At 42.4% G+C, this 72,089-nt stretch overlaps 3 protein-coding genes and 1 long non-coding RNA gene across 7 annotated transcripts in view; 1 reads left to right on the plus strand and 3 right to left on the minus strand.

The window, feature by feature from the left end:
* The first annotated feature begins 548 nt into the window (after positions 1–548).
* Positions 549–26,763, plus strand: LOC111973388 (estrogen-related receptor gamma). 2 transcript variants are annotated; one of them, XM_024000735.1, is made up of 9 exons: positions 549–933; positions 6,135–6,377; positions 6,502–6,659; positions 7,892–8,008; positions 16,957–16,995; positions 19,232–19,342; positions 19,501–19,683; positions 24,801–25,070; positions 25,249–26,763. In XM_024000735.1, the coding sequence occupies exons 1-9, from the start codon at positions 878–880 to the stop codon at positions 25,491–25,493; spliced, it is 1,422 nt and encodes a 473-aa protein (XP_023856503.1). In that variant the 5' UTR covers positions 549–877; the 3' UTR covers positions 25,494–26,763. The 2 variants fall into 2 exon arrangements, with proteins under 2 accessions (XP_023856503.1, XP_023856504.1); XM_024000736.1 differs by lacking the exon at positions 16,957–16,995.
* Positions 26,764–41,679: 14,916 nt separating this feature from the next.
* Positions 41,680–43,124, minus strand: LOC139028745 (uncharacterized). The gene is made up of 3 exons (XR_011480970.1): positions 42,532–43,124; positions 42,133–42,171; positions 41,680–41,887 (listed from the first exon to the last, which is right to left on the minus strand). It is a non-coding gene; the product is annotated as an uncharacterized lncRNA (long non-coding RNA).
* A 748-nt stretch (positions 43,125–43,872) lies between these two features.
* LOC111972646 (fasciculation and elongation protein zeta-2) lies at positions 43,873–63,896 on the minus strand. Of its 2 annotated transcripts, XM_023999665.2 has the most exons (9): positions 63,470–63,896; positions 54,116–54,224; positions 53,789–53,905; positions 53,525–53,657; positions 52,472–52,737; positions 49,299–49,379; positions 47,914–47,989; positions 47,657–47,722; positions 43,873–46,982 (listed from the first exon to the last, which is right to left on the minus strand). In XM_023999665.2, exons 1-9 carry the CDS (start codon positions 63,841–63,843, stop codon positions 46,966–46,968), a joined length of 1,239 nt encoding a protein of 412 aa, XP_023855433.2. In that variant the 5' UTR covers positions 63,844–63,896; the 3' UTR covers positions 43,873–46,965. The 2 variants fall into 2 exon arrangements, with proteins under 2 accessions (XP_023855433.2, XP_023855434.2); XM_023999666.2 differs by lacking the exon at positions 49,299–49,379 and having other exon boundaries at positions 63,470–63,895.
* Positions 63,897–64,785: 889 nt separating this feature from the next.
* Positions 64,786–72,089, minus strand: part of LOC111972645 (WD repeat-containing protein 26) — a 21,786-nt gene continuing 14,482 nt past the window's right edge. Inside the window, exons 6-14 of one of the 2 annotated variants that reach the window (XM_023999664.2) lie at positions 71,060–71,216; positions 70,335–70,473; positions 69,905–70,045; positions 69,428–69,547; positions 68,861–69,006; positions 68,490–68,568; positions 68,210–68,339; positions 67,697–67,891; positions 64,786–67,609 (exon numbers count right to left, since the gene is read on the minus strand). In XM_023999664.2, coding sequence (XP_023855432.1) covers positions 67,584–67,609; positions 67,697–67,891; positions 68,210–68,339; positions 68,490–68,568; positions 68,861–69,006; positions 69,428–69,547; positions 69,905–70,045; positions 70,335–70,473; positions 71,060–71,216 — 1,133 coding nt within the window. In that variant the 3' untranslated portion in view covers positions 64,786–67,583. Of the gene's footprint in view, positions 67,610–67,696; positions 67,892–68,209; positions 68,340–68,489; positions 68,569–68,860; positions 69,007–69,427; positions 69,548–69,904; positions 70,046–70,334; positions 70,474–71,041; positions 71,217–72,089 lie in introns of both variants that reach the window. The other variant, XM_023999663.2, reaches the window with a different exon arrangement.

The following is a 72,089-nucleotide window of genomic DNA, read 5'->3' on the forward strand; positions in this document are numbered from 1 at the left end:
TTTAAAGCTAATTTCCTGCAATTTTACACATTTTGCCATGACTTATGCCATATTGATATGATATCTGAGTGCGAATGACTAACAAAATAGTTGGATAGACTAACTTACCTAGCAATCTATATAATGTTAGCTGACATGGGTTAATTAAGTGACTTTCAGTGACTGACAACAAGAGGAAAACTGCTGATGCAGAACCAAATTCCGAAATTGCACGTTGGGTATTCTACTATCCTAGATAGTTGAGACCCCGGCTGACTTCCCCCTAAAAATTATAAGYTTATGTCGCTTATGTCTAGAAACGGCACTGCCCCTTGCCCCACAACCACATTCTTTCTTGTTCATTCATCCTTCTCTTTCTTATACTATCACTCTCTCCCTCTACTTTTTTTCATCTCACTACTGCCACCTGTCCTGTCTCTATGTACCCACAGTTATTGGCCGGCTCTCATTGGAGTAGACGGTGGCCAGTCAAATGCTGGCATTGTGGTCCAGAGGGAGGGGCATATAAAATGGTTCCTGGATATTCATGAGGACCAGCTGTAGCTTTGAGTGCTCTATCATAGACTGAGCCACAACAGTTAAGACCTCACTGGCTGGAGTCTCAACACTGCTGTTAGAGGGAAAGTCAGCAAGAGCATGAGAGAGACACACAGATAGAGACCGAGACACACAGAAACAAAGACAGACACACAGAGAGTGACAGGGAGAGCTAGAGAGAGAGGGAGACACTGTTGCTCCAGTGAAAGTGTGTCAGAGAGGAAAACAGAGATTGAGAAAGAAAAGGAGACAGACCAACTAAAGAAAGAGAGAGAGAAAGCTCAAAGGGATCTTTGCTAGTGAGCAGGTTTTCTCCTCAGAGTATGGTGGCAAAGAGCACATGGATTTAGTAGAGCTGTACCTCCCTGAKTGTTTCACCTATCACTCTGACACTGAGTAAGTACATGCACTATTCTGATCCATCTTCTGTATGTATATTATCTGTCTGTAGAGTGTAAAGAAAGTGTAATAGCACAGTAATGTTATCTAGGCAATGGTAAGCGTTGAACTATGTACATGTGCAGTGCACTACTGTTTGCAGTCTCGTTCTCAAATTAAGATCATAGTTTTGGAGTTTTTATTTGCTATTTGGTGTGATGGCGGCTTCTATGTCAGCATAAGCACCTCTGTGTAAAACAGAGGTAGTGGGAGCAAGTGTACCTCTTGGATTTTTGCTGAAAAAGAGAGTGTCTGAATGAGAGGATGAGGACTTTGACGGATGAGACCCATACCTGCATTGTGTATGCAGAGCTAAGGGAGTAGGTCTGAAAGTGAGGGAGGGGAGGAAGAGAGAGTGATAATGTGAGGGAATGAAAGGTAGAGTTGGAAGAGTGAGAGAGAAAAACTATACTTTAGAGAGAGGTGAGCTTCTCTATGTCACTGGTGTTATTAGCTATTTGTTGGTGTTTTTAGCTATTTGTTGCACCTCTGCAAAGCAAACCCTGTCTTGAACACAATGTAAAAATGTAGATTTTCTCCTAAAAATACATCAGATGGCCATTAACAATACTAGTAATGCTGCATAGTTCTAGATTGGTCTGGAACTCACCTTTCTGGTCAAAATCGATATTAATTGCTGAGGTGTACTCACTTTTGAGGACACAAATTGAACAATATTGGCACCATTTCATGTAACTGACAACATTCTTTTCAGCCAAGCGTCCTCTGAGTGATGCAGAGACACCATTAGAATGTTTGCAGTCTCGTTACTTCAGCAGAGGAAATCGATACTTTGTCTGGATAGGCCAGAAAATGTGATACGTCACTACCTATKCAAATGTAGGGTGTGAAACCTGACACAGAGTGGAATCAGAAAAACAGACAGATGAGGTTTTCTGGCACTATAAGGCACTGGACCCTGCGACATTCACAGAGTGCTCTGTACACCAAAATATCAGTYGGAACTGCTTCAGAACCTCTCAAAGTAAATAGGGGACTTAACATCTAAGAGGTTTTAACCCTGTGATAATATTAGACAACAGCTCAGATAAGACCCTAACCAGAGGATAGCAGGAGATTAGACAGAGAGGGAGAGTGACTGTAGAGGATGTGGAGACAGAGCATGTGTTTATGTTTTTGTGTAACTGTATGTTGTGTTAATATACAGTGTTAATATACAGTGTTAATATACAGTTATAAGAAAAGTCTTACCATGTTTGGTAGCAAAAATATGAAGAGCGATTATTGTCACCTGTTATTACATTAGCGTCAGATACTTTTTTTAAATGAATTGCTTTGTTATGCCAATAAAGCTTTTTGAATCGAAATTGAATTGAATTTAACAGCAAGTAAGAAATGGAGAGGGATAGAGAAAGATGGAGTAGAGAGGGGAGACAGGAAGTGAGGGAAACAAAGATAGGGTGAGAGCAAGAGAGCAAAAGAGATAAAGAGAGACTTATCAAACTGGTTTGACCCAAGCCCATTGAGACACTTAAATTAAGACTCTTATCGGTGGTGCTGGTTTTTCAGCTCAGGACTGATACCTCCTCATCTCCTATTGGCACATTAGGAATCACTGTACACGAATCTCCTCTGACCMAAACCACTGACCAGGGGGTTATGGATTAGGGATAGGGGTTAGGGGTAATTGAAGAAGTAATTTACATTTGAGTAATATGTGTCTCTTAGAGCCTCTTCACACTTACTACACGTTTTGTAAAAATACTATCGGCTACACATATTACTCCAATGTAAACTTGCGTACTTGCTACGTCTTTTATTGAGTTTTCAACTGAAATTACAGTAACAGCCTGTTACATTCTTTCATTTTCGCAGTAGCTGYCTGCTGCACCGAGTCACGTAAAATGATGGGAGCCCATTCCCACCACCAAAAGCATGTAAAATGTAGATCATACAAATAGGATATGTTTAAAAAAAATATATATTATTGTGTGGTGAGACAACAAAGTGAAAATAACTGTGATTGGACAAAAAGTAACAGGGCTGAGCTCGCTGTCTGCAGGGTTGTATCATTTGGGTCTTTGCATCTGTAATTAAAAAGTTACTCACACAGTATGTCATCACTATTGTGTTGATTGATTAATTAATTCCAGTCAATCATTTTGGATTAAAAAAGGCCTAAATTTGATACCATTTAAACATTTTCAGAACACAATTAAATGGGCCTATTTTAGGCTATAAAAACAAGACGTTACATTTCCCCTGGCCAGGCCATGATGCGATCCCATAGGCTTCTCTAGGCTACCTGCGGCTGTGGTTGTTATCAGTAGGCTATAGTTGATCAAACTGAAGCACAGACTAATTGTGCTCGTTGACAAATCATGAGGCATTTTCTTTTATAGGTGGGTTTCCATATAAAACAGCTCATTGTGGTGAATTCACTTATACCCACATTTTCAATCGCAATTTGCTTTTACCATGATTTGCATGATATTGATAAAAATGAAGCCTGGTTTGTTGTCATGTTGTACGGTAGGCCTGCTGTACTTTTATTATCACATGAGAGGGTTAATCATTATTATTCAATGTAATATGTGTAATATGTTTTAAAAGAAAAGTTTATGTCATTGATGAATAGTTTGTTCTTACTCGCTAGTGGCTACTGTAATATTTACGGTCAATTTGAGGTGCGGACCAAGAATGTCGAGTTGCCAGCCACAACGACAGGTAAGGCAGGGTTGTAATGTGAATTGAAAAGTAGAATTGTCTTTCATCATCCCGCTCCTCAGACTCTCCATCGTATCTCATAGTGGGAATAGGGCCTAAAAAAGGGTGCATAGCTAGAGTAACCTACATCCACATGAACCTATACCTAACATCTTAGATACATTTTGTAATGTTTGTAAAATATTTTTTCAGAATTGACTATTAGACTAAAACAAAATGAACCCAAATAATCAATTTATTGAGACATTCCCTCTCTCCCTCTACCTCTCGTTTTGCTTCGCGGTGTGTGGTGTGTGGTGTGTGTGTGTGTGTGTGTTGTGTGTGTTGTGTTGTGTGTGTGTGTGTGTGTGTGTGTGTGTGTGTGTGTGTGTGTGTGTGTGTGTGTGTGTGTGTGTGTGTGTGTGTGTGTGCGTGTGTGTGACGTGTACGCGCGCGCGCGCGCGGCGCGTGTGCATCCGGCTCTTGTCTGGTTTGTCATTGGCTGTATTGTGACTGCTCATTTGAGAGTGAGTGTTGCCTCCTCTCCTTTCTTTCTACACACCCCGGGTTAATGGCCCAGCGATAGACCCCTTCTCTCTCTTCAGCTTCCTGTTTATCCCCCTCTCTCTCTCTCTGTCAATTAGAGTTGTTTTGGATATGGGCAGACAGAGAGTGTTACACCACACACACACACACACACACACACACACACACCACACCACACACACACACACACACACACACACACACACACACACACACACACACACACACACTGTTGTTTGATAATGTACCTCTGAGTCTGTGATTTACACCCAGAGTCTATGGGAACTGCGCTAACAGGGCTTTGATGAGCTTTTTTGAAGAGCTATAGATTATAGATCTGTCAGGTTAGATATCACACCACGTCTTACCATTCCACTCTAATGCTATTGCATTATGAGAGAAAAATCTACTGCCACTAAGTAATGGGAGAATGCCTCAATTCAGGTCTAGGTGGAGCTGACACAGCAATATCTACCTTTGTGATGGATAGCTGATGAGAGAACAAAATGGTCTCCTCACACTCCCTTGTCCTCTGCCAGCTTTAYTGGACCACTTCGGAGTGAACAATATATCAGTTTATCTATTTTAATATAAAACTGAAGTAGAATGAGGTTGAAGTTTGAATGACTCTCTCTCTCTGAGTCTCTACCCCCCCCCCCTCTCTCTCGCTCTTTCAATCTCTCTCTCTCTGTGGATTTCGAGGGGCGATAGAGCGTGGTCATGGTTGACTCTGGTGGTGTTTAGGGCAGCCAGATAGTTTGCCTGTCAAATGAGTGGTGGTCATGACCGTGTGGATTTACATGGCAGGAACAGAGCTTGGGTTCCTGCCATGAGCTGGGAGGGGGTATGGTGACACACGATGGCATGCAAGCATGTGTGTGTTTTTGTTCAAGTGTTTACGATGACACATGACCACATTTGAAAGCATGTCTGAGAATGAAGTGTGAATGAAGCGTGACGTGTGTACAGTATGTGTAGGTGGTAGGAGCCTATGGTCACATGGATCAGCATGTACTTGTGTGTGTGTGTGAGCATTATTTTAGAATACTGTCATGTGCATTGTAGCCCACTTTAGGGGGATGAACAKACCTCCATACAGTAGAATGTGAAAGCACACTGTTTGTACTAGCATAGAAACACAACACATTCCCAAAATGAATACCTCTACAACGCTCAACTAGACAGAGTTAAAAATCAAATCTATAGACTTTGTTTAGGTAACTGAACACAATTGGTAATATCTACTACAGCCGAAGGCATCCGCTTGGTCCTAAAGCACACCATTGGCTCGTTTTGTATCACATTCCAAAGATAAAACTGGGGTGGACAAAAATGCAATTTCAGAATGTGGGGGGGGGGGACAAATCCCCCCATCCCCAGTGAAAGTTGTGCCCCTGACTACGGCATACCTTCCCCAAGAGGTCTGGAAGAAAAAAACTATCTGGTCCAGGATCTTTGTTTGGATTTCCATATGTTAAGCAATCTCCTGTGTGTGTAATGGACCTCAGCTTTGCATATGTGGGAAATTGCAAACGGCTGGGTGGGTGAGCGTGGAGATGGCTAGATAGACAGAGAGAGATAAAGGGATCAGGAGAGAGGGATAGGGGTACGAGGCACAGAGGAATAGGGAAAGAGAGTGACAGGGAATGGAGAGAGGGGGAGACGGTTCCTACCCTTTTTCTGTTTGTCCCTGTGATAGATGGAGTAAGGGAAAGGATAAAGGAAGTTTAGTGAAAAAGGGTGCTGGAAGATGGTTGGTCAGTGTGTACGTGGTCAGGACAGGTATGAGGTTGTATGGGAATGCATGGGTGGGTGTATTTGTGTAGGTCTACATTGAGGTCAAGTGTTGTAACTGACTGATAGATCTAGACAGAAAGGGCATGTTAAATCCATCATGCCATGTTACCAGATGTTACCATAAATKTATCCTATTGTTCCCCCCCCAGACTCCTTGGCAGGATGTCAGTGAGGGGCTTGGACCCCCCCTGTCCCCCTTCCATAAAGCATGAGCCCTCCAGCCCCAGCTCCCAGGGGGACAGCCCAGCCCAACCCAGTCCCGGGGGATCCTCCTCGGACAACAACTCCAGCTACGGCCCCCTGGGCAAGGGCCACAACCGCACCAACGGCTTGGACTCACCAGGGCTCTATGGACACAAAGCGGGCATGGGGAACAACGGCACAGCCAACAGGCGGGTGTTTGTGTGTCTTTTTGTCTGTCTGTGTGTATGTACCCATTTGTGTATGTATGGGTTTATGCTTGGGTGCATGTACCATATATGTGAGTGTAACCTCTCTCTCGCTCTCTCTCTCCAGGCGGTTGTGTGGTGAGGATGGCCAAGTGAAGTGTGAGTTCATGCTGGGTTCTGTGGCTAAGAGGCTGTGTCTGGTGTGTGGAGACGTGGGGTCTGGGTACCACTACGGAGTGGCCTCCTGTGAGGCCTGCAAGGCCTTCTTCAAGAGGACCATTCAGGGTAAGGCCAACTCACATAAGCATTGAGGTTAAGAGCTCAGCTGAAGTGCCCACGTGTGTAAAAAGTATATKGTCAAAGGGCAGCGGTGTATGGCTTTAAACAGATAAACCTGCAGTAGGCCGATGTGTTCCTACAGCCTGTTTTAGTATCAACACCTGATCAACTCTAAGGATGCAAGCTTACAGGTTCCCATGCCTTCTCCGCCTATACAGTAAAGGCCTTAGTGGTTGTGTTCAAATCAAATCCAAATCAAATGCGCTGAATACAACGGGTGTTTTCTTTACCATGAAATGCTTGCTTACGTGCCCTTCCTAATGATGCGGAGTATCAAAAAAATAGTAACACGAGGAATAAATATACAGAATGGAGCTACATACAGGGAGTACCAGTACCAGGTCAATGTGCAGAGGTACGAGGTATTTGAGGTAGATATGTACATGAAGGCAGAGTAAAGTGACTAGGYATCAGGATAGATAATAATAAGGGTAAAATAAAGAACAGAGTAGCAGCAGCATATGATGAGTGTAAAAGTGCATGTGTATGTACACATATGGTACACTGTGTATATGCTAACACGGTGGTGATCACGACAGCATGTGTTGCCAACAGTGTTTTAACCTGCCCCACAGCATCTGTTGTTTAAGCTGAGGACTGTTTACACAAGAGGAAAGTGTGGGAATGTGCTGGCCCTGTGTGTGTTTGTGGGTGTGGCTCATCCATATGTTTGCAGCATGTTGTGGTGTTGTTTTAATGTGATTGTCTGTGAATGGGTCATGGCCCTCGTAGGCTAAGACCCGCTTTAGGCTAGTTTAGCCACCACCGCACACAGATGGGCATGACAAGGGTCATGGTTCATACCTGGATGGCTGTCAGATGAAATGCTTACAGTAGATCAGGTGATCAGATGCTTCCTGGATGTAATAGGACGTGTCAGCTTAGAGTGCTGCTGATTGACTGACTTCCAGAACATTATCCTGGTTCTTCGTCATTGTTTCTTAGAGTTCCCTGTCTCTTTTCAGCATGTTGTTTGTTTTGAAGTGGTTGAATGAAAGGTTTTGTAAGTGATCGAAAAAATTGCCTCCTTTTCTTGACTGGCTTTTTGTCTCTACATCTGTCCTCCCCTCTCTCCCTCTCCCTCTCTCCCTCTCCCTCTCCCCTCTCTCCCTCTCTCCTCTCTGTCTTTCCATCTTTCTCTCTATCTACACCCCTTCTCCTTTCTCTCCAACCCACAGGTAACATCGAGTATAGCTGCCCTGCCACCAGTGAGTGTGAGATCACCAAGCGGAGGAGGAAGTCGTGTCAAGCCTGTCGCTTCATGAAGTGTCTCAATGTCGGCATGATGAGAGAAGGTGAGGAAGGAACCTCTCTACTCCTCAATGCCAAATACATGTACTCCTTTATTTACCTTGAAATATATATACTCCTCCATATATGCCAATATATACTTTTCTGTATCCCAATAGAACTTTATCCATTAAGTCGTATAACAGTGTTATAATACAATGAATAGAAAAAAATATACAAATCAAGATCTTGGATATTTTTGTGGATATAAACTTCCTCTCAACTAATAGATGTGTATTCATTTCAGTGTGAAATGTAATTCCTTTGCCTGTTAAACAGGTCCAGCCCCTTGGTGTTTGCTACTTTGCCTGCTCACTGCTCAGTGTTCATGTATGGTGTATCTTCATAGGATGCTACTGTACCTCCAAAATAGACCATGGCTGTCTGCCACATACAGTGGATCTCCTTCTGACTCACTACTCTCACACACAGAATAGAAATAGATTATCCAGAACAACACACATATCGTACATTCTACATGGCCCCCAAACACTCAGGAGAGTTTTACAGTGAGTGTCTGGGCCAGCGCTCTCATGGTCTTGTGGTCAGGACTGGAGTGTGTGACTGGTGACATATTGTTGGCTAGATAAAGAAGTGACCCAAAAGGCAAAGCTTCACTGTATGAGCCACTTATTGAAGGCTGCATGTGAGCAATCGACAGCTGTTAATAGAGAGAGAGAGTTTACTGCCACCTGCTCCCTCCCCSTTCAGCTCATCAGCTTTGATTTAATCATCCGTCAACCAGGGTGAGAAGGATTCAGCATCTGTTTTCTGTCACCCTGTGTGTGTGTGTTTTGTGTGCGAGCATGTGCGTGTGCGAGCGTGTGCGTCTCCCTTTTTAATTAGCTCCTTTTAATAGGGGAAGGGCATCTCCCGCACCCAGCTCTGGTTCCTATAGCCTTGCCCCCCCCCCCCCGTAAATTCCTCCAGATGCCTTGTGGGATTCCTGGACCTCCATGAAATGTGAACCGCCCCTCGTAACTCCCATCGTAAACCCCCTGGTAGTGGTCCTTGTAATGCACCCCATTGTGCCACGTAATGCCCCTCTTCCTCTGGGGGGCAGCAGTAAAGGTAGAGACCGGGGGTGTGCCTTTTAACAGGCGAGAGAGGTCCATGTAAACACAAGAGGATAGAGATCCTCGGTCTAGAATAGAGACCTGATTAGAAATTGATTAAGCATGGAACCACTGTTCGATTTTAGAATTCAGTAGGGCAGTGGACTAACAAACATTCTAATTGTTCCACTACTTGGAACACTGGTCTTACCTCATAGGGTTAAACCAGAAGAAGGGCTTTATGCATTCTCTCTCCCCTGATCATTGTTTATCTATCAGGTTTGTCCTTGTGTGTCGAGTATATGACAGTAAATCATATCACATAGGTCTAATCACATGGGATACTTTTTAAATKTAAATTCTGGGCACACAGTTGAAATAGAATGAGTAGAATTTGAATTATATGGCTAAGGCTTGGCCATATTACATACATAATAATAGCTTTATTCCTTAATTTGTTTATCTCTTCAAAGAATCAGAGTTTTTCACATCCTTTCATGACCCAGTGCATGACTAACAAGCTTCCAGTAGACCAGGGGTGTCTGACTCATTCCATGGAGGGCCTAGTGTCTGCGGATGTTTGTTTTTTCCTTTCTATTAAGACCTAGACACCCAGGTGAGGGGAATTCTTTACTAATTGGTGACCTTAATTCATCAATCAAGTACAAGGGAGGAGCGAAAACCTGCACACACTCGGCCCTCCGTGAAATTAGTTTGACAGATGTGCAGTAAGCTAATAAGGAAGGGTATTCGTTAACATCAGATCATTATCCAGGCAGCTTTACATAGTTCCTCCCTCAGTGGCTTTGCTGCTACACATACACTACCGGTCAAAAGTTTTAGCACACCTACTCATTCAAGGGTTTTTCTTTACTTTTACTATTTTCTACATTGCAGAATAATAGTGAAGACATCAAAACTATGAAATAACACATATGGAATCATGTAGTAACCAAAAAAGTGTTAAGCATATCAAAATATATTTTCTATTTGAGATTCTTCAAATAGCCACCCTTTGCCTTGATGACAGCTTTGCACACTCTTGGCATTCTCTCAACCAGCTTCACCTGGAATGCTTTTCCAACAGTCTTGAAGGAGTTCCCACATATGCTGAGAACTTGGCTGCTTTTCCTTCACTCTGCGGTCCGACTCATCCCAAACCATCTCATTTTGGTTGAGGTCAGGGGATTCTGGAGGCCAGGTCATCTGATGCAGCACTCCATTGCTCCCCTTCTTGGTAAAATAGCCCGTACACATCCTGGAGATGTGTTGGGTCATTTGTCCTGTTGAAAAACAAATGATAGTTCCACTAAGCCCAAATCAGATGGGATGGCGTATCGCTGCAGAATGCTGTGGTAGCCATGCTGGTTAAATAAATTACAGACAGTGGCACCAGCAAAGCACCCTCACACCATAACACCTCTTCCTCCATGCTTTTCCTCCAATACACATGTGGAGATCATCCGTTCACCCACACTGCGTCTCACAAAGACTGCGGTTGGAACCAAAAATCTYRAATTTGGACTCCAGATCAAAGGACACATTTTCACCGGTCTAATGTCCATTGCTCGTGTTTCTTGGCCCAAGCAAGTCTTTTCTTCTTATTGGCGTCCTTTAGTAGTGGATTCTTTGCAGCWATTTAACCATGAAGGCCTGATTCACACAACTTCCTCTGAMCAGTTGATGTTGAGATGTGTCTGTTACTTGAACYCTGTGAAGAATTTATTTTGGCTGTAATTTCTGAAGCTGGTAACTCTAATGAACTTATCTTCTGCAGCAGAGGTAACTCTGGGTCTTCCATTCCTGTGGACGTCCTCATGAGAGCCAGTTTCATCATAGCGCTTGATGGTTTTTGCGACTGCACTTGAAGAAATTTCCGTATTGAAATGTTCCGTATTGACTGACCTTCATGTCTTAAAGTAATGATGGACTGTCATTTCTCAGACTGTCATTTCTCTTTGCTTATTTGAGCTGTTCTTGCCATAATATGGACTTGGTCTTTTACCAAATAGGGCTATCTTCTGTATACCCACCYCCCCTACCTTGTCACAACTGATTGGCCCAAATGCATTAAGAAGGAAAGAAATTCCACAAGTTAACTTTTTTAAGAAGGCACATCTGTTAATTGAAATGCATTCCAGGTGACTACCTCATGAAGCTGGTTAAGAGAATGCCAAGAGTTTGCAAAACTGTCATCAAGGCAAAGGGTGGCTATTTGAAAACTTTTTTGGGTTACTACATGATTCCATRTGCTTTTTTTCATAGTTTTGATGTCTTCGCTATTATTCTACAATGTAGAAAATAGTAAAAATAAAGAATAACACTTGAATGAGTAGGTGTTCTAAAACTTTTGACCGGTAGTGTACATGCTGACTGCAAATGTTTCATTGGTGCTCCAAACTTAAACATGTTGTGCCCTAGAAACTAATATGTAACCCTGTAAATACATTTWGTTTATTATAAAAAGCTAAATGTTTATACAAATACCTGTCATTGAAATTAAAAAGTAATTTGTGGAATATTAGGTTGTATAAAAACAATTTTACCATTTGAGATGCATTGCATTGAAAATTGTACAATGTCTCTTTAAGAAAAACGTTGCGTTTTGAAYTGTTTAGGCTAGAAACAAGCCGTTTTCTCTGTAGTATGGGTTAACTTTTTCCTCTAGGGCACTCAAAAATAAGTTTTATTTGTAAAAAAAAAATTGCAGTGGTGCTCCCGAATTAAAATTCCAGGTTGCACAGCATGATGCCATGTAGAATGTTGCCCTGGTCCGTTTCCTGCTCAGTGGATATCGTGCTCTTGATCCCACCCCCTTCGAGGGGTGCAGGGGGACATCAAACAGGGGTGAGGGCAGAGGGGAGGGGCAGTGACTCAACAACTGCCTCCTTATCGGACCCCTCAGATCAATCCAACAGTGTAGAATGTGTGTGCGTGTGTGTGTGTCTAAGAGCATGGTCTGAGAGTTACTCATACACATCAGAGCTAAGTGTAACTCTTCAGAGCGGAATGTGCTGACAACGAAAGGGACAAAAATAGCAGTGGAGGATAATCAGGATAACAGAGTACACACGCACACACATTTACATTACATTTGACATTTGAGTCATTTAGCAGGCACTTTTATCCAGAGTGACTTATAATTAGTGCATTCATCTTAAGATAGTTAGGTGAGACAAAAACACATCACAATCGTATTAATTACATTTTCCCTCAACAAAGTATTTATCAGCAAACTCAGTGCTAGTAAAAAAAGACAGGTGTTTTTGTTTTTGTTTTGTGGGTGCACCGTGAGACTTATTTAAGATACTCTTCAAAGAGGTAGGGAAGGCCAAGAGACCAGAGGTGGCGAACCGAATGCTTGGCTTGGGATGTAGGGTTTGAGCATAGCCTGAAGGTAAGGAGGGTCAGTTTCCCTCAGGGGTGGACTGGGACAATATTTTGGCCCTGGCATTTTATCCATTCATTACAGKAATCATGAAGATAATGCGCTTTACTGTTTGAAAAAATCATGGTTTTAGCCTCCCCAAAAATAGGAAGTTTTGAGTGAGATGACAATGTAGAATGTACGTTTTCTATRTTTATAGGCACCCTTTCCATTTTTTTATGATCCATGWTGTTGGGTGTCTAACTGATGACAGGGTTTGAATGTGAGTTTGCGTGACCTCAGCTCAGATTCTTAAGAGACCCATGGGATGCCGGCCATGTCACCTTTTTCATTGTTTTATTTTTATATACATTTTTGAGGGTGTCAATTTTGACCAGCCCTCCCAATAAAAGAATGGTCGAGCCCATCTGGCATTTGCCAAAATTGCCAGATGCCCAATCCGCCCCTGGTTCCCCTTGCTGCTCTGTAGGCAAGCACCAGGATCTTGAAGATGATGCGAGCTTTGACTGCAAGCCAGTGGAGTGTATGGAGGAGCGGGGTGACATGGGAGAACTTAGGAAGGTTGAACACCAGGCGGGTTGCGGTATTCTGGATAACTTGCAGGGATATGATGGCACAAGCTGGGAGCCCAGCCAACAGAGGGTTGCAATAGTCTAGATGGGATATGACAAGTGCCTGGATTAGGACCTGCGCCACTTCCTGTGTGAGGAAAGGTCGTACTCTACAGATGTTGTAGAGCCGGGGTATTCAACTCTTACACTACAAGGTCCGCAGCCTGCTGGTTTTCTGTTTTACCTGATAATGACTKGAACACGCCTGGTGTCACAGGTCTAAATCAGTCCCTGATTAGAGGGGAACAAGGAAAAAATGCAGTGGAACTGGCTTCGAGGTCCAGAGTTGAGTTTGAGGGTTGTAGAGCATGAACCTGCAGGAGCAAGTCACTGCTTTATTGTTTGCAGAGAATGACAGGGTGTTGTCCATGGTCACACCACTCTTGGAGGGGGAATCTGTGGAGTTCTCAACCGTGATGGAGAGGTCTTGGAGCGGGCAGGCCGATTATGMAGTGCCTGAGATGGCCAATCTTGAGAGGGTGGAGAGGAGGATCTGATGGTTCACTGTGTCGAAGGCAGCGGATAGATCTAGGAGGATGAGAACAGAGGAGAGAGAGTCAGCTTCCTCAGAGCGGAGAGCGTCTGTGACACAGAGGACAGTGGTCTCAGCTGAGTGAGTTGCCTTGAAGCCTGACTGGTTAGGGTAAAAAATAATATTCTGAGAGAGATAACGAGAGAGTTGGTCAGAGACAGCAAGCTCAAGTGTTTTGGAAAGAAATGAAAGAAGGGTTACTGCCTGGTAGTTTTTGAYGTCAGAGGGGTCGAGTGTTGGTTTCTTTAGGAGGGGAGCAGCTCTGGCCATCTTGAAGTCAGAGGGGACGCAGCCAGTGGTCAGGGATGAGTTGGTGAGGGAAGTGAGGAATGGGAGAAGGTCTCCAGAGATGGTCTGGAGAAGGGGATGGGGTCAGGTGAGCATGTTGTTGGCGGCCGGACATCACTAGTCGCAGGATTTCATCTGGAGAGAGAGGGGAGAAAGAGGTCAAGGCATAGGGCAATTCTGTGTAAGTGGGATCAGTGGGCTTAGTCGGCTGAATGAATGAGGAGCGGATGTCATTTTTTTCAAAGTGGTTGACGAAGTAGTCTGCAGAGTAGGAGGAGGGAGGGGGAGGAGGTAGAGGACTATGGAAGGACTAAGAAAGTGGAGAAGAGTTTCCCAGGGTTGAAGGCAGAAGCTTGAAATGTAGAGTGATAGAAAGCAGCTTTAGCAGTGGATACAGAGGAAGAGAAGATAGAGAAGGGAGTGGAAGGATGATAGATCCTCTGGAAGTTTAGTTTTCCTCCATTTCCACTCAGCTGCCCGCAGCTCTGTTCTGTCAGTGCGCAGTGAGTCACTCAGCCACGGAGCGGAAGGGGAAGGTCGAGCCATCCGGGAGGAAAGATAGACAGTGAGAGTCAAAGGATGCAGAAAGGGAGGAGAGTAGGGTCGAAGAGGCAGAGTTAGGAGGGAGAAGGATTTAGCAGAAGGGAGAGATGATAGAATAGAAGAGGAGAGAGTAGTTTGAGAGAGATAGTGAAGATTGCTGCGATGCATGACCATCTGGGTAGGGAAAGGGGGATACCTTGTCAGTTGTACAACTGAATGCATTCAACTGAAATGTGTCTTCYGCATTTAACCCAACCCCTCTGAATCAGAGAGTTGTGGGGGGCTGCCATAATCGACATCCACGTCTTCGACGCCCGGGGAACAGTGGGTTAACTGCCTTGCTCAGGTGCAGAACGACAGATTTTTACCTTGTCAGCTCGGAGCTCGGTTGCTTGATCCAGCAACCGTTCGTTTACTGGCCCAACACTCTAACCACTAGGCTTCCAGGCAGGGTTGGAGGGGTAGGGTTGGAGGAGAGATGGAGAGAAAATTAAACAAAGTAGTGAAACATGGTGGGGGGTTGCAGTGAGATTAGTAGGCAAACAGCCTCTAGTGAATATGGGAGGTGAATGGGAAAGGGTGAKGTCAAAAGTGGAAAGGAAGAAGAGCAAAGAATTGAATTAAAGTCAGGCGTCGGGAGGTTAAAGTCGCCCAAAACAATGAGTGGTGAGCCATCGTCAGGAAATGAGCTTATCAAGGTGTCAAGCTCATTGAGGAAATCTCCAAGGGCACCTGGCTGGTGTTAGATGACAACAATGTTAAGCTKGAGTGGACAAGTGACAGTGACTGCATGAAATTCAAATKAGGAGATAGACAGGTCAGAGAGGGGGAAAAGTAAAAATCTCCACTTAGGAGAAATGAGTAGCCCTGTCACACAACCATGACGACCAGATGCTATCGGACTATGAGAGAACACATACTCAGATGATGAGAGAGCAGCTGTAGAAGCAGTGTTCTTTGGGGTAATCCATGTCTCTGTCAGGGCCTAAAATGTAGGAACTGAAGGGCAATATCTATTGACCGCAGATCGGCAGTTCCAAATGCTGCCGAGACTAGGAATTTCACGTGTTGTGCGCGCAGTGTAAACTAAATTAGAAGGGTTGCACAAAATTAGATCATTAGAAAAGAACTAGGTAAGATAACTCAAGTGAAAGAGTGGTGTGGAGACTTTCTCTCTTTCCTTCGTCAAAACAACTCGGCAGATAGTCTTTGTTTCGGCGACAATACTGCCGCTTGATAATACCACTGCTTACAGCTGCCACTGAAGAAACAGGGGAAACTGAAGTACAAAGTACTAATTGCCTAGCAGAGGTGAAAGACACCTTCCAGCACTGATTGCTAATTGCCTCGCAGAGGCACATACACATACACATACACACACACACATACACACACAGACAAACAAACACACACACACACACACACACACAAGAACACATACACAAAGGGTTGGGTATGTTACTTTTTAAATGTAATCCATTACAGTTACTAAATCAAATCATATCAAATTTTATTGGTCGCATACACATGGTTAGCAGATGTTAATGTTAATGTAGTGAAATGCTTGTGCTTCTAGTTCCGACCGTGCAGTAATATCTAACAAGTAATCTAACAATTTCACAACAACTACCATATACACACAAGCGTAAAGGAATGATTAAGAATATGTACATATAAATATATGGATGAGCGATGGCCGAACGGCATAGGCAAGATGTAGTAGATGGTATAGAGTACAGTATATACATTTGAGATGAGTAATGTAGGCTATGTAAACATTACATAAAGTGGCATTGTTTAAGTGTCTAGTGATACATTTATTACATCCAATTATTAATTATTAAAGTGGCTATAGATTTGAGTCTGTATGTTGGCAGAAGCCACTCAATGTTAGTGATGGCTGTTTAACAGTCTGATGGCCTTGAGATACAAGCTGTTTTTCAGTCTCTCAGTCCCAGCTTTGATGCACCTGTACTGACCTCGCCTTCTGGATGATAGCGGGGTGAACAGGCAGTGGCTCGGGTGGTTGTTGTCCTTGATGATCTTTTTGGCCTTCCTGTGACATCGGGTGGTGTAGGTGTCCTGGAGGGCAGGTAACTACTACCCACTGGGCTAGTAGTTACCTGTCCAAAATTGAAATCAGTAACGTAACTTTTGGGTTACCCAAATTCATTAACGTAATCTGATTACTTTCAGTTACTTTCTGAGTACTTTCCCCGTAAGAGGCATTAGAAGACAAAAATGATCCATCAAAGCATTTGGTGTGTCATCATAGTGGTCTCTGACTTGTGGTCAGACTCGCTCAGGTGGAACGAACTAAAACTTGYGCCTTTTTTCAATRCTGAATTGAATGMCATTGAGAAAACATAAAGGTGTCATAATATTTTTTTTTCTCACAAACATTTACATATTAAAGTCATTTAAAGGTAATTTCTGAATTGATAAGTAATCTGGTTTTTCAAAAGTATCTGTAATCTGATTACAATATCTTTGCTGGTAACGTAACTGATTATGGTTACAATTTTTTTGTAATCAGATTACATGTTCACACCAAACCTCACCACCTCTAACGCAGGTAAGCATTTTTCGTAATGAATCTTGTTCTGGAGGCAGCACTGCAGTTACTACTAGCTGGCACAGCCACAAAGTCATAAAATCTGATTTTGAACCTAACCCTAACCTTAACCACACTGCTAATCCGAATGCCTAACCCTAGCCTTAAATTAAGACCAAAAATCGAATTGTTGTTTTCATTAATTTTTACAAAATAGCTAGCCAATTTTGACTTTGCAGGTGGCCCATCTAGCRGAAATCGCTCAGGGCAAAATTCATTATAATAAACGTCAACCTACAATGTCAGTCCTTCCACTGTGGTCGGAAATATGGTCTGGATTAGTCTAGCAGTTGGCCGTTTCTACAGTTTGAGGTTTGGGACGGGTGATGAGGGATGAGGATGTGTGTGTAGGGAGAGGGATTTCACTGTGTTGACACATACACTGGATTATGTGAAAGCAAAGGGGCAATAGTGTGTGTGTCAACACAGTGAAATCCCTCCCAGTACACACATCCTCATCCTTCATCATCACCCGTCCCAAACGTCAAACTGTAGCACCTGCCAACCGCTAGACTAATCCAGACCGTGTTTCCAACCACAGTGGAAGGACCAACATCACTAAAGCTCCAGGGGTCTTAGCTTACCCGCCTGTTCACTCATTAATACCCCTCTCATCTCCTCCGGCCAGAGGGGGGACCAAGTCACTATTATTCAAGTCAAAAGTAAGTCTCAAGTCGAGCACCAAGTAGAACGGGTAGAGTCTCGAGTCAAGTAAAAAACAAACAAAAAAAACATGCAATTCCTTATTTAAATACAAATCTTTGTCTATTTATTGAGGCTACCAGACAGCCCTTTTGATTATTTTGTCTGCAACACATTTGGTTATGTAATAATTATTTAAAAAATTTAAATCCAAATGCAAGCTTCATAAGTAAATTTCAAGCCATTTTGACATACCAAAAGACAAGTAGCTCTGTGTTAGTAATTGTTGCTTGATGCTCCCTTGCTGGTGAGCTTGCAAAGTAAACAGTTCATATTCTTGGTCACCTAACAATTTTTGGAGCTGCATATTTATTTATGGCAATCCTCTCCTACAATTTGAAGTTTGCGCTGCATCCGATCCTATAGCTGTACAGCAAATCAACAATCTGTTAGCTAGCTCACCCGACTTGCGTTGATTGACAGTTTGCTGGTCCAATCAGAGAGCCGACTGTGCGTTTCACTAGCCAATCTGTTGCACGTTTTTTTGCAAGTGCGTTGCTGCGACTACTGTCTCTGGCTGCGTGCAGTGTAATCCATGGAGACTCTGTGCCACAAAATGAGTGACAAAACTTTACAAAACCTGCCCAGATCATTTCAAGGCTTCAGTCTCAAGTCAAAGTCTAGTCCCCAGTCTTGAGGTTACAAGTCCAAGTCAAGTCTCAAGCTATTTTATTTTCTATCAAATCGAGCCTCAAGTCATTAAATTTGTGACTTCAGTCAGACTTGAGTCAAAGTCATGTGACAGGAGTCTACACAGCTCTTATCTTACTATTCAGGGACTAGTGATGTGTCATCAGGGAGTTAAGCATCTCATATAAAGAGAAATTGGCATGCTCAGCTCAAATTTTGTAGTGACGAAAGAAAGGTCTTCGGGTGTTGGGTTCAAAAGGCATATATTTGAAGAAAGGAAAAAAAACTGCACTCACTGAAATTGTCTTTACGTTGCCATGKATTTYTTCTAGCAGCAGAGGTCAGAACAAACGGACTTGTTTCGGCAGCAGCCTTTGTTCTGACCTCTAATAAAAGCTCTCTAGGTCACATTAGTATGACAGATGCATTCTCTTTGGAGGGGGATAGGGTGTCACTGGATGGTGGAGTGTGCCAATGTGCGTGCGCGCATGTCCGTGTGTGTTTGTGTGCTGTGGCTGTGAAATATCACCCCAAATTCTACCCCCACCACGTGCCCCTTTTTACCCCCCTAATCTTGCTGTTAGCTCCTTATCTCCATGTTGATGGTTACCGCTGAGCTTGTTAAGATGAGCAGTTGTCATCGTGTGCCTATGTGTTGTTTCTTACTGTGTTACAGGGTTGTGACATCTCTAAGGCTCCCTATAATCTTAAAGATGTCACAAATGTCAATCAAATGAACTTGAAGAGTGCATCACTCTCCTGGTTTTGAAATTGTGGTAGTGTGTTAAACAGGAACACAGTGTTTTTGTGTACACATGCAAGTGTTTAATGTACCTAAAGTTGAGTGCGTGTGTGTGTCCCCCAGGTGTGCGTCTGGACCGGGTGCGTGGGGGCAGACAGAAGTACAAGAGAAGGATAGACTCTGAGAACAGCCCCTACCTCAACCCTCAACACGGCCTGCCACAGAAGAGAACATGTAAGAATACAAAAAAACTCTCTCCCYTTTTCTTTTTTTCTCTCTCTCACGACAGGCTCAGATTTGTGCATTTAGATATTAATAAAGGTTATTTTAAATGAACATCTCTCGTTCTCTCTCTCTCTCTCTCTCTCTCTCATTCTCTCTCTCTCTCTCAGTTCCTCTAGGTGGTCTGGTAGAGAATAAGGTGGTCTCTCTCCTGCTGGTGGCTGAACCAGAGAGTATCTTTGCCATGCCAGACCCCACCGTCCCCGACAGTGACATCAAAGCCCTGACCATACTGTGTGACCTTGCCGACCGCGAACTGGTGGTCAACATCGGCTGGGCCAAACACATCCCTGGTAGGAAAACATACAGATACAGGAATACATGGGTATACTGCACATACACACACACACATGCACACAGACACACACACACACAGGGGCATAAACACACATCATAGTCACACACATCATAGTCAATAAAACTCTTATCAGCTCAGAGTGGAGATTGTTGCCCCCTGAGTTGGATTAAGACTTTAGTCCAGACACAGAAAACAGTGTGAATCTATGTGTATGTATGTGTCTGTGCTCTGCTAAACCAAGGTAAGGAAGTGTCTCTTGCAGTGGCGTGGCGCAGTTCCGCTGGGCCCCATTATCCCTTAGGTCTAGARCAACAAATACTTCAATTGTTTAAGCATATGTTGCAGAACACTGATTTCAATATTTTTTCAGAATATTGACAAAAAGGGTGTTAGCCATCAGTGACAGAGTTGACAACAGATACTCAAAACACACTTATTCTGTCTTATTTCTAACTTCAATACCAACATTTGTAAAATATGGAAAATTATTAATTTGAAAATCCCCAATGCAAAAATAACCATTCTATCAGAACTTTCAGCACTCTGAAGTTGATGTTAGACAAAAATCTGGCAGAGTTCATGTGTTATGGTGTTGACAAAAATATTATTTTTATTTTTCATTCAAATGGTATATACAGCAGCAATTGCGTTTTTCCTCAGTTGCTTTATGACTCTAAAACCTAATTAAATTGAACATATTTGAACCAAAATTCCTATTCTATTTTAATCTTTCAGGCAGATGGAGTTGACTGTTTATAGTTGTGACCATGGTGATTCAAATATTGTTTGTTTAAATCTATCAAAAGTAGAGAACTTTACAGACCATGAGTGGTTCTGTTRCACTACATGTAATGAGGACATGAATAAGGGGTCCTTAAGGGTATAGCTGACCCTGCTCATTTCTGATTCATTTAGGATTTTAGACAAATCTGAYGGAGTTGACCACATATTTTAGGAATCACAGTTTTAAAATAAATATTATTTAAAGTCACAGAAAGAAACTACATACATTCAGTTAAATTGTAAACCCTTTTTTGGAGAGTTTGAAGTTGGCATCCTTTGCTCTGGACAATGGCATTTCCAGGCATAGAGCTCACATGGAAATTAACAATATAAATCTTTCCCTTATAAATTTCCCCTAAATATAAATGTTAATCTCAAATAATCCCTGAGCTAATTTCCTGCTATTCTACACATTTTGCCATTAGACTGAGAGAAACAAAAATATAACACAACATATAAAGTGTTGGTCCCATGTCTCATAAATTGAAATAAAAGATCCCAGAAATGTTCTATATGCACAAAAAGCGTATTTCCCTTAAATGTTATGCACAAATGTGTTTACATCCCTGTTAGTGAGCAATTCTCCTTCGCCAAGATAATCCATCCACCTGACAGGTGTGGCATATCAAGAAGCTGTTTAAACAGCATGCTCATTACACAGGTGCACCTTGTGCTGGGGACAAGGTTCACAACACAATSCCACAGATGTCTCAAGTTTTGAGGGAGCTTGCAATTGGCATGCTGACTGCAGGAATGTCAACCAGAGCTGTTGCMAGAGAATTCAATGTCTCTACCATAAGCCGCCTCCAACGTCATTTCACAATCGCAGACCATGTGCAACCATGCCAGCCCAGGAYCTCCACATCCGGCTTCACATGCCAGCACAGGACCTCCAAACCCGGTCAGGTGAAGACTTTCTGCACAAACTGTCAGAAACCCTCTCAAGGCAGCTCATCTGCGTGCTCGTTGGCCTCACCAGGGTCTTCACCTGACTGCAGTTTGGTGTCATAACCAACTTCAGTGGGCAAATGCTCACCTTCGATGGCCACTGGCATGCTGGAGAAGTGTGCTTTTCACGGATGAATCCCTRTTTCAACTGTACMGTCGCGTGGGCGAGCGGTTTGCTGATGTCAACGTTGTGAACAGAGTGYCCCATGGTGAGGTTATGGTATGGGCAGGCATAAGCTACGGACCACAAACACAATAGCATTTTATCGATGGCAATTTGCATGCACAGAGATGCCATTCATCCACTGCCATCACCTCATGTTTCAGCATGATAATGTATGGCCCCATGTCGCAAGGATCTCTACACAATTTCTGGAAGCAAAAAATGTCCCAGTTCTTCCATGGCCTCATCAGACATGTCACCCATTGAGCATGGTTTGGAATGCTCCGGATCGATGTGTACAGCGTCTTCCAGTTCCCGCCAATATCCAGCAACTTCGCATAGCCATTGAAGAGGAGTGGGACAACATTCCACAGGCCACAATCAACAGCCTGATCAACTCTATATAAAGGAGATGTGTCGTGCTTGCATGAGGCAAATGGTGGTCACACCAGATATTGACTGGTTGTCTGATACAAGGTATCTGTGACAAACAGATGCATATCTGTACTCCCAGTCATGTGGAATCCATAGATTAGGGCCTAATACATTTATTTCAATGGACTGATATGAACTGTAACACAGTAAAATATTTGAAATTGTTGCATGTTGCATTTATATTTTTGTTCAGTGTAATGACGAGTTCATATGCTATCTGGGGAGCCCGACAATATAATAATATTGTTTTTATTTTGAGGCGGGGGTATTTTCTACGCCATTGGTCACTTGACCATGTGCCAGAGCCTAGTACCACCTGAAAGTATTAGTAGTCTAAATGTTTCCCTCCTTCCTCCCTGCTACTAAGAGGAGTGTGTAGGGAGAACTCCTCCTAATTAGTACTCTCCTGGATGGAGGGCATAGGAGGCTAAATAAGCTGTTTAAGCCTGTTTAAGCAAGCCAGGGTTTAGTTGTGTAGTGACAACACATATGGATCATCGGACACACGCTAATGGTGGCGATAAAGAGGAAGACRCCATCTTTCTTCGCCCCCCTCTGTTGAGTTTGCATTCCAACCTGTTGTGGATACATGGTTGAGCTTGTGACAGCCCTGTCTCTCAGTCACTCTCTCTCTGGGAAGTCTTTGTTTTGGAAAGGCCCTTGGGTGTGGGCCAGCTGTGTTGATCTGGGCTAACTGGGAAAACTAGTCCCTCCCACAACTTCACCCATTGTGACAGACAGGATTAGATATCTGTCTAACTGTATAATTGTCCTGCCTCGTTTAACCAAACAACGTGAGATTTCGTTTAATAAACTTTAACTGTATTTTATATTTCCTGTTGAATTTCCTTACATAAGTGATGTTACATAATTTGTCAGGATACACAAACCTTAAGAAATCTAATGGCTTTCCACAAAAAGATGGCAGCCAAGTAGATAGCAGTGAAGGTAGATATGACCATATATCCAGTATCTTTTTCACCTCTCTCTTTCCCCAAGCTTTCTCTCTCTCACTCAGATGAACGTCTCTCTCCTCTATCAGCAGTTAATGTCCTGTTCACACCCAAAACATCACTAGGGAAACACCTGTATTTTTGTTGATTTYTGTCCAGTAATGCTTACACAACAAGCTACCTAAGCAGGTGTGTGTGTGCAGACTTTCCTGATCAGCACTTTCATTGTTCTCAAAGAAAGGAGGAAGAGCAACAAAGCGTTCCCCTACTAGCTGCCTTGGAACTCTTCTTCYCTGCTTGTCACCAGTGTTTACTGTCAGAGTGGGAGTCAAACACAGTCAGTCATCTGTTTGTATGTATTTGTTTGCCAGTGGAGTGTTTGTCTGTCTGGGGAAGTGGAGCAGTCATGAGAAACAACCAGAGCACAGACACACCAGGGACCCACCTCAGGTGGTGACAGAGAAAGAGAGAGACTGAAAGAGAAACTGAGAGAGAATGAGAGAGTGGGGTGATAGTGATTGAGAGAGAGAGAGATTGCGATAGAGATAGTCAGATAGATCTTGTGAGAGGGGGAGAGAGAGATACAGTAGAAAAGGACAAAGAGAGGAGRGAAAGTACTCTCAGCTCTACACCAATTGTAGCACCGTAATGGTGGTGTCACATCAGCTCTGTGTGAGTGGCAGGCTACAGCCCATGGCTGGAGGAACCAGTGTCCTGGCAGAGGGGCCCAGGCTGTATTTGCTACTGCCCAGGGGGAGGTGAGTCCCCCCCCTCCCCTGTCTGGTCCTGTCATGAAGACTGACATTGATTCTGTCTGAGGGCCAGGCTGGGAGAAGATGAGCTGGCTTAAGACCCTCTCTCACTCCACGCTTTGGCCTTTTTTAGCCTGCCGTAAGTTGGCTGTGAGGTAAGTATGTCTGCGTGTCTGTAGGGGCTCAGCTGAACCCTTCAAGCCCAGATAACCCTCTCAAATCGAAGCCTGTGAGCATATCATTGTCCCAAGATCTTCACATACTCGCAACCATTACTACAGCTTTGAGAATGCGGGACCTCTTTGTTTGTCACTGCCGGCATTGTCTTGTCTCTGTGGGACAGAAGAAGTTGCTGATGCTCCTTTACAGTGTGTGTCCCATTGTGTGTGACCATATAGAGGTGTCCTCAAAGACAAAGGTTTATACAATGCTTCTCTCTCCTCTACTGATCAATCGTTCCATACTGGAAAGCAGATCCCTATCGACCAATGAAAGAGTCCACAGATGGCGTTCCAATCAATCYGGGAGAGATAAGAAAGGGGCGGGAGCCACAGGCGTCAACGTGGCGATTGTAAAAGTGCCCGGACCCTGATAAGAATCACTGATGGTGTCAAAAATGAAAGCCTCCCCCTCCTTCATTCTGTCAAGTAATCAATCTGTTTTTTAAATTATGCTGTGTGGGTTGTGTGAGGAGACTACAGAGTGTGTGGATCTAATCATGCTCACATGGGGGTGTATTTGTCGTTCAAACGGGGTGTCTTTATTGGATGGACAACTTAAGACTTTCACTATTAAACTGCTCTACACCTCCTGCCTCTGTCCCTCTGTCCCTCTACCCCAACTGACCCCTCGGCCAGTAACCCTTCGGTTGACCTTGGTCTAATATCTCCAATAGGTCCAGMCATTCTGACTGAAACCATCACAATTACATTTTCGAGTGCAGATGTTTTTGAAATTCTTCATTTGTATCTTTTCATTGAAGATTTGTCTTCATTTCCCTTTCTCTCTTTATCCCTATTTTGACCTAGCTAGCTCTAACCTCTCAATTTCTCCCTTTTCTCCATCCCTCTTTCTACAGGTTTCCCCTCACTCTCGCTGGCAGACCAGATGAGTCTACTGCAGAGCGGTTGGATGGAGATTCTGATCCTGCGTGTGGTGTTTCGCTCGCTGGCCTTGGAGGATAAGCTGGTGTATGCTGAGGACTACATCATGGATGAGGAGCAGTCCAAACTGGCAGGTGTACTGGACCTAAACAAYGCCATACTGCAGCTGGTGAAGAAATACAAAGCCATGAGAATAGAAAAAGAGGAATTTGTTATTGTCAAGGCCATTGCGCTGGCTAACTCAGGTATGGAACTTCACTGTTRATGTTGGTATAATTTACGTTGAGTTAGGCATGTCTTTTCCAATGACTATTTGSCTTTTCTTGCGTTCAATCTCTGCATACAGTATATGCCAACAACATCTTACAACGTTTCCCTTCCTCTCCATTTCCATCTGTCTTCCCTCTCCCCCTCTCTCCACAGACTCCATGCAGATAGAGGAYGTGGAGGCAGTCCAGAGGCTCCAGGATGTGCTCCATGGGGCCCTGCAGGACTATGAGAGTGCCCAGCATACAGAGGACCCTCGGCGGGCAGGCAAGATCATCATGACCCTGCCCCTGCTCCGGCAGACGGCTGCCAGGGCCGTCCAGCACTTCTGCAGCATCAAGCAAGAAGGCCGTGTGCCCATGCACAAGCTGTTCCTGGAACTGCTGGAAGCCAAGGCCTGACCAGCCATGTGGGACTAGGATCACATAAAGGAAGGATAGGGTAGTGATGTCATAAAGGTCAAAATTAATGCAGGAAGTGGTACTTGACAAGGCTAACACAGCCCTGCTCACATTACAAACTCAGGAGAGGAGAGGAGAAGAGAAGAGAAGAAAGGAGAGGAGAGGAGGAAGGACTGACATCACCTCAGTGACAGGGATAACTACCTTCCAAGGGATTTTGATGGTAGTTATTGATATGTACGTAAACATTGCTAGTGAAAAGGAAGAAAGACACAAAACTTGAAGATCCTCTAGGATTATTATTTGTGTGAAACCAGCTCTAAGCCTGTTCATCTTGCATTGTAGTGCTTTAATAACTTTTMTTTTTAAAATAAAAAGAACTGTGGACAGTCTTGCCAAAGAATGGTGTGGGATACACAGTTAAACAATGCGGCAAATGGTCAYAATAAAGTATGGTGTCCCGTAAGACACTTAACTAGCAGAAGTTAGGGTCACTWGATTTTACTGAAATATTTTCAGGGAAAGACATGAAGTACATTTGACCCACAGATTATGAAGGTGAGGGGAGAAATTGAAAATAAGATGTATTTATTGTTGGCTTAATTATTTTGTTGTTTTGTTTTTTATTTACCAGTGTGGCATTAATGGAAAATAAGAGGAACAAATATAGATCCTTTTCGTAAGATTTTTAAGTACTTTTGTTTTAATAAGTAAATAAAACATTTTGTACTAGCTTCACAACTAAACTCATGGCACTGATACCTGTACTATAACATAGCATCTAAGGCAATATAATAATGTACAGTGCATTGAAACATTGTATTTTTTGCATTGAGTTGTAGATTACAAAATTKTGCAAAATACTGCTTTTCTTTCTTATGATGAAAATCTGGTGGTGGTTTTTCAAATGTGTCTCTGTGTGTTTCTGTTTCAGAAACTAGAAATGTCTGAAAATCATAAATGTTCAAATGAAGGGAAACTAAATTGGTAGGAATGTTACTACTGACAACTGTCATGCATTTATCTCAGAAGTCCATTATTTGCTCCATCTGTGCACTGGTAATGGAATAATCTGTATATTTTTGTGACAAAGTATATTATAAAGTGTGATCCAGCAATACTGTGTGGACGGGATGTAAATGTATGTATTCTGTAGGCCTATATAAAGTCCAGCGCCAACAGAGATGTAACCCATGTTCAGATGAGATGTACACTACTACTACTACCATTCTCAGGATTCTAGGGCAATAAAGATGCTTCAAGTTTGAAAGAGTCTTCATCCTATTTTAGGTTTATGACACAATCATAATTCCCTGTCAGACTCTTGGGAGATGGGAGATCCTCACAAGCCTCGTTTAAACCTGGTTCTAACTTGCGTCCTTTGTCCTGATCTTGTCCACATTCTGATTGTGCCACATTTTTAGACAGGTGTAGACAATCAAAAGACACATTGTGATCTGATTGTGATCAGATCATCCTGCCCACCTCTGGAGGTAGTCAGACATRYATTGTCTGGACATCTTACAAGTATAGACAGATCTGGACAGAGAAACCATTGACTGATTACATCAATATGTGTCTTACAATAAATAAAAAATATTTTGAAAGAATAGCTTTGAAATATTTGCATAAAGGAAGCGACCAGGAAATGTGGTCAAAATGCAGACACATTGGATGGATAACAGACACATTTTAATACCATGTGTAGACACATTTCTGGAAATATGGGTACAATCAGAATGTAGACAAGATCGTGACAAAGGACCCATGTTAGCAACAGGTATAAACAGGGCTACTGATAAAGTAGAGGGGAAATGAAAGGAGGGAAGAGAAGAGGGATATAGTGAAGGAATGGAGAGGGGTAGAAATGGAGGTGATCAGTGAGGAGAAGAGAAGAGGTGTAGAGAAAGATGGAGGCACTCTGTGGGACCTTAGTATAAATTATAGACACCCAGAGGCTACCGGAGTGACTTATGTCAGACAACAGGCTGCTGTCACTTTGAACCATTGTCTATGGCAGCGCCTCCTGTCCCAAGGTGGCCATGATTGTTGGATTGAGGCGTGCCAATTGGACAGGTGAGTAGGAAGTGTCTGGGCTGGGAGGAGGGGGAGTGTCCCATAATAGAGGATCCATAATTAAGTACATTGTTTTAATGAAGTCTAAAATCCACCCCTGGGAACAGTGTGTCAAGGTTTTTCAGGAGGCAAATGAATGAACGCAGGCACCTGACTTCCTCTCAGTCAAAGATTGTGACAGCCTGCCAGGATTATTGCTTTTTATGACACAGTCACAGAGACAATCACAGACTGCATGTTACAGCACAAACCTAACAGGGAAAACTAGGCACAAATAAGAAAATAATTATTGAAATATCAACCTGGTTTATAATTGCTTCAGTACCAAAACATAAGATTGAACGATTGCCATTAACATGGGTATAGAGGGGTATATCTGCTATATGGTGGAGATAAATTAGAATTTTTATAAATAACCCCTATGGGAACGTGGGTCTGTCGATAGACACCTACATGTAATGCTAGGACTGAGTTGCAAGTCACACTATTACATTATATTCCTTCAAAGGAAAACGAATTCAATCCAAGTGAAACCGTTCTCAGTACGCGTTAATGATTTCATCCAGCACAATGTAACTAAATGAATTACAAATCATCACTCAAAAGGATTAGTGTAGACGTTCATTACAGAAAAAAAGTAATTGGAGAATTAAAATCACGATGAACCATTGTGTCTTTCATTTTCAGAGTACAGAAGGATGGAGCAAACATTTCTATTGCATTACACGCTCAACTATTGTGTTCAGAGTCAATAATGGAAGCATTAGCTGCGGTTGCATGGCTTTAAATATCAATATATCATTACTGGTTATTACAAATGCAGTGAGCGCTCATTACATCTACAAATAGGATTCAGACACGGTGACTACAGAATTGTGCATTGTAATTGTCAAGTACTCTCTTCATTATAACAAAAGTTAAGAAAACACATTTTCAAGAGGAGAGTAGAGAGGACAAGAGGGGATGAGACAAGAGAAAAGGGGAGGAGGAGAGGATGGCCCAGGTCAGAGTGTCAGCTGTGAGACTAATTGCACAGAGCATACTCAAGATGAATGGACGGATGGATGAAAGAATGAGTGTAGCCGACATCTCCCAGAAAAGCATCCATCAGTTTACTTACCAGTCATTCAAGCTGAAATGGGGCATCGTGGGAGTCGGGCAGCCCCCCAAAAATTAGCTACATTGGCTGCGTCTAAGTGAGTTAGTAATGGCGTGTGACATCCCAATATGTCACCTTCCCAAAGTGAGTTAGTGTGTGAGTGACATCCCTATATGTCACTTTCTCTAAGTGAGTTAGTGTGTGTCCGCCACCTCTGTCTCCTGGACACCCAGTGATGGATGAGGCCTGGAGGAGATGGGCTGTAAAAGGCTGATTCTGCCACTCTGCAATGAGATCACTTCCACAATAAAAAGCCATTGTCTCGAATCATCCCGGCGAGGTGTGAATGCTGATTAGGGTATTATAGGGATGAGCGGCGCTCCCTCCCATCTAAATACATCAGACGAGCTGTGGTTGGATACAAGGGCCTCTTCTCGCTAGTCAGACCATGATCCAGCAATTACCAGAGTCACCAGGAGGAAGTCAATACAAAACAACACCTGCACAGTGATGTCTCAGCCTTAATCAACAGCAAACAATGCTTTTAAGACTTGCATCACATGCATCTGCATAAGTGCTTTGCTTTCTCAAAATAAATTCATAGGGTAGCTTTATCTCACACACGCTGATGTACAGTGCACTACTATTAGGAGGCTTCTTTTCATTTAGCTTATAAGGCAATGTGTTCCACAATGTTCCACATGCCATAATAGAACACATAATACTAGACTCAGAGCACGTACTGCACAGTAACAGGCCATGAGGTAATATTGAGTTGTTACTCAGCGCCACCATGTGGCAAAACAACTCATTACATACAACACTGCATTCATGTCCCTTTGACTTGGATCTGCTGCGCTATGCCTGCCTGCCAAGGCCTATTGTGTGTTTACCACCACTCTTATATTTCTCATTTTGGAGCACACCTCAAAATCCATACAGAACAGGGTAGACATTTTGAAAGTGATCTTCAAAGTAAAAGTGACCTTCACCAGAACATTCCAACTCCTGCAAATCATAAAGACAGTGGCGGTGTCCGAATACCCATAGTAGCATACTACATACTTAAACTGCATACTAATTTCGGCATTCGATCTAGTAGAATCAGAGAGATAGATAGAGGACCCATCTTTATATCTGTGCTATTATAGTGTCTTTGACAACATGGGCATTGAGGCTACAACCCATTGGAAACGGGAGAGGCTATACAGACACGCTTGGTGGACAAATGGAAGACGTATATCGCACAGCTTTGAGTTGAGATCATGGATTCGGTTCAGTCATTATCTTGATAAGCCCTTCCCAGATAGTTTATGCTGGCAACAGCAGTAGCATGACGCTAGTTAAAACTTGTAAAATGTTTATTTTGATGGGCGAGGGAGAAATAACTTTTAGTATTGGTCACCATCTCCAATTTGTTCCATCCAGCTTGATTTGAATTAGAGTAGGACAGTTATTTCTACGCAATAAATAACTTGTAATATTGGTAGTAACCATCTGGATGTCACTGTGATACAGTCTACACTACACTGCCGACAACACAGCAACATGGGCACAGTGTCCTTCGATCCCACTTGCTGTAAGGAGAGGGAAGTTGATAGATAGTGTAGCCAATATCAGGCCAGGGTGCTAAACCAAATTTATTGTAGTGATTTTCACCATTAATGTCTAAACTACTAAAGAAAATTAAATAGTCAGATAAAAATTGAATGATTCTGAACACTCCCAACGTAGGCAGACAAGTTTAAATTCTCGCTGAAGTTTCTAGCCAAAAGCATAAACTAGCTAGCTGGGAAGGATTCATCAGGATGACTGACTGGACTGAACCGAATCYGTTCCGTCTTCACTAAACTCTCGCTACATGACAAACGCGTACCACTGACATTATTTTTAGCGTTTATCCAAAAACCCTACAAAAATGCTATTATTTTCCCCCATTATTTGTCCAACGATCCATGGCGGAGTTAGTGACGCCCTTACTATTTCTCTTATGGCGCTGCTCATGCTAAAACGTCATTTTGGACTCTATCATTCTCTATGAGTAGAATTCACTCATCTTTTCTGAGTCAGGTGTTTGATAACAGCTGATAATCAGATAAATTGACACACTGTACCAAAATGAACAAATGGATTTGGAAGAAAAAGAAAGCAGGGAGAGGTCAGAGATAGCCTGACTTGTAAAATGGGCTAAGGAACAGAAGTTGGGTTTTGGAGAAACGGCATCAGTGTGTGCTCTGCAAGCAATACAGCGGATGGAGGCGCAGCTTGAGCATGGTGAACGGATAGATGTGATTATAGACAGCGAGGAAGAAGAAGAGCCGAGTAGGAAGATGTATGTTGAGGAAGAATTGTGTCAGACATGACAAGGAAGAAGCTCCCTTCCTCCTGTCCCGGAGGACATTAGCCCTAGGACCATGTCTACCCGGCCTGATGACTCCGGGCTGTCAATGGTCCACCTGATTGTGCTGTTGCTCCAGCTCCAACTGTTCTGCCTGCGGCTATGGAACCCTGACCTGTTCACTAGACGTGCTACCTTGTCCAGGACCTGCTGTTTTCGACTCTCCCTCTCTTTCTCTCTCCCACACCTGCTGTCTCAACCTCTGAATTCTCGGCTATGAAAAGCCAACTGACATTTACTCCTGAGGTACTATTCTGTTGTACCCTCTACAACTACTGTGATTATTATTAGACTCTTCTGGTCATCTGTGAACGTTTGAACATCTTGAAGAACAATCTGGCCTTAATGGCCATGTACTCTTATAATCTCCACCTGGCACAGCCAGAAGAGGGCTGGCCACCCCTCAGAGCCTGGTTCCTCTCTAGGTCTCTTCTTAGGTTCCTGCCTTTCTTGGGAGTTTTTCCTAGCCACCGTGCTTCTACATCTGCATTGCTTGCTGTTTGGGTTTTAGGTTGGATTTCTGTATAAGCACTTTGTGACATCTGCTGATGTAAAAAGTGCTTTATAAATAAATTAGAAGTGGAGTGGAATTTTTGGAGAAAGTGGACCCTTACCCTTTGGCTGATCCATTTGTGGTTTCATGGTGGGTGAGAAAGGAGATGGGGTTAGTTGAATCAGTGAAGGTAATCTCTAGTGGACTTGTGATATTTGTTTGTGTTCAGTGTCAGCCAACTTGGGTCAATATCAGTTTCTTGCTTTGCTCTTAGGAACAGGGCACCATTGAAAGGAGTGAATTCTAGGGTAAAGTTAAGTGCGGAGGTGGAGCAATTGAAATGGAAAATTCCTGGTGTTTGTGACGCCTGCTGTTTGGTGCAACGTAGAAGAGGTGGGGAGCGTGGTGAAACAGAGGCGTCATTGTCAGTCCTTTTGAGTTTTGAGTCTCTACCAGACAAAGTCATGTTAGGATATCAGTTGTCAGAATCCATTGTGCGGTTTCAGGTGCCACATGGTCATGTTGCAGCAGTGTAGGAGGGAGATTCCAAGATGTGGGAAGTGTGCAGAATTGTGTAGTTTTGGTGGATAAAGTTATGTATGTCAACTGTAGGGGTGCTCATGTTGCTGGGGATTGGAAGGGGTCCAGAGGCAGGTTGAAGTGGCCAAAGTCAGAGTAGTGCAAAGGATGTCGTATGCTGAGGCAGTGAAGAAAGTGGAGGAGGATGGGTCAGGGTGAGGGATCCTTAGAAGATGCCAGTGAGTGGTAGATTTGTGCCAGCACAGAGGGATAGGGCATTGATAGCAATGGTTATTAACTGTACCGCAGGAATTGGAACGTAAATCACAGAGAATGTATGTTGTGGTGGTAGCTGCAGAGAAATATTTGGGTATACAAGATTTGACTTCAGAAGAGTTCCAGGGTGTGTTGAGGGGTGGTATCCCATCCTCCCAGGCCGTTGGCATGGTGCAGGAATAGATAGGGTCAATGTAGTGGAATAGGGTAGTGGGGTTTTAATGAGTGAAGGTGGATGTGTCTAGGGTTATATTTCACTTTCTTAGAGGAACAGGACGAATGAAGAGAGTTGAATGTAGGACGAATGAAGAGAGTTGAATGAAGAGCCTTGACAGTAGGCGGCGGTGTATTCCCCTAAAAATTGGATGCGATCCGCCAACCAAATCCYAAAGAAGAAGAATGAACGAATGGCGGGAGTCAACGCAATCGCGCATTAGATTACTCATTCAGTAATCTAATGCGAAGGTCGAGAACCATGCATTCTCTGAAACACGACCCTGCCAAGCTGCATTGCTTCTTGACACACTGCTCGCTTAACCCGGAAGCCAGCCACACCAATGTGTCGGACGAAACACCGTACAAAGTCAGCGTGCATGCGTCCGGCCCGCCACAAGGAGTCGCTAGAGTGCGATGGGACAAGGACATCCCGGCCGGCCAAACCATCCCCAAATCCGGACGACGCTGGGCTAATTGTGCGGCGCCTCATGGGTCTCCCGGTTGCGGCTGGCAGCAACACAGCCTGGGATCGAACCCGGTTCTGTAGTGACGCCTCTAGCACTGCAATGCAGTGCCTTAGACCGCTGCGCCACTCGGGAGGCCACTAAAGATCATGTTAACTGGCCTACGCTAGTATGGGTATTCGGACACGGCCATTTCGGACTTCCACTAGCCTACTACTGGCAGCCAGTGAGGTGGAATTAGATCTAGGGCTAGGCAGTTACTGTTAGATGTTTTTATGTGAGAGGCATGGTAGCTTGTCTGACTGGACACCACTGTTCCTCCCCAGGTAAGCTGATACCTGACACCTGACTGTTGCCATGACGCTGCTGGGGGGAAGCAGGGGTTGAAGAAAGATCTCTGGGGTGAGGAGGACTCAGGCGTTCCATCGCCATTTTGCTTTCGTTTTGCCTTTCTCTCTTTTTCACTGACCATACCACTGGACCACACTGCAGGGAAGGAAGGTGGGCAAGACAACAGAGGACTTACAAGCTCTGCAACACCCCACAGATGAGAGGAAATGTTCAAACAACATCTCAGGAAGGTTTGAAAATGTATTGGCCAGGGTAAGCAGTGATGTGAAATAGTGATGGGGCAACAGGTGTGATCCCTAACCGCTGGTCAGTCCTTGCCCTCATGTGGTGTATGACACCACACCACAGACACCAGCACTGGTGAGGCTCCGGACTGGCCAGTCAGCCTGCTCTTATTCTCGTTCTCTTCTTCCATCCATCTTTCCCTCTTTTCATACTGGTTTCCATCAGTCTATACTCTATTTTCTTTGACAGAGAGGAATCCAAATTCACAAAAAAGTTATTAAATTAAAATGAAATAACATCAGGATCACTATAGGTCTTATTTCCAACAAAACATTGAGATGGAATAGTTGTAAATGCCTTTTTCTTATTCAACAGTTGATTGATGATTTTCCAAGTTTACTTTATATTATTTAAGGATTCTTGGAATTTATTAGTAAAATATATTTTTGGGGATATCCGAAGTAGTTGAGTAAATTTGTTCTTACACTTTTTGTAATTTGCAGAATTCAGGGGAAAGGGATTTGTGAGAAATTTTTTATACAACTTTTTTTTAACCGGTTGTAAACCAAGGTTTCCAGAACCCTTCTGCTGTTCTTTTATGTTGTTTAACAAAGGGAAAGCAGTGGTGAAATACAGATTTGAAAGATGAGAAAAGTCTGGTAAGCAAACTCCACATCGGCCTGATTTTAAAAATGTTCCCATGAAATATCATCAATCAACATCTTAAAGCGCTCACAACTACTTTTGTTAAATATTCTACATTTAATGCTACTAATCATTCCCATCTGTTCATTTCCAGCTGTCAAAGAGAAGTGGAAAAGTGGATAGTGGTCAGAAACGTCAGTATAAAGTATACCTGTATTAGACACATTATTCAAAGAATTTGTAAAAAAATATTATCAATAAGGGTGTCAGATGAAATGGTCACTCCTGTGGGCTTATAGATGAGGGGATACACATAGCTGGAGTATGAAGTATTCAAAAAGTCAGATGTCAGTGGTTCTGTCACACCCTGATCTGCTTCACCTGTCTTTGTGATTGTCTCCACCCCCCTCCAGGTGTCGCCCGTTCTCTGTTTGTCTATTTGTAGTTTTGTCCGTCAAGTGTACCAGTGTTTTTTCCCTTGCTCCTGTCTTTGCTCTAGTTCCTGTTTTCTAGTTTCCTGGTTTTGACCATTCCTGCCTGCCCTGACCCTGCCTGCCGTCCTGTACCCCACCTATCTGGATTACTGACCTCTGCTTCCCTTGACCTGTCCTTTTGCCTGCCCCTGTTCGAATAAAAAACTTTTGTTACTTCAACACTGTCTGCATCTGGGTCTTACCTTAAACGTGATAGGTTCTCAATTTTAAATACATTTATGTTGTAATCACCCAATAGAAAACACATTGTATCTTCATTATTAATCAAATCCAAGGTTGATGCAAGGATATCAATGAAACTACCAATGTCAGAATCGGGTGGCCGATAGATGCACCCAATTACATTTTTTTTAACCACCAAATAAATGAACAGGAGGGAATTTCTATGAAAAGAGATTCAACATCAATGTTATCAGATGTAAGTATGAGGTTCTCTTACAAATAATTGAAAACCTTTATGAACAAAAATGGACACTACCCCCCTCTTGATGTTCTACAGTGGTGAACAGCATTATAAGGAGCCATGTCATAAAGCATGGTTGTCTGTTTCAAAAACAGTCAACCATGTTTCTGAAAGGGCAACAATGGAACATTTTTGACTGAGAGAAGACAGATAATTAACAAAATGGTCATGATTTTTAGTTAGACTGCGAACGTTCAAATTAAAGGCAGAAAATAAGCTTATCTTTGAATTATACAGGTTGTTAAATTGCTTAACATTATAGTTATCACAAGCGATAGACTCATCTCTGGTAAATTTCAGGAAATTTGAATCTGGATCAACACAATCATTATATTTATCGTTTGCTTCATTAATATCTAATGGGTTAAAGACACAGTTATCAGGGTTGATATCCTGGCCAACTAAGAGAGATACACAGTCGGAATCATCCAGAGAGCGGAATGGAAAATGGCGCTGGAGGGGATGGCTGCTGTTTTACGGGCTCCTAATCAACTGTGCTATTTTGTGTTTTTTTTGCACTGTTTGTAACTTATTTTGTACATAATGTTGCTGCTACCGTCTCTTTCGACCGAAAAGAGCTTCTGGATATCGGAACAGCGACTTCTCACCTCGAACTGGACGAAGATTCTTTCTTTAATGAGTCCGACGCGAAGGAAAAAGGCTTCTCCAAGACCCTGTCATTAGCGTGAAGAAAATACAGAAATACAGGGGGCGGAGATCAGGGTGCCTTGTGAGAATTTGTCGCGAGTTGGTAACCCGCCTCTCTGTTCTACTGGCCAACGTGCAATCACTGGAAAATAAACTGGATGATCTCCGCTCAAGACTATCCTACCAACGGGACATTAACAACTATAATATCTTATGTTTCACCGAGTCGTGGCTGAACGATGACATGGATAATATACAGTTGGCTGAGTTTTCCGTGCATTGGCAGGACAGAATAGTTACGTCTGGTAAGACGAGGGGTGGTGGTGTGTGTCTATTTGTCAATAACAGCTGGTGTGCAATGTCTAATATTAAAGAGGTCTCGAGGTATTGCTGGCCTGAGGTAGAGTACCTCATGATAAACTGTAGACCACGCTATCTATCAAGAGAGTTTTCATCTACATTTTTCGTAGCCGTCTATTTACCACCACAAACCGATGCTGGCACTAAGACCGCACTCAACGAGCTGTATAAGGCCATAAGCAAACAAGAAAATGATCATCCAGAAGTGGGGCTCCTAGTGGACGGGAACTTTAATGCAGGGGAACTTAAATCTGTTGTAGCCTAATTTCTACCAGCATGTCACATGTGCAACCAGAAGAAAAAAAACTCTAGACCAACTTTACTCCACACACAGAGACGCATTCAAAGCTCTCCCTTGCCCTCCATTTGGCAAAGCTGACCATAATTCTATCGTCCTGATTCCTGCTTACAAGCAAAAACTAAAGCAGGAAGTACCAGTGACTTGCTCAATAAGTTAGTGGTCAGATGACGTGGACACTATGCTACAGGACTGTTTTACTAGCACAGACTGGAATATACTCCTCAATGGCATTGAGGAGTATACCACCTTAGTCACCGTAGTGGAGCGGGTCGAGAGCTTCAAGTTCCTTGGTGTCCACATCACCAACAAACTATCATGGTCCAAACACAACAAGACAGWTGTGAAGTGGGCACGACAACACCTTTTCCCCCTCAGGAGACTGAAAAGATTTAACATGGGTCCCCAGATCCTCCAAAAGTTATATAACTGCACCATCGAGAGCATCCTGACCGGTTGCATCACCGCCTGGAATGGCAACTGCTCGGCATCCGACCGTAAGGTACTAGAGAGGGTAGTGTGTACAGCCCAGTACATCAATAGGGCCAAGCTTCCGACCATCCAGGACCTACAGTTGAAGTCAGAAGTTTACATACACCTTAGCCAAATACATTTAAACACAGTTTTTTCACAATTCCTGACATTTAATCCTAGTAGAAATTCCCTGTCTTAGGTCAGTTAGGATCACCACTTTATTTTAAGAATGTGAAATGTCAGAATAATAGCAGAGAGAATGATTTATTTCAGCTTTAATTTCTTTCATCACATTCCCAGTGGGTCAGAAGTTTACATACACTCAATTAGTATTCGGTAGCATTGCCTTTAAATTGTTTAACTTGGGTCAAACATTTCGGGTAGCCTTCCACAAGCTTCCACAATAAGTTGGGTGAATTTTGTCCCATTCCTCCTGACAGATCTGGTGTAACTGAGTCAGGTTTGTAGGCCTCCTTGCTCGCACACGCTTTTTCAGTTCTGGCCACAAATTGTCTATAGGATTGAGGTCAGGGCTTTGTGATGGCCACTCCAATACCTTGACTTTGATGTCTTTAAGCCATTTTGCCACAACTTTGGTAGTATGCTTGGGGTCATTGTCAATTTGGAAGACCCATTTGCGAGCAAGCTTTAACTTCCTGACTGATGTCTTGAGATGTTGCTTCAATATATCCACATAATTTTCTGTTCTCATGATGCCATCTATTTTGTGAAGCGCACCAGTCCCTCCTGCAGCAAAGCACCCCCACAACATGATGCTGCCACCCCCGTGCTTCAGGGTTGCGATGGTGTTCTTCGGCTCGCAAGCCTCCTCCTTTTTCCTCCAAACATAACGACGGCCAAACAGTTCTATTTTTGTTTCATCAGACCAGAGGACATTTCTCCAAAAAGTACGATCTTTGTCCCCATGTGCAGTTGCAAACCGTAGTCTGGCTTTTTTATGGCAGTTTTGGAGCAGTGGCTTCTTCCTTGCTGAGCGGCCTTTTAGGTTATGTTGATATAGGACTCGTTTTACTGTGGATATAGATACTTTTGTAACTGAGACTGCTGGACTATTTACATTGACCCCCCCCCCCCTTTTCCCCTACCTACATAAAGAGTTGCAGGAAGGACTTAAAGTTATTTACCTGCGGATCTATTAGATCTTTATAGAACTTGAGTAGTTCATGGAGTGTAGTGCTTGACATATATTCCTCTTCCGCATTGAGCTTTGAGGCGTTTTTCTGTCTAGTATTAGCCATGCTACAAGCTTGTTGTCAGCTAAAATTAGTTCACAAAAACAACGAACAACCCCCCACTCAAAAACAAGCTCTGCCAGATAAATGACAAACACACACAAGCAACACACACTTGATCACACATGCACATGTACGATAAACAGACAGAAGGCGGAGAATCCTGGCTACACTTTACTAAACGAGCCTGAGATTACTAACATGGAACTCAAACCGGCTGCGCGCGTGCGCCATCGTGCATAAATGTATTTTTTCCCCCCCACCAAACGCGATCACGACACGCAGGTTAATTAACATACCAAAACAAACTCTGAACCATTTATATTAATTTGAGGACAGGTCGAAAAGCATTAAACATTTATGGAAATTTAGCTAGCTAGCTTGCACTTGCTAGCTAATTTGTCCTATTTAGCTAGCTTGCTGATGCTAGCTAATTTGTCCTGGGATATAAACATTGAGTTTTTATTTTACCTGAAATGCACAAGGTCCTCTACTCCACCAATTAATCCACACATAAAATGGTCAACCGAATCGTTTCTAGTCATCTTTCCTCCTTCCAGGCGTTTTATTCTCTTGACTTTATATTGTGATTGGCAACTTTCATAAATTAGGTGCATTACCGCCACTGACCTCGTTCGTCTTTCAGTCACCCACGTGGGTATAACCAATGAGGAAATGGCACGTGGTTACCTGCTTCTATAAACCAATGAGGAGATGGGAGAGGCAGGACTTGCAGCGCGATCTGCGTCACAAATAGAACTGACTTCTATTTTAGCCCTTGGCAATGCAGACGCTCATTGGCATGCGCGAGCAGTGTGGGTGCAATAATTGAATAATATAGATTTCTAAATTTATTTTGCAACGCTTGCACAAGCGACGCGAGCGGTGTAGTCAGCCTGTATTTCGCAAATTAGTGCTGTGGATACACCAGTCAAAGATGCTTTGGAGAGACAGTGGTAGGAGCATTCGCTTACCCATGGAACGAGCAGCGTAAACGAATAAAGCATTGCATCATATCATCGCATTTGCGGAAAAATGTGCCCTTTTATAAACGCATTTCATGTAATTCTACGTCATTTTCCATGACTGGAGACTTGGGCAGAATCTTTTTTCCTACCGCACAAATTATGGAAATGACAGGCTACTTCGACACTGACAAACTGAAAATCTGAATATCAATAAAAACAACCCTGTCTTGAATTCATCAATAGCCTAGGCCTAGGTGTGTGAAGACACATATTGTAGGCTACAATATGAGAAGGAAATTATAGTCCTAAAAATGCTTTCCAGTTTCCCAATGATGCACAGCTCACTTGCTGGTGATGGCCAATGCACTTGTGCCAAAAGCCCCTCTCTCTCGTTTTACTTTGTAAAATAATATTTGGAAATGTATCAAATATGTTAGTAGCCTACAGCAGACAGATTAGAGTCTTCTCTCTTCAGCAGGAGCCATTTTCTTTCCAACGTGTGTATTCCCACGACTGTATTAGAAATATTGAGAAAGGCCTGTTTTGTCAACATGCTGTTTGTTCACTGACAGATTTACTGCGCATTCCCAACTGTAGGCTTGTTATTGGGCTACACTCCACAGCTAGGCTATTATTTTTTTAAAGAAACTATTGATCATCTGTGGTTAAATTATAGGCCTTCTTGTGGTGTAGTAGGCTATTCAGAATTATTTCATTTCTTTCTGAACAAACAGCATTAATTCTATAACTTTGGCAAATGTATTTGTTCTTCCAGAACCCTACGTGCAGCTATGGTTCTGTAAGGAAATAAATGAGGAAGTGCAACGCTGGAAAGATGAGAGTTGCAGGCTCTCATGTCTATCAGAGCAGAGAGAGGGAGAGATAACATAGAAAGTACATCTCATTCAAGTTCTGTGAGAGATACAGGCACGCTTCTCACACAGCCATGGCCACAGCGTTGGTCTCAAACCTAGGAAACAACCGCAGACCACTTGTAACCACGCCAGTCCAGGACCTCCACATCCGGCTTCTTCCCCTGTGGGATTGTCTGAGACCAGCCACCCGGACAGCTGATGAAACTGTGGGTTTGCACAAGCGAATCATTTCTGCACAAATAGTCAGAAACCATCTCAGGGAAGCTCATCTGCCTGCTCGTCGTCCTCACCAGGGTCTTGACCTGACTCCAGTTCGTCATTGTAACCGTGGGCAAATTCTCACCTTCGATGGCCACTGGGACGCTGGAGAAGTGTGCTCTTCATGGATGAATCCCGGTTTCAACTGTACTAGGCAGATGGCAGACAGCGTGTATGGCGTCGGGTGGGTGAGTGGTTTGTTGATGTCAACATTGTGAACAGAGTGCCCCATGGTGGCAGTGGGGTTATGGTATGGGCAGGCTTAAGCTATGAATAACGAACACAATTGTATTTTATCGATGGCAATTTGAATGCACAGATACTGTAACGAGATCCTGAGGCCCATTGTTGTGCCATTCATCCACCGCCATCACCTTATGTTTCAGCATGATAATGCACGGCCCCATGTCGCAAGAATCTGTACATAATTCCTGGAAGCTGAAAATGTCCCAGTTTTTCCATGGCCTGCATATTCACCAGACATGCCACCCATTGAGCACAACCCACTGGATTGGCGTGTACGACAGAGTGTTCCAGTTCCTGCCAATATCCAGCAACTTGGCACAGCCATTTACGAGAAGTGGGACAACATTCCACAGGCCACAATCAACAGCCTGATCAACTCTATGCGAAGGAGATGTGTCAGGCCTGTCTCTTATACACATCTAGATGTGTATAAGAGACAGGCTCAGTAGAATCTTTGAAAATGTTGCATTTATAATTTTGTTCAGTGTAGCACAAAGAATTTTAACAAACAAAGAACAGAAATGCCTATGCAGTGGGTTAGTAAGAGATGGTCAGTCGTGGAAAAAGTATCCAACTGTCATACTTGAGTAAACGTAAAGACACAGTGGGGCAAAAAAGTTTGGAGTGTGACTGTTTGAGGTTGTGGACAGGTGTCTTTTATACTGACATCAAGTTCAAACAGGTGCCATTAATACAGGTAACGAGTGGAGGACAGAGGAGCCTCTTAAAGAAGAAGTTACAGGTCTGTGAGAGCCAGAAATCTTGCTTGTTTGTAGGTGACCAAATACTTATTTTCCACCATAATTTGCAAATAAATTCATAAAAAATCCTACAATGTGATTTTCTGGATTTTTTTTCTCATTGAGTCTGTCATAGTTGAAGTGTACCTATGATGAAAATTACAGGCCTCTCTCATCTTTTTAAGTGGGAGAACTTGCACAATTGGTGGCTGACTAAATACTTTTTTGCCCCACTGTACCTGAATAGAAAATGACTCAAGTAAAAGTGAAAGTCAACTAGTAAAATACTACTTGAGTAAAAGTATTTGGTTTTAAATATACTTAATTATAAAAAGAAAAGTAAATTGCTATAATATACTTAAGTATCAAAAGTAAAAATATAAATTCCAAATATAAAATTGTCAAATTCCTTATATTAAGCAAACAAGGTGCACACTCAGACATCATTTACAAATTATGCAAGTGTGTTTAGTGAGTCCGCCAGATCAGAGGCAGTAGGGATGACCAGGGATGTTCTCTTGATAAGTGCGTGAATTGGACCATTTTCCTGTCCTGCTAAGAATTCAAAATGTAACAAGTACTTTTGGGTGTCTGGGAAAATGTATGGAGTAAAAAGTACATTATTTTCTTTAGGAATGTTGTGAAGTAAAAGTAAAAGTTATCAAAAAATATAAATAGTAAAGTACAGATACTTTAATAAAATACTACTTCAAAGTATTTTTACTTAAGTACATTACACAACTRGAGAAGGATGGATGAGGGATAGAAAGTAGGCCATATGAACAAGTGCGTCTAGTTACCTGGTTAAATCTTCTCTCTCTCTCTGTGTGATCGCCTTTCTGAAATGTAAAGCGACAGAATTCAGAACATGGGCCGTTCTTACATTATTCTCCCTCTACACCAAGTCAGAACCATAGGTTCAATAACAGTGGAATAAAAGCAGAAAATTAAAGCTCTTACAATATTCAATGACATTTATCTTAAACAGGCTATAGGCTACATGTGCACCACAAAGTCAGAACAGTAGTTCTGAGGGGGAGAGGGACCAAATTCTTTGGGTGAGACACATCGGCTACTAAAAGCGTACTACACAAGATACACTTAGTATTACTTTCTTAGCTACTGTATACATATCTCCCTGGCATATTATATAATTTATGCAGCAGTATACAAGACATATGTTGTTGTGCTGCGCTCACTTGAACAGGAAGGTGGTGCGGCGGTCCTTCTTGTGGGCAAACTTTGTCATCACTCTGGATTTATGGTGCTTTCAAAACAACTGGGAACTAAAAAAAAAACAAGGTTTAATCATGATGTCAGTGATCTTCAGGTCGGAGCTCTAGAAAGAAGTCTGAGTTGCCGACTTGGATGACCGTTCAAAACACGGCCAATGTATTCAACCTTTTCTGGTCCATGGTGTTGCGTGTGAATGTTTATACTTTTAAGCTCGGAAAAGAGACACTTTCAGACAGAAGTTTTAAATCCTTAAATCCAGACTTGCACCACACATCCTCTCTACCTAATAGCAGGCAGGGGAAGCAAAACAGTGATTGCTTTGCGGCGCTTGCAGTTAGCCATTGAGTCCTTCCAAAACACTAGTTGAACTTGCGATTTCCGACTTGTGTAATGTTTATGTCCAATGGCCGATGAACACCGATACGTGTTATCTATAATTTCTCTTCATATAGTACCAAGGTTTGAAAAGGATTTGCCAGTAGATTGTCGACGTGATTCATGACTGCTTGAGCCTATCACGGCGCAAATAGAGAAGATTACCAATGCCTACGCTCTGTATTTTCGCTGGCTGCCCCGCCACCACAGAATGCACTGAGCTAGGCTGAAACACCTGCATTTTGGAGCTGCCTTACTCAAGAAAGAGATCATATTTGTATGCAGCTTTATTCATTCAATAATTTTTTTWATATTGTTTGCAAACTGATATGTGACACGAATTAATACCAAAACGACATGAAAAACAGGCAAAGAAATGGTCATACATATTTTTAAGCTCTGCTTAGAACTATTCCTATTTGGCTATGACTGCAACGTTGTGCAGTTTGGTTTTACTGCTTCTTCACATCGACCTAATAAATGACTCACTTCAGATTGTCTTAAGAAAAGGACTTTCCTTGGAGCCAGACTGACATAATTCTGGGACATGCATGAGTGCTTCCATGAAATAGGAGAAGACTCCCGAGGAGGTAGAGGGCTGATAGAGAGAAGAGCTGCCCGTTACACTGAGAGAATAACATTTCCTTGTTTCAATTAACATTAAGGCATCCATTTGTATTCAGATTTGTTCTTATAGCTAACATAGAACGAGAAGAATATGCCATTTTTTATTTTATATAAAATATATTTGAACATTGACTTGCTGTTGCTCTGTATGCAAGAATGCCTTTTGATAGGTTTCTGCACATTTTCTGTTTACAGATTGCATCTATTAAAAGTGTGGACCAATGTATTATGATAGTCACTTCAAGTAGAGTAAAAATGTGATTTAATACCAATTATTGATCATGGATGCACTTACAAACCAATAGCATGACACCAAAGTAAACATTATTTTATTTGAAATGAGTTCCAATTTAATTCTGGCACAAAACGTTTGTACCACTACAGTCGATATGGTTACAAAACAAACATTTACTGAATAAATTAATGTACTTTAGTACCTCATGACAACAAGACAAGTAAACATAAAAACCCAAAATGGGGGAAGAAGTATATTGCATTAAAAATAAATGAGTAGATTCTATTATACAAAAGTTCTGACATTTACAAAGGCAGCCTTATTTGTTGCTTGCGTCTATATAAATATAAATCTCCAGATAAAGCGTGGATATACGCTGATATGTCTGCTAAAATAGAGGGACCATGCGACGAGGGGTCGGGCTGAGCCTGAGTCAATAACCTTCTCTGATCTCCGTGACAACCCCATGCCGCTCCAAGACAACCAGAATAATACTGGTTCTCAACTCAACTCTTTTCAAGGAGTCCAAACCCCACCCAAGCTAGTATACATTTCATTTCAGCTTAACTTTCTTATTACAATGTGGTTCAATGCTAAGGATCCCTTTAGTGTGACCTTAATCTTTATCATTAATTGTATTTACTTGAAGTAAAAGTAGATAAAGTGCATGCAGCACATGCTTGGGGTTCTGAATGCTTCTGAAGCTTGCTACAGTTGAAAGATAGTTACATATGATTCTGTACAGTACATAGAGGTCTACTGGCTTCCTTTACTAAAGAAAGATGCCTTCTGAGACCCTCAACTAAAACCCAATATCTCTTCATAACATACACTTTGATACAGGGAAAAGAGAGCTTCCGTTAAACTCGGTGATTCCCGCCAACTACACCGGACTTCTACTAGTGAGGACTGGCACTACCATTGACTTACAGCGGCCCACCTGGGATATCTAGTTGCTGTCTATAGGTGTCAGGCTGCCTTGGTACAGAGCTATTACAAGCTGATGCTACAAAGACCACTTAGCTAGGTCCTAGCCTATACTTGTCTGAAGCCTTTTCACTGATGTTACTACTCAGGCCTAGGACAGACAAAAACTACTACATGGCTACTCAAGCTATAGGATGATGGGCTTGCTTCAACATTATCCCCAAGCATGGCGTAACAACATCTACTCTTCTTCCTAACACGATCCATAATGCTGTACTTCTGTGGACAGGCTGGCTGCTGTAGAACCGATGCTCTGGGTGTACCTGAGAGTAGTGATAGACCAGACCTGATGGGTTTGTGTGTTATTGTAATTATTGTGCACTGAGCTTAGTTACTGCTGATGATTTGACAGGATTGTACAGAGGTGATATTATAGACAGTGCTGAAGGTTAGTGGTTGTGGATGTAGACAATGGGTTTTTGAAATATGTTTGAAGAATCTCTCGTGCTTTCGTACAGAAACCTCCCTACATCCTTTAAATTGTCTACATAAGTACATGCAATGATTTGGTGATCTACTACTGTTGCTACGTCCACTAGACAAGACAAGATAACATGTCATCACTAGATGCCCAACCTTTACAGAACATCAAAGAGTTATTAGTTCGAAACACAACATGGCAGGATCAACTCACAGCAATTTAACCATTATTTTACATTCTAATATTATTGCTGTAACCCTTAACTTACTGTAGGTTATAGAGGAGGTATGAGGCAAGTATAGAGGGGGATGTCATGATGTGACATCCCTAGGAGGGGTCAGAGGTTGAAGGCTAGTGTTTACATAACAATGGTGATGTCATAATAAGTGGCCACACACTGCTGGCAGTAAAAAGTCCCTCATCTCTCTAAAACTACAGAAAAATAAAAAGCTGTACAAGTTTGTTCTTTGTTACCTTCTTACTAACTTCTGTCATTATTTTTCCCTTTTTCGAGAAGTTATCACTTAAACATTTTTTTCTCCATCTGTGCAATTTCACATTGTAGTATACAAACAATGCTTTATAACATTTGACCGATGTAGCTCCCTAATCCTATGTAGCAGCATGCAAAGACGTACACAACCTTTCAGGGGGTTTATGAAACATAAAACCTAAGAGATGGTGAAAACAAGGCTTCTGAACCCCACTAATCCCATGGTCTGTCAATCAGTAATTGCTCTGAACCAATAGCTCTCTGATAAAGTGGCGAGCTCACATTGGACTGATCCCGCCCTAGTTAGACTGGTTCAAGAAGCCTTATTTCCCCATCCCTCATATATATACATACACACACAGAGGGCATTGGCCAGTTTAACAGAGAAAAGCTGCATCCCAATTGTCAAGTGACTTCTTCTCCTTGTCTCCTCACCCTAATCTTTACTGGTGTGAAAAGGCAGGCAGGTGAATGTAGAGGAATTTGTTTTCCATCTCCAGTTCCTTCACATCAGTGCAAACGGGAGATAGAAGATGAGAAAGAGCAAGTCACTTTAGACAATGGAGAGTAATACTGCTAACATGCAGAGAAGACATTAAAACTATTGTGAGATTATAGCATTACAACATTAAAAAAACATTTAAGATTACACGTAAAAGGTGAGAAAATTATAAGGTAAAACAGGCATTAAAATGTGAATCTCAAAAGATTGCGGGAAAAGTTGTCGTGGAGAAAATAAATACTCCATCAGGAAGAGTCCACCTTATTAGGGGGGTGGGTGACTTTCCTTCCATTGGTATGTTCAAGAACTCTGCAGCTCCTGAGCGCAGGGCCAGCTTTAGCCTTTTGGGGGCCATAAGAACGGCAAATTTGTTTCATGGGACCCCTCTTAACGACAGTCAGAAAAATGCATGTTTTAAAGATAATTTCCTGCAGTTCTACACATTTTGCCATGGGGCAGAGAGAACATTTAGCAATTTTCTAAGAAAGATTCATGAAATTCTACTTTTGCCATGGGGCAGAGAGACATTATTGCAATTCTACCCATTTTACCTTGAGGTGAATAATTTCCTACAATTCAACACATTTTACCACGACTTATGCCATGTTATTGATATCTGAGTGAGAGTGACTAACAAAATCAATGAGGGCCCCCTGGAGGTCAGGGACAGTAAGTTGAGTTCCTAAATTTAAAAAAAAAAAGTGCTTATGCCTTGAGTGTTCAGAGTGTTGTAGAACAGGTGGCTCCTCCACTGGGTCTATGTGGGACACAGCACTGTAGGGACAAGAAGAACACCCAGAAAACAGCTGTCAAAATGATCTACCACATGGAGGAGAGCAATTAAGAACGGATGGGGGGGTGAGCAAGAGTGTGTGTGTGAGTAGGAGGGAGTGTGTGTAAGATAGAGGGTAAGTAAAGTAAGTGTATACCATAATCACAATCACAGCACAGGTACACTACAGCACAGAGCCAGTGAAGGGGGCTGTCTCGGAGATGTGTGAGAGTGGGCTCTCCACACATTGCGTGTGTGCGTGTTTCTTGTATGCATGTGATTGTGTGTGTGTGTGTGTGTGTGTGTGTGGCTCACAAACCTCCACCTCTCTCATACTAGAACTAGCGACAGAGCAGCGCAGCAGAGGCGAGAGACAAGGAGGGTAAAGGTTAAGATGAAAGGCTCCGAAAAACCCTGCAGGCCTTCAGTGAACAAAGAACACATTGGAAGTAGACCCTCCTAATAACATGTGTCCTAACTGAACCCTTGCGTCCTGCAGCATCTTTCTCAGGCACTAGGTCATAGCGAGACTGTCAATCTAGACAAAAGCTCTGTTTTGAATGGGAGGAATGTTTCCTCAAAGTAATTGAGTACCTTTGAGAATGTACACCTTGTGTTGTAATGTGTGGTGTTTTGAACGGGAGTAATAGTTTTGTAACTGGTAGGGAGGGAGTACCTTTGAGAATGTAGTCTGTTAGGAGGCTGGGTACCTTCTCACTGTCCTCCCGCATGGCATGCAGAACTGCATGGAGGGAAGAGCAAAAAAAAAAAAAAGATTTGGGATGAGTTACTATCATGGTCATAATAGGACATTTTGGTCTTCACATTACAGCTTTCATCAGTTGGCCTAGGGTGATTTAAAAAGTTAACAAAGTGTGGTTTGTAAAATAAATAATACAACGTTGTAATAAACAGGAACATGTCAGTACTCACTCTTAGTGAGGATCTGAAGGTCTTCCACAGAGGGGGAGCCAGAGTTCTTCTCATAGGGGATAACTGTGGTAAGATACTGAGAGCGAGAAACACACGTCACAACCACAGAATGAGAGGAGAGAGAACAAGACACAGGAGAGAGGGAAGGCAAAGGATGGAGGGGGATAAAAAAAAGAAAAAGGTTGAACAGAAATAAAAATAAAAACTGCACCACGATAAAAGAGAAAGTTAAGAATGTTGTATATGATGCAAAACTCGTCTGTAGTTCTGCCTGCTTGAACGACAAATATACACATAAAAACATGAAATGACCCCGGGAATCGATAGAACGTCACTCAGTGATGCACAAATACGATACAACATTCAAAAATGGGTGAATCTTAACTTTCAATTGGAACAAACAGCATTTTAACTACTTTGCAGACAACCATAATATCCATAAAAAATATACTATTCCCAGTTTACGATACAAAACCAACTTAAGAGGTTTTAAAAATAGGTTAGATTTGACTCAGAATTCTATGACAGTAAGGCAATGTTGGCAGAATTCATGGATGCATATCAATGCATGAATTATATAATTCACCAATATTTTTCTTGGTAGTCCAACAAATATTGCTCTCAAGTTGTAAAATCACAGCTGGCCTGGTACATTGTTTGCTGCCTCCAGCCATTCGGGATGCGCTGTTTCAGTTTCAATTACTCAATATAGTAATGAACGTGCAGGAACGAGACAGACAGGCAGCTTTTCTCAGCCAGTCGGAATCATGAATCAGCTGGCATAATTTGTATGGATATACAGGTGGGAGAACAAGTATTTGATACACTGCCGATTTTGCAGGTTTTCCTACTTACAAAGCATGTAGAGGTCTGTAATTTTTATCATAGGTACAAAAATCCAGAAAATCACATCGTATGATTTTTAAGTAATTAATTAGCATTTTATTGCATGACATAAGTATTTGATAACCTACCAACCAGTAAGAATTCCGTCTCTCACAGACCTGTTAGTTTAGCTCCATTCATTAGCTGTATTAACTGCACCTGTTTGAACTCGTTACCTATATAAAAGACACCTGTCCACACACTCAATCAAACAGACTCCAACCTCTCCACAATGGCCAAGACCAGAGTCAAACAAGTCATAAAAAGAGAAGGATATGAAAGCTGAGAAGGAGAGCTGCTTAATTTGTCTTTGATGGACAGAGAGAATGAGCCACAGGATGAGAGAGCAGAAAGGAGGGCTTGAGTTAAACTGAAAATGAAAGATGGTAAAATAAAGAGGACATGTGGAGAACACAGCAGCGTCAAAAGCTGTAGAGAAAAGAACTGACAAGAATTTTTTTTTTTTTTAAAGATGAGGATAGCTAGAGAGAGAGGGGCACCTGTTTGTCCCCTCCTGTGATGCCGAAAGTTTGACGGAGGCCGTTCTGAATGACAGTGGACAGCCCTTCCATAGTGAAGAGCTAGAGGAAGGGAGAGGAGGGAGAGAATGCAAGAGAGATAAAACTACCAGACAAAGAATGAGAAACCCTCCAAAAAGACATGAGAGCTCTAGAGAGCAGGAGAATAAGAAGAGGGGTATAGAACTGGATTCAACCCGCCATCGTTTCTGGTTCCAAAAAGGACAAATTATCCAAATGGATGTCCAACAGTTCAAATTGGACAAAAACAATGGCAAGGTGAATTCAGACCTACAGGGTGCTTTATTTTACTGTCCTGTTTTCAGCTGGTATTTACAAAGACATGTCAAAATGGCATATAACAAAGCCCAATAATTACAATGTAATTAGTAAATAGTAGCAGACTGTAGAATAAAGCAGAAGGAGAGAGACAAAAAGAGAGACCCAGCAGGGTCTGCAGGGTGAGTGCAGAAGTTAGTACAGGACTACTGCAGGGTATAGTTTTGCACTGCCATGCATGTCTCTCATTAATTTCTTCTGTTTCCAGTGCATGCATCTTCCCTTGATGTGTGCCTGTATGAATGAAGGCGTGTGCACAATACACTAACAGTGGGGTACAAAATGATTGACACCCTTGATAAAGATGTGCATTAATGGCCATATAAAATAAATAATTCAAGTACTGAACTATATTGTATGCTCAAAAAATTTGGGAAATTATGTTATTTTATACTAATACAATTGCCCAGAGAAAGAGATTTTGTTTAGCAAGTCAATATTTTTCCTGAAAAAGGTAGGGGTCAAAATGATTGACCACCCAGAAATTCTTATAAAGTAGTCAAAAGTTTAGTATTTGGTTCCATATTCCTAGCAAACAATGACTACATCAAGCTTGTGACTCTACATACTTGATGGATGCATTTGCAGTTTGTTTTGGGTAAAAAAAAAATGATTATTTTGTGCCCAATAGAAATGAATGGTAAATAGACATGCTAAGATATCATTATCATTCACGATTCATTCAGGATTATGCATAATCATGGTAGCATCTACATTAATGTAGAAGTGTTTAGAAACATATACTATTCTTATTTACAATACAATTGACTCCAAAATGACACAATACATTATTTACCATTAATTTAGGGGCGGCAGGTAGCCTAGTGGTTAGAGCGTTGGACTAGTAACCGAAAGTTTGCAAGATCGAATCCCCGAGCTGACAAGGTAACAATCTGTTGTTCTGCCCCTGAACAAGGCAGTTAACCCACTGTTCCTAGGCCGTCATTGAAAATAAGAATTTGTTCTTAATTGTTATGGACAGGGGGCAGTGTTCCCACTTTGAACAAATTGCGTATCCAAACGGAATTTCCTCCTACTCTGCCCCAGAAGGTAATACATGCATATTATTATTACTATTGTATAGAAAACACTCTGAAGTTTCTAAAACTGTTTGAATTATGTCTGTAAGTAGAATAGAACTCATTTGACAGACAAAAACCTGAGAAGACTTCCAAACAGGAAGTGAGAACTCGATTTTCAAAACAGTGCCAAATGATACCCCATATAGTTATGGATAAGCAAACACTTCCTAGGGCTTCCACTAGAAGTCACCGTCTTTAGATTTTGGTTATATGATTCTACTATAAAGGAGGGGCTCATAGGAGCTATTTTACTGAGTGGTCTTCAGAAATCTGTCTCATTTTGCGCGCGAGAGTGCTCTCGTTCCAATGCTCTTTCTTCAGACAATGAAATTCTCCGGTTGGATCCTTATTGATGATTAATGTTAAACCCATCCTAAATATGGATTGCATACATCATTTGACTTGTTTCTACGACCTGTAACGGAACTTTCTGAGTTTTTGTCTGGAGGGATTGCTCGTGCGTCATGAAGATGGATTGCTGGGCTGAACATGCTAACAACAAGTGGCTAAATGATGGGCTTTATGGAACTTTTCAGTCATTTATTGTCGAACTGGGAATCCTGGGAGTGCCTTCTGATGAAGTTATTCGAAGGTAAGTGAATATTTATAGTGTTTTTGTAGCTTCTGTTGACGCCAAAATGGCGACTATTTCTTTGGCTGGATTGTGCTCTGAGCGCCGTTCTCAGATTATTCTTTTTCCGTAAAGTTTATTTTGAAATCTGACACAGCGGTTGCATAGAGGATAAGTTTATCTTTAATTTTGTGAATAACACTTGCATCTTTTATCAATGTTTATTATGAGTATTTCTGCAAAATCACCGGATGTTTTGGAATCAAAACATTACTGCACGTAACGCTCCAATGTAAACTGAGATTTGTTTTAATATATATATATGCACATTATCGAACAAAACACACAATACATGTATAACATGATGTCCTATGACTGTCATCTGATGAAGATAATCGAAGGTTAGTGATTCATTTTAACTATATTTCTGCTTTTTCTAACTCCTATTGTTGGCTGAAAAAATGGCTGTGTGTGTTTGTGACTTGGCTCTGACCTAACATAATCATATGTTGTGCTTTCACTGTAAATCATTTTTGAAATCGGACACCATGGGTAGATTAACAAGATGTTTATCTTTCATTTGCTGTATTGGACTTGTTAATGTGTGAAAGTTAAATATTTCAAAAAAAATATTTTTGAATTTCGCACGCTGCCTTTTCAGTGGAATGTTGTGGGTGTTCTGCTAGCGGAACCCCGGGGCTAGAAAGGTTAACTGACTTGGTTAGTTAAATAAAGGTAAAATAAAATAAAAATATATTGGGCACAAAAAAACTACAAATATTCATGTAGTCATTGTGTGATAGAAATATGGGACCAAATACTAAACTTGTGACTACTTTATTTAGTCTTTGGGGGGGGTCAATCATTTTGACCACTACATTTGAGTAAAAAAATTATGACTTGTTAAACAAAATCTACTTCTCTGAGCAATTGTATTAGTATAAAATAATACATTGGGAAATTATTTGGGCATACAATATAGCTCAGTACTTGCATTATTTATTTTATACAGTCAGTACTGCTCATCTTAATTAAGGGTGTCAATCATTTCAGACCCCACTGTATCTATGCATGTATGTGCATCACAACGTGTATTATATGCATTTCAATTCATACAATACTATGTGTACGAATCTGTGTCTATCAGTGCCCATCTCGCTCACCGTCCCAGGGACATGTGTCCTGTCTGCCCTCTGAGCGCTGCCTGTGGGCCTGATCTTCTTCTTCTTGCGGAGCAGCTCGCGGTGCTCCTTCTGCCGACTCTGCACATCGATGAGCAGCGAGATGAAGCTGTTCTTCACCTCCTTCTCAAAGTCCAGCTCATCCCTCAGGGCCAGGGCCTGGATCAGCTCCTCACTGTAGCGCTTGATGGCAGTCTCCACCTCCTCCAAGGCCTCGCTCAGCTCTGAGACCGAAAGACGACGCAAGCCTGGGAGGAGGTAGGGATTAGAACATAAACATACTAACGCATACTTATATAGGGCTTGACAAATTCCCTTAACACATGGCAGGATAACACATCACATACTAGCACATACTTACATGGTCAGTCCCAAACGTTTGCATTACATCTTGATATGTTTTGCATTTAAAGTTACATAACAAGTATGCAGTAATTGCTGTCCAGTTGTATCTAGTGTCTATTATGTAACAATGCTACTGTGAGCCTGTATCTGCAGTCCAGTTGTATATACACTAAATATACAAAACATTAAGAACACCTGCTCTTTCCCTGACAGACTGACCAGGTGAATCCAGGAGAAGCTATGATCCCTTATTGATGTCACCTGTTAAATCCACTTCAAATCAGTGTAAATTAATGGGAGGAGTCAGGTTAAAGAAGGATGTTTAAGCCTTGAGACATGGATTGTGTATGTGTGCCATTCAGAGGGTGAATGGACAAGACAAAAGACTTAAGTGCCTTTGAACGGGTATGGTAGCAGGTGCCAGTCACACCGGTTTGTGTCAAGAACTGCAACGCTACTGGGTTTTTCGTGCTCAACAGTTTCCTGTGTGTATCAAGAACGGCCCACCACCCAAAAGACATCCAGCCAACTTGACAACTGTGGGAAGCATTGGAGTCAAAATGGGCCATACCAAACTTAAAGTTTGGTATACTCAGTATAGATGTATGGGATGGGGTTGTGTAATACAGCTGCAGGGAGCTGTTTATACTTGAGCTGTTAGTGATTCGATGAGAGTTAGGAGTAACTCACGGTCCTCATAGCTGGTGTTGGAGCTGGAGCGTCTGAGGTCTTGGGAGAGCATGGACAGGTCTGACTGGGACGGGCTCTCATCATCCTCTGGGTCTGGAGACTCCTGCATCATCTCCTCAATCTCCTCGATCACCTGCAACACACACACACGCATAGCTTGTGTTAAGAGTGTGGCTTTGTAAGTAGTAGTGCGGTGAATTTGAGACGTGATAGAAAGAGAGCGAGTGTGTATGTGTGTGTTGTCTGTCAAGTGTGTGTGTGTACCTGTTCAGCAGTGAAGAGCGGCTCATCGTTGATGCAGGACACAATAATGGAGTGCATGTCCATCTGTTCCCTCAGCTCCTCATCATCAGACAGGTCCAGAGGCATGTTGTCCAGCTTCTGTCCATCAGAGAGAGAGAAGAGGGCGAGAAGAGGGACAAATAGAGAGATAGGGAGGGAGAGAGCAAAAAGGGAGATGAGAGACAGCTTGGCTGAGCTAACGAACAGGTGTGCTGAGCAGGGGAATGTGTACAGAGAGTGGGGAGGGGCAGACCATGTGTGTAAGTGTTTGCCTATGGGTGTGGGCGTTAGCCTGTATGTGTGTCTTACCCCCTGCTTGCAGAGGTTGAGTGTGGGGAGATGCAGGGAGCGAATGTGAGATGTCTTCCAGTCCACTGGCATCACGTTTCCATAGTTATCTGTCAGAGCATTCCACACCCTGAGGGGGAGAACGAGAGAAAGAACATGGAAGAGAAATGGTGAGAGGAATGAAGAGAAAAACGAGGAAGACAGAAAATGTTACACTGCACATGAAACATTTCCCCAGTGACACAGCATTAGTTGGCAGTAGTGTGTCATCCTCTTTCCTCACCACACACACACACACACACACACACACACACACACACGTCTCTGTCCGTGACGCAGCTCGACTCTGCCTGATAAGAGAGCAGGAATCTAGCCTTTTAATAGCCTAGTAATTTTTTTATGCCAAATGTATTGTCCAAGTTCTCTCTCAAAAGGGCTTTGCTTTGTGCTATACTACAGGAAATACAGAATACATTTTGTAATTAGATCCCGCTACACAATGGGAGTGAACATGTGTAATGTGAGGATGAGTGTGTGTCTGACCAGGACTGCTGCGAGCGATGCGAGGATGGGCACTGTGAACCCATGTGTCAGAAAGGTTTTGCATCAGAGAGTTTGTCACACACGTGTTCTTCATATAACCCCAGTCTCTCCAACCCTCTTACTAACAAAGCAGCATTATCATCAACAACACACAGTTCAAGGATAGGTTCTCTAAATGGGGCAATGCTGGCAGGAAATGCTTTGGCCCTGCGGCTGTCACCCTGTGATTCAGGCATTACTATATTTTTAGGCCGTCAACAACAGGCACGCACAAATGCAAGCCCTGCATAAATAAGAACAAGCACACAAAAGCCTCTATGTGGCCAGTGGCTCTTTGTGTATCTCCATGGGTAGTCCTACACCAAGGAAAGTTGATCATGAAACTTTTCCCTAAAGCACATCGATATATGAACACACACACACTCCTTCCTGTCTCCATGTCATCCTCGCTGTGTGTCTCTGCTTGGAGGTAGGTCATTAGCCAGCTACAGTAGAGCTTGTTAGTAGGCATGAGTGACTGCCCTCCAAAAAGGGCAGTCACTCATGAAAGGACTCCGCTGCCCTCAGTGCACTGCTCTTTCAGCCCTGCTAAGGCTTCTATCCAAACGAACCCCTCCACCTTCCTCTCACCATCCTCTGTTTTCCTCACCAACACATCCTCGTCACCCTAGTCGCTGTGTGTATATGAGCTCTCTGTGTGTGTACGTGTGCGTGTCTGTGTGTGTGCGTGTGAATTTAACTCTTCTTTCATGGAAATTCATATTTTTTACCAAAACGGAGCTGACAATGTCACTGCTGTATCTTTATTGAGTGTGACAGCCTAGGAGGCCATTTTAGGAAGGTGACACTGACTATGCTGAAGTCAGATCATGCTGTTGATGAGTCAAAAAGATATGGATAGCCTAGCTACCCTTGTTATAACATGTGTTACTATTATAAAAAATAACCCCATTCTAAGATAACAGGGATTGTTCAGTTAAGGCTTACATATGGGAGCTCATATTACTGTAAAAGAGTGCAGTGTTTCCCAAAGATTATTTGGATGTGACTCAAGAGCAACTGAAGCAACATAGAAGACTGTCAATTTCAACTAACACAATCTTTGTGTGTGTATCTGACTGTGTGTGTATGTGTGTGTGTTTGTGCTGAGCGATTAAGCAACACTTTTTATTTTTTAAGTTGTTTGTGCGGTTTGTTCTTCAGCTGCCCGAAATGTGAGGGAAAATATCCACAGGAAAGTATTGTTTACCACTTGAAGCTGGGATGTCCCTCCTACCGTTTCATTCGCTCTTCCGACTGCCCAACTCCTGGCGGAACCCTACATTACAGTCACTGACATCGTAGCACAGCAGGAGAGTGGTTTCATCACGGTAGCACATTGAGGTCGATTCATAGCAATTCATCTAAAATAATTAATAGATTTTAAATTTGAAAAAAACGCTGTCATAGACGGACAAGACTAATRTGAGATGAAAGGAGAGTTCCTAACAAGTTCAGGAAGCCAAGATAGAGCTCTGTGAGACGTTCACAGCGATGGGAGCAGACGTTTTGATCAAGCGAGACCAGAAAAAATACACATTTATGTATTTTACAGATATAAGGAAGGTGAAATCTTATATAGTTAGTCGTGTTTATAACTTGAATATACTATATTTAGAAAGCATAAGTAATTTCAAGCCTTATCGATACAGTTTTGTTGAATAGGAAATACATAATATAAAATGTCATTTTCTTATTTGTATCATATTTGTACTGTGTACTTGAGCTTGTGTCCTCAAAAGTCAGTACACCTCAGCCATTTATAACAATTTTTTACCAGAAAGGTGAGATGATTTTAACCATCCTGAGTATGCAGCATTACTAGGTATTGTTTATGGCCCTCTCATAATAAATCATTATTTGGGAGATTACATAGATTATATTTTTGATTACAATTAACTGGTTAATGGCTGTGATAGGAGAAAACTGAGGATGGATCAAGATCATTGTAGTTACTCCACAATACTAACCTAATTGACAGAGTGAAAAGGAAGTCTGTACAGAAAAAGAATATTCCAAAACATGCATTCTGTTTGCAACAAGGCACTAAAGTAATGCAACAAAAATGTGGCAAAGTAATTACCTTTGCCCTTAATACAAAGTGTTATGTTTGAGGCAAATCCAATACAACACAATACAGAGTACCACTCTCCATATTTTCAAGCACAGTGGTGGCTGCATCATGCTATGCGTATGCTTGTAATCGTTAAGGACTGGGGAGTTTTTCAGGATAAAAAAATTAATGGAATAGAGCTAAGTACAGGCAAAATCCTAGAGGAAAACCTGGTTCAGTCTGCTTTCCATCAGACACTGGGAGATTAATTCACCTTTCAGCAGGACAATAACCTAAAACACAAGGCCAAAACTACACTGGAGTTGCTTAGCAAGAAGACAGTAAATGTTCCCAAATGGCCAATTTACAGCATTGACTTCAATCTACTTGAAAATCTATGGCAACACTTGAAAATGGTTGACAAGCAATGATCAACAAGAGCTTGAAGAATTATGAAAATAATAAAATGGGTAAATGTTGCGCAATCCAGGCGTGAAAAGCTTTTAGAGACTTACCCAGAAAGACTTTTAGCTGTAATTGCTGCCAAAGGTGCTTCTACAAAGTACCAACTCAGGGGTGTGAATACTTATGTAAATTACATATTTCATTTTCAATAAACTTGCTACAATTTCTAAAAACATGGTTTCATTTTGTTATTATGGGGTATTATGTGTAGATTGGTAAGATTTGTATTTTTAATCCATTTTGAATTCATGCTGTTGTAACAAAATGTGTAATCTATGGTCAAGGGGTATGAATAATTTCTGAAGGCACTGTATATGTTAATGTTAGTTCTTTATTGGATATTCAGTTCTGTCTCTTCAAAGGCTATTGAACCAAGCATACCATGACAATGAAAAAAAAGTATTTTATTTGGATTCAGAATATTAAATGTTCATTGTGATGGCATGCTTGGTTCAATAGCTATTAATTAACTAGAGAAAACCGAATATCCAATATAAAACAAATTTTATCTTGCTGCGAACCACCAAGCTTGGTCTCATAGGCTCGACGTAACATAGTACATGTAAATCCGGGACACTTAAATTAGTATATGTTATGTTTGGTTACATAACACAAGGTTACTTAAGGCAAAAAGGAAAGGAGGGCGATTGGTCGAGGTGGATGGGTGGACGTATAACACGAATTTCTAGCAAACCAACAGTTGCGTTTTTCCAAATATCATCACGGACCACTTTAGCATTTTCTTTAGCATTTTACCCTAACTATAACCCTTTTAGCTAACCCTTCCCCTAACCCCACTAACGTAGGCCATTTAGCTAACGTTAGCATTACCCACTTAGCCACCTAACTAACATTAGTAACAAATTGTCATTTGTAAAATGACCTCCAAGCTCGTCACCAAGCTTAGGACTCTGGGTCTGAACACCTCCCTCTGCAACTGGACTTCCTGACTAGCCGACCCCAGGTGGTGAGGGTAGGCAACATCACTTCCGCCACGCTGACCCTCAACACCTGGGCCCCACAGGGGTTTGTGCTTAGTCCCTTCCTGTACTCTCTGTTCACCCACGACTGCGTGGCCACACATGACTCAAAACACCATCATCAAGTTTGCTGAGGACAACGGTGGTAGGCTTGATGACTGGCGACAATGAGTCAGCCTACAGGGAGGAGGTTAGTGACCTGACAGTGTGGTGCCAGAGCAACAACCTCTCCTTCAACATCAATAAGACCAAGGACCTGATCGTGGACTACAGGAAACAAGGGGGCGAGCACACCCACGGGACTGCAGTGGAGCAGGTCGAGAGCTTCAAGTTCTTCTGTGTCCAAATCACTAAAGACTTAAAAATGGTCCAAACACACACGCACAGTTGTGAAGAATGCGTGAAAGGGCCTCTTCCCCCTCAGGAGGTTGAAAAAGTTAGCCATGGGCCCTCAAAGCATCTTTTCTGGCTGCATCACTGCCTGGTATGGTAATAGTACCGCTCTCGATCGCAAGGCGCGGACAGCCCAGTAGATCACTGGGGCCGAGCTCCCTGCAATCCAGGATAAAGGTTGACCGATTAATCGGCCAATTTCAAGTTTTCATAACAATTGGTCATCGGCATTTTTGGATGCCGATTATGGCCGATTACATTGCATTCCACGAGGAACTGTGTGGCAGGCTGACCACCTGTTACCTTGGCTCCTTGCTGCACTCGCGTAAGTTGCTAGCAAGCATTAAACTTATCTTATAAAAAACAATCAATCTTCACATAATCACTAGTTAACCTAGTAATATCATAAACCATGTGTAGTTAACTAGCTTGTCCTGCGTTGCATATAATCAATGCGGTGCCTGTTAATTTATCATCGAATCACAGCCTACWTCGCCAAACAGGTGATGATTTAACAGTAGCACAATTGTTGCACAAATGTACCTAACGATAAACATCAATGCCTTTCTTAAAATCAATACACAGAAGTATATATTTTTAAACCTGCATATTTAGTTAAAAGAAATTCATGTTAGCAGGCAATATTAACTTGGGAAATTGTGTCACTTCTCTTGCGTTCATTGCATGCAGTCAGGGTATAATGCAACAGTTTGGGCCACCTGGCTCGTTGCGAACAATTTGCCAGAATTTTACGTAATTATGACATAACATTGAAGGTTGTGCAATGTAACAGCAATATTTAGACTTAGGGTTTGCCACCAGTTCGATAAAATACGGAAGGGTTCCGTATTTCACTGAAAGAATAAATGCTTTGTTTTTTAAATGATAGTTTCCGGATTTGACCATATTAATGACCAAAGGCTGGTATTTCTGTGTTTATTATATTATAATTAAGTCTATGATTTGATAGAGCAGTCTGAGCGGTGGTAGGCAGCAGCATGCTCGTAAGCATTCATTCAAAATTTACTGCGTTTGCCAGCAGCCCTTAGCAATTCATGAGGCACAGCACTGTTTATGACTTCAAGCCTATCAACTCCTGAGATTAGGCTGGCAATACTAAAGTGCCTACTAGAACATCCAATAGTCAAAGGTATATGAAATACAAATGGTATAGAGAGAAATAGTTGACGCGTCATAATTCCTATAATAAACTACAACCTAAAACCTCTTAACTGGGAATATTGAAGAACTGGGAATACTGAACCACCAGCTTTCCTATTTTCTGAGCAAGGAACTTAAACGTTAGATTTTTTACAAGGCACATATTGCACTTTTACTTTCTTCTCCAACACTGGCTTTTGCATCTAGTTTAAACCAAAGCTGAGCAATGTTTTCATTATTTATTTGAGATAAATAGATTTTATATTATTATAGTTAAAATAAATGTATTCATTCAGTATTGTTGTAATTGTCATTATTACACATACAGTGGGGAGAACAGTATTTGATAACTGCCGATTTTGCAGGTTTTCCTACTTACAAAGCATGTAGAGGTCTGTCATTTTTATCATAGGTACACTTCAACTGTGAGAGACGGAATCTAAAACAAAATCCAGAAAATCACATTGTATGATTTTTAAATAATTAATTTGCATTTTATTGCATTACATAAGTATTTTCACTCACCACCAGTAAGAATTCTGGCTCTACAGCAACCTGTGTTTTTTCTTTAAGAAGCCCCCTCTGTTCTCCACTCAATTACCTGTATTAACTGCACTGCTTTGAACTCCGTTACCTGTATAAAAGACACCTGTCCACACACTCAATCAAACAGATTCCAACCTCTCCACAATGGCCAGACCAGAGAGCTGTGTAAGGACATCAGGGATAAAATTGTAGACCTGCACAAGGCTGGATGGTACAGGACAATAGGCAAGCAGCTTGGTGAGAAGGAAACAACTGTTGGCGCAATATTAGAAAATGGAAGAAGTTCAAAGATGACGGTCAATCACCCTCGGCTGGGCTCCATGCAAGATTTCACCTCGTGGGGCATCAATGATCATGAGGAAGGTGAGGGATCAGCCAGAACTACACGGCAGGACCTGGTCAATGACCTGAAGAGAGCTGGGACCACAGTCTCAAAGAAAACCATTAGTAACACACTACGCCGTCATGGATAAATCCTGCAGCACGCAAGGTCCCCTGCTTAAGCCAGGCATGTCCAGGCCTGTCTGAAGTTTGCCATGACCATCTGGATGATCCAAGGAGGAATGGGAGAAGAGTCATGTGGTCTGATGAGACAAAATAGAGCTTTTGGTCTAACTCCACTCGCCGTGTTTGGAGGAAGAAGAAGTATGGAGTACAAACCCAAGAACACCATCCCAACCGTGAAGCATGGAGGTGGAACATATTCTTTGGGGATGCTTTTCTGCAAAGGGGAAGGACGACTGCACCGTATTGAGGAGGATGATGGGCATGTATGCGAGATCTTGGCAACACTCCTTCCTCAGTAAGAGCATTGAAGATGGTCGTGGCTGGTTTCCAGCATGACAACGACACGAAGCACACAGCCATGGAAAGGAGTGGCTCCGTAAGAAGCATCTCCAGGTCCTGGAGTGCTAGCCAGTCTCCGAACCTGAACCCAATAGAAATCTTTGAGGGAGCTGAAAGTCCGTATTGCCCAGACAGCCCCAAACCTGAAGGATTGGAGAAGATCTGTAGGGAGGTGGCCAAAATCCCTGCTGCAGTGGTGTGCAAACCTATCAGAACTACAGGAAACGTATGATCTGCTGTATTGCAAACAAAGTTTGTAACAATATTAAAGTTCTGCTTTCTGATGTATCAAATACTTAGTCATGCAATAAAATGCAAATTAATTACTTAAAAACTATACAATGTTATTTCGAGTTTTGTTTTAGATTCCGCTTTTCATAGTTGAAGTGTACCTATGATAAAATTACAGGCCTCTACAGCTTAAGTAGGAAAACCTGCAAAATCGGCAGTGTATCAATACTGTTCTCCCACTGTATATACATATATATATATGATATATATAAACATACACATATTCATTTAAAATAATAATAATACTAGTAATAAATCAGCCATTATTCAGGTATGGCTTTTTTGGTCTCCAATAATCGTATGGTTGAAAATCATAATCGGTCCCTAATCCAGGACATCTATATCAGGCTGTATGGCTCTTGAACAGCTTTCACCCCCAATCAACAAGATGAAGAAAAGGAAACCGCACAACTGCTCTGATATTCACGATAATTTAATAAGCTTACGTATCGCCACACGCTTCGTCAGAGCTTTGGATTTTGGGAACCTAACCCTAACCCTAACCCCAATCAACAAGACTGCTAAATAAGCTACACAAACTATTGGAGTTACGTTCCATCTTTATTGATATTTTTTTGCATGTTCTATGCACACTCACCAGGGCCTACACACTCACACATATATCACATTAGTCTACAACACACACGACACAACCCACTCACAGAAGAAGCTGCTGTACTCTGTTTCTTATATTCTGTTTTCCAGTCACCTTAACACTATACATATCCACCTTCATCACTCCAGTATCGCTGACATTGTAAATATGGTATTGGAACTGAGTAACGTAAACTCCCCATTCCGTACAAATGTGCGCAACACGCAACATTCAAACGAAGCTACCAAGAGAAAACTAATGGACTGTACGACTGTGTTGACTTCAAATCTGCGGTGAGAAACTAGGTTTCTATTCAAGCGTGATCCAACATGTAATGGCTCCTATAGTATTGGAGAAAAGTTGAAAAAAACTGGCCCTCGTTATATCGCGTGGCGTGTATAGTACGCATTCATAAAGCAACTATTTCTGTCTTACAATCTCTCTCCACCAGGTGTAGCACTTCTCTCATCCTTTAAAAACAAGAAATGGACAGTGACGGGGGTAAGGGGGGATACCTAGTCATTTTTTGCGTCATCATTGCATGCGATCATCATTCTCAAAGCCGCTGTTTACTTCTAAGATCACTTTAGCACCGCCCTAAAAACCCGATTCAAAATTCGACACAAACCTTCAAATAGGTATGTAATCACACATTATATAAACTCTTTATAGTGTTTTATTTACATTTTAGAGGCGATAAGTTGGACAGATCGAGTGAAAAAAAGCAATTTTCCCACACGACATCTCTCCTTCTCACTATCATGCATTAGTTTCGCTTCCCCACCCGCCATTTAAAAAAAGACCCAACGGGCTCATTGCTTGCTTGAATTATGCAGAAACGGGCAGTGTTTAGGTCATGTAATTGATTCTGTTGGAAAGGGGAGAAATTGTGCTTTACAATGGTATTGACATTACAGTTGATCTGGAAGTATTACGTTTTTGGGGCGCTAAAATAAGGGCAATTGTACGGACCAAGGCGATGTACGAGTTTACGTTATATAGTATGCTTACTTACTTATTGCATTCTTCATATTTCTCGTGTTTTTTCTAGTATTACATTGTTGTTAATGATGGTATTGTTGAGTTTTGAGTTTGCAAGAAAGGAATGTCACTGTACTTGTGCATGTGACATGTGAAACTTCTAACTATCAAGTTATTTACAAACTTAAATTGGGTAGCTGGCTGCTAGCTAACTTAGCTAGCTACTTTGAAAACACAGCTCAGCTAATGTATTTTAACTAACGTTACCTGCTAACAAACAACAAAACACTTAAGCTTATTAAGTCCTGATGTTGTAAGTTATCTTTACGGGTTTACATGCATAACACCAACAACCCGTTTGTAAAATGGCTAGCTAGCAGCAGGTTCACATTAGCAATGGTATGCTAACTAACTAGCTTGAGATTGTAGACAAACTATAAACGCTTAACTGATAAAGTAGTAGCTACAAAATTCACACTCACTCGTCGTCTTTGAGGAAATGATCTTCCGTGATAGGTTTAATAGGGGCTATGTTTTCAGTCTTGGTGTTGTAATTTCGAAAGCAAACTGTCAGCTTCTCATCGAAGTCGTGGACAAGGTCCTCCATTGATGTGAAGCTGCATATATCCCCCGAGAAGCTGTCGAGGTCTGAGAAATCATCCACCAGTCCCGTATCAGCCATGTTCGAGTTCAGCTGGTCCAGTCGGTTCGGCGACCCGGAGGCCGCCTTGAATTCATTGAAATCCTGCCAGTCTTCGTCGAAGTGGGCTAACGGCGCCGCCATGACTGATGCAGGTACTCGGTTCGACTGCGCCAACCCTGGATGGTATTCTATCCTCCGCGATATGGCAGTCATGAACCGGGAGACTAGAACAGTAGGTGGAAGCTCTATTACTCTGCCGCTGCTGACGTCACGCGTGGTGGGCCTCATCCTCTACGAAGGAAGATCAAAACAAACATGGTTTTGAACGTGTTTTAGAGTAATTTTTTTTAAACTATGCAATTGTACTATTTCATCTTCGAGTATGTGACTGTGGTCAGTAGCGTACAGGATTCTCAGTTAAAATGCACATTTGGTAATATTTTCCCTATTGTTGCAAAGGAGGAAAAGGTCTTCAAGGGAATAATTGTTGAATATTGTATTGACTTGGGTATTTAGGCTTTGAACCATAGACTGGGTTCTTGTATGTAGGCTATGTTATGTAAATAAAATACTGTGGAAAATGTTATTGCAAGCATATCATTTCCCACCTGGGGGCGGTGGTGAGCTAATGTAAAGTGGAATTGAGACATTTGGGTCTATAGATGGAGGTTCTGCAATTAGTCTATGATCTGTATAATAACAGGCCGATAAAATGGCTTCAACACAAATGCATCTCAAATTAGAAATGTATTTCAAACAAGATTGTTTAGTCAAAATAGTCACTTTTTATTGGCAACAGATCTTGTTTACCCCTACATTTGGCATTTGATCCCCTCTGATGCACATTATGCCTCTTTCCTGCCATGCGGCTTCTCTGAATTACTCCAAATGTCATCAAACTTTCAAGTGTGACTCAATCAACAATACAAAGTTAAACACAGGAAAATGGAGAGCTCTTTTCAGTCTGGGAACTCAAGCTTTCCTCTAAAGTCTGATGAGACGTGTTGTCCATTCACACTGATCGAAGGTCAGTTTAGCTCTGTAACCCCTCATGATTATGGGGGACTGTGGATAGGATTGGATAGGGTAAACTGATCCTGTATCTGTGCTTAGGGAGTGACTATGTTCCAGCCCCTTGATATTCCGGGCCACAGCTCTTTTTCAAAACCCTGAATGCTTTATTGAAAATATGCATACATGACACTTCTCCTACACAACAATACAAAACAGTACAATCACTTTTGTAATAACACATTAAAAACACAAACAGGTCCCCATCCCACAATAACTATTTTAATCTGCTACCAAAAACCCTTACTCCCCCACCAAGCCCTACCACCTCCAAAGAGAGAAATAGTTATTAGCATCATCAAATCATAAAAAATCCTAGGAACTCAAAAGACAAAAGAACAAGAGTAGACACCAAGTTGCATACAGACATACAATTCACCTGCTGGTGACATTCTAACTTTGTGAAAGCTTTTGGGTTCTTCACTTTTGATTTGCCTCAATTCTTCAGACATGACATAAGGTGTGGATGGGGAGTTCAAGTCCATTCAGGGGTCCAGGAGATGGAAGGGTCAAGAATGGGAGAAGCACCATTCCAGACTAACCTTACACCATGGAATTACACACACAGCCACTTTTGGGTCTCAAGCGTTTTGGTGAGGTCAGAAATGGCAACCGCAACCAACAGTGGCACAAAAATAGACCCCCCCCTGGTCTTATTCCACAGACATGCAAGTATTCAATCACCGTACAGAGTCTCTTTTTAAAGGCGAGGCGTGGACAGTTTAAACCTGACTCTTATAAGGTAACACACTCCCAAAGCATAACCCACCACACTCATATTATATTGGCATGAGTGTTACTGCGCATATTCACTGATTACATGTAAGAAGTGGTGGATAAGGTACACATTTTACCCAAAAGACAAAAGGCAAAACGAATTATAAGCGGGATAAAAAAAAAAGTAAAAAGAGGACACCACTTGTCTGGTTATATTTTAATATGATAATACAGGGAGGGGGGTCAACCAAAGAAAATTATGAAATAAGACCAAAAAATGAAAGTAACAAAATATTCAGTTCTTTTTAAACATGTAATATCAGTTCACAGAAAATCATCATTACATACCCCGAATCTGGAGGAAGAAAGCTCTGTATGGTGCTTTCACCACTGAGGAGGTCTGGAGAGACGGAAAGGGGTGTTGTGCAGCAGTCGGTCTCGCTCCGTATGGGCTGTACGTACGTAAGAGCGCAGCTATGCGTTTGAATATGTGGGAGGTTGTTTGGTTCTGTAACTTTAACTTCAATAATGCTGTACTACTGTGTAAGGTTCATGGAATTGTGGCAGGTGATCATATTGAAATTGAGTGTTTGTAGGTGTGACTTGGGGTAGACCTCAAAGCGCAGCGTTGTGTTTTGGGTATACATGTGGATTTGTGGAGTGTTTGTGTTAGGGGGTAGAACGCTCTAAAGTCATCATTCTACACATGGAACATTAAACCTCTGTCTCCAACACTACAATCGTTAATTCCTCCTCATATGAAATGACACTTTTCTCACAACAGTTTACAGCTCGTTGAAATGCATGTCATTCACTTTATTTCCACAAAACAGATTTAATTCCGATACCTCAGTGCCTTTCCAATGGTAGGTGGTGGTAAGAAGAAATATAAAAAGCAAAGTCAAATGTAAAAAGAAAAGCCCCAGCTAAAAATAAAAAATAAGTTTCGAAAATGGCTCTAAAGTATTCTTTGTTCCACAGATAGATGTCACTATGGGGCTTTGGATTAATTCTGAATGGGTTTAAAAGCCTCTTAAAATTTCACTGGGAGGGGGGAAAGAGAGCATGATCTTCTGCTGGTGTGACTAAAAACACACAGGTCTGCATGCACCTGCATTCACTCACTCAAACAAACCACACGGAAGCGCACCCAGACACACATTGACACAGAAGGGCACACGCACATACACAAAGAGGGAGGAAAGATGCAGTCCTCAGTGTACCGCAAAAGTTGCATGTACAGACCTCTACAGCCAACAGTATGTCCTTCTTAGAGATACTCAACACAAGGGYTGCGTCACATGAGACCAGCTACCACTGACCCCTCACCTTTGACAGTTCACCTTTCCCCCCCTCCCCACAGGTAGATCTTGTGGAACTATGTGCTGTGCTGTTAACAGCCGAAGTGGGAGGGGGGAGATGGGGGAGTCAGAGGGTGAGACTTTGTTCGTGTTAGACTTTAAACAAGGGATAAAAATAGCTTTTCCTAATTGAGAGCGTATTGTTCACGCTGAAGCACTCCACAGCCACTACTCCTAGTTCAAACCTAGGATTCACCTGTTAAATGCTTACTATCGTAAAAAAAAAAAAAAAAAATCAAAATAAGCATAGCGTTTTACTTTGTCGGTTGGTTGGTTTTGTGCAGATTTTCAGCCTTCGTCCAACAACTTAAGTGCAAAGAAAAGAGCTAGTCAGAAGGAGAAGATAAAAACAAATAGAAGGAAGAGTTGCAATATCCCCCCCTTCCCACAGACACATGGGTACATGATAGAGCGACAGAAGCGGTCCAATTAGTGCGGCTGGTCTGTAATGGCTGTCTGGAGAGATCAGGTGCGTGACACCKTGCCTGTGACCCCGGCAGGAGGTGGGCTTCCAGGGGAAGATTCAGGGGAGAGCCCCTGGTTTGGCTGTGGCCTTGTTTGGGAGAGGGATGGAGGAGGAGGAAGCCACAGGGAGTACCAGYGAATCGGATTTTCCGGGTCACTGGTTCTGGATGAAGACCTGGTTTTCTAAGAGTGTGTTCATCCTCACCTCCACAGTTATGCCAGGTCATGAGACGCAAATTATTTACTTTTATTTCTGTTATGTTAGGTCCAGGATTCRTTTTGATGTTTATTTGTTGTCGGTTGGTAAAAGAGAAAAAGTCTTCCATTCCAAAGTCACCATCAACTGTCCATGTTGCTGCAGTTCTCTGGGGAGAGATGAGGGACATGAATTACTTGTAACACCTTTAGCTGTTTTACAGCCACTGTGCTAACAAAATGCTAGTGGTAGTTACCGTTGAGTCCGTCCACCTCCTGTGTGTTGAGGAAGGGTGCGGGGCCCCAGACACGCACAGTGCCGTCGTCTGAGGCGGAGGCCATGAGGCCTGGGATGATGGGGTTCCAGCTAACGCAGTTGACTGTGCGAGTGTGCCCTGTCAGCTCAGCGATGGGCAGCTCACTGCGGCGGTGCCAGATATACACCTTATGGTCTGAGGGGGTAAAGTGAGGAGGGGAGGAAGAGTAAGAGAGAGGGAGAGGGAAGGTGGAGGACGTAAGAGAGAGGAGAGGAAGAGGGGGTACAATGGTATTAATATAGAAAAAAGTGGCAAGGTCGACCTTCCTATTATATGCTGAAAGTTAAAGTCACTGCATGTGTTTGCGTTTGAGAGATAATTGGGATGCAACCCTAGTGAGGGACACAGAGGTGAACATTTTTGTTCTAGGGCTCAATATCAGTCATTACCCCAATCCTGACCATAAGGAGTAGTTGATGCCTAAAATGGCTGCTGTTGGGTCTGTGGGTGTACCTTCACTGCCGCTGGCGATGAAGTCTTCATTGTGTCCTCCGAAGCAGGAGTGGATGGTGTAGAAGCCCTGAGTCACACCCTGGTACTTCCGAACCAACACCCGGTCCTGCAGGTCCCAAAGATGCACTCCCTGTAGGGGGGGGGGGGTAATGGGAGTAGTTAGACACTAAAGACACACATTGGCACTACCACAAACTCCTTAATTTCCCTCCCAGACACTAGTCCAATGCCTCCACACACACACTTCAGTGTTCAAGTATGGCACCATATCCCCACTCACCTGAGTTGCTACATTTAACAAAGCTAATCTTCCGTTCTTGGAAACAGTGAAAGACATGATAGGATGGTCCTCCTGAACTCTGTAAAAGACAAATTCACAACAAAGATGATCAATTACTAGTCTGTGTTCTGTTCAATACCTGCATAGACAATTCTATATGTAAGATTAGTAATTCAGAGCACATTATGTGCTCCGGTATTGCTTAATTTGTAGGTCTATTAATAAACTATTTATAAAACAATAAACAGCAGTAAACACTTAGTAACTCATGTATCATTTGTTAATATATAAATCATGCATTTATTACTAATACGTCTGTCAACATGCCCTTTACATATTTTCAGTTATCTACTGATAAATACAGCCCTCACATGTTTCTGTCCGTTAGGTCCTCAAAGTTGTAGCCTCGGATCCGCTGGTGTGTGTCAGAGGCTAGCACTGTCCTGCCGTCCCCCACACACCAGAGGCACTGCACACGCACGCCCTCCCATGAGTCCAACAGGTTACCGTCCAGGTCCTACCACAACACAATCAATACATAGGTCCAAATGGATATAGTCCAGATTCTGGGAATCAATCAAATCACACACAGGCCAGTCCAAAACGGTATCGCCCATGCCCCTAGAAAATCAGACACACATTTTGGTAACGGCACAAATAGAGTTTGTAAGAAACACAGACACATTAGATCCTGACAATCTTTTTGGAGGTCAGCAGGTTCCTGTCTAGTCAGCTAATCAATAAAGGTGTCAAGCTGCAAATCTAAAAGTAGCCTGTCCATATGCAATGCTGTATTAGTCCCTCCCCACTGTCCTATATCCTCCTCACAGATCACCCTGTACTCTCCCCACGACTCACACACTGGCAGGACAAACTGGAAGAACCAACTGGTATATCTGGTGGATAGATCACACACACCTTCCCACACCAATACTTACACACTGGTAGAATTGTCCCCTCTGTCCCCCGGTGACGAAGCGTTTCCCATCAGGGTTCCAAGCCACACTGGTCAGACTGTCCTCGTGGGACTGGCTCATCTTGGTCCGCAACTCTCCCGTCTGCCCAGCAGGGGACAAAAACCACTCAGTCAGTACACAGCCACTGAAGAGTTCCCAGCCTGGAGGTCCACTGCACAGCTGTTTTTATCAGTCCCAATAAAATCAGGAACTATCTGGTCAATAAGTGACATTAATTGATGTTTCTATTTATCTAATTAACTCCAATCAATCAATCCTCATCCTGGACGGTTGCAGTGTATGCCTGCACAAATTTCATACCAGCAATAACAGATGACGTTGCCAGGCGGTGTGTGTGTGTGGGTTGCAATACCTGGATGTTCCAGTGGGTGTGGGCACGCGGGGATTGCCATATAGGGATGTCCCAGTGTGTATGTATAAGTGTGGAGATCGCCATACCGGGACATTCCAGAGCCAGAGTTCAGAGCAGTCATCAGGCCCGCAGGCGATCAGGTAGGTGTCATCAGGGCTCCAGGCTAGGTAGGACACACCGTAGGCATGGCCCTCTAGGGTCCGCAGCAGCTTCAACTGGTGGCTCTCCTAGACACCACACAGACCAGGCTCTGGGTTAGCGTAAAGCACTAATGGGAAGACAGTGGATCAGGGGTCTGCAAGAGGCTTAGTTGCGGTCAATTTGCAGTGTGCAAATTATTATAATTATGTTCACTCCAACTAAAATCATCCCGTGGCTGAATCTAGTTGCCTACACCTGCAGTAGATGGTGGCTATCTTTGCCATTAATGCAGGAGATGACTCCTCCTATATGGCATATAGTGGGAATGTACACAGCAGGTGGTGTGGGGGAAAATGGGCTCAGCGTGGTACTCACAGGGTCCACCTGCCAGATGATGACGGTAGTGTCTTTGGATCCGGTGGCCAGCTTGGTGCCGTCGTTGGAGAATTTACAGAACCACACCTCGTTACAATGCTCTGTGAGGATCTGCTGTGTGTAGCACGGAAACTGCTTCCTGTGGGTGTGGTCAACCAGGAGAGAGAGGTCATCCAAGGTCCAAGGTTTAAATAAAAAGGCGAGAGAAAATGGGGAGGATGAGAAGAAAATACAAGAGGATAGTGGAGAAAGGTATAGAATGAAGAGGAGAGTGGAGGATAGAGGCGCTACGGGTGAGAGGGAGTTGGTAAATGATTGAGGGTGATATTTTATGTCCACTAAACTCCTGTAGTGCGCAAAAATGACAGAAATAAAAAAACAACGTACCATTCCAAACACACAGGACACGGGCGTACAAAACGAGTTCAGAAAATTGCAGCTCATTATTGCATTACATGCAATGGTTATACATAGGTTCTGAGCTTTTCCTGACCATGTGGGCCCTGAGTTCCCCCAAGTCAGGTCAAGGGGTCAGGAAAACTCTATAATACACAAAGACCCTATATTAAAACACATGCTTTTCTTTATATTTGCATAGATTATTGGCACCATCTTTGCCGATGTCTACAGTAAGAACCGTACAAAGAAAAGGTTGTCAGGTTAAGTTGTTTTTGCACATTTCATCTGTGTTTGGCAGAAACTGTCACCCTGAGTGTGTTGCTGACCGGCTGCAGACGTGGTCCAGGAGCAAGGTGACAGAGTCCAGGCTGCTGTCCAGTTTGGTATTATGGTAGAGGCAGCGGTCCCTCTGCAGCTCCACAGCCTGTCTCAACAGGGTCTGCAGCCGACGTGGCGGCAGCATCACTGACGGGGGCAAGTACGCTGGAGAGGGAGTGGATTGGAGAGAAGGACCAAAGGCAGGAGTTAAACTATAGTCCAGTCTGAAGTACATCCCTAGACCCCTGTGAAGCTATGTGAGAATGTGTGTGTGTGTATAAGGTGTGATGAGGCTGTGAGTGAGGTAGTGTGTGTATTTATGTTCAGTAGAATGTGTGTGTGGGCACCTGTTTAAGAGGTACCATGTATGTATGATAGTGTGGTTATGGAACATATCCTACATCGAAGACAACACTGCTCGGTATCAGACGGCTACAGCAGCACTGAACTGGCCTGAGGCTGCAGGGGAAACTCCCTGCTGTGCGCTGACCACCGTCTCCCATTCCATGTACCAGAATACTGCCATTGGCGAGGACATTCTCACCTTTACTGTGAAGGCGAGGCTGCAAGTTCGACCCACAAAATACAACCTAGCATTCTGGTACCGTATATGATCTTGTTTTGTACTTTACACTTAAGAGTTAAATGTACCCCTTGACTTTTTCCACATTTTGTTGTGTTACAGCCTGAATTTGAAATATAATCAATTGAGATTGTCACTGGACTACACACAATACCCCATAATGTCAAAGTGTAATTATGTTTTTCAATTTTTTTGTGCAAATTAATAAACAATGAAAAGATGAAATGGTTTGAGTCAATAAGTATTCAAGCCTAAATAACTTCAGGTGTAAAATTGTGGTTTAAAAGTCACATAATAAGTTCCATGGACTCACTCTGTGTGCAATGTGTTTCACAGGATTTTTGAATGACTACCTCAATCTCTGTAACCCACACAAGGTCCCGCAGTGAATTTCAAACACAGATTCAACCACAAAGACCAGAGGTTTTCCAATGGTTTCCTATTTGTAGATTCCG

The sequence above is a fragment of the Salvelinus sp. IW2-2015 genome, linkage group LG14 (genome assembly GCF_002910315.2).
Source record: "Salvelinus sp. IW2-2015 linkage group LG14, ASM291031v2, whole genome shotgun sequence".
Taxonomy (NCBI): domain Eukaryota; kingdom Metazoa; phylum Chordata; class Actinopteri; order Salmoniformes; family Salmonidae; genus Salvelinus; species Salvelinus sp. IW2-2015.

What these genes read in the sequence shown, in the direction of transcription:
- LOC111972646 (XM_023999665.2), bottom strand. Translation starts at nt 63,843, where the DNA reads ATGACTGCCATATCGCGGAGGATAGAATACCATCCAGGGTTGGCGCAG. An exon ending in TCAACCTCTGCAAGCAGGGG is followed by an intron (nt 53,906 to 54,115) that starts GTAAGACACACA and finishes TCTGATGGACAG; the next exon opens with AAGCTGGACAACATGCCTCT. An exon ending in GGACACATGTCCCTGGGACG is followed by an intron (nt 49,380 to 52,471) that starts GTGAGCGAGATG and finishes CCCTTCCTCTAG; the next exon opens with CTCTTCACTATGGAAGGGCT.